The following is a 72,089-nucleotide window of genomic DNA, read 5'->3' as shown; positions in this document are numbered from 1 at the left end:
CTATAATTTGAGAATTCTGTTGGGTCATCTCTCTTTGGAATGGGCACAAATATGGATCTCTTACCAATAAACTAGACAGGTAGCTCATTTACAAATTTCCAGGCATAGATGAGTAAGTGCTTCCAGTGCTTCTGCTGTTTATTGAAACATTTTCATTGGTAGTCCATCAATTTCTTGAGCTTTGTTGTTGGCAAATGCTTTCAGTGCAGCTTGAACTTCTCTCTTCAGCACCATTGGTTCTTGTTCGTATGTTATCTCTTGAAATGGTTAAATGTTGACTAGTTCTTTTTGGTGGCTCAGTGTATTCTTTCCATCTTCTTTTGATGTGTCTTGTATCAGTCAATATTTTGTCCATACCATCTTTCAATATTGAACTCAAGGCTTGAATATTCTCTTGACTATATTCAGTTTAATATAGGCTGAGAATGTTCTTCTTTTTGGGTTTTCTAACTCTAAGTCTTTGCACATTTCATTATACGTAATATTTTACTTTGTCTTCTTGAGCTGACCTTTGAAATTTTCTAGTTAGCCCTTTGCCTTCATCATTTCTTCCATTTGATTTAAGCAAGTTTCAGAGTCTTTTATGGCATCCACTTTAATCTTTTCTTCTTTTCCTGTCTTTTTAATGACCTTTTGCTTTTTTCATAAATGATGTTCTTGATGTCCTCCCACAATTCATCAAGTTTCCTGTTATTAGAGTTCAATGCATCAAAATTGTTTGGTGGAGATTCTTCAAAATCAGATGGGATAGATAAAAGATACTATTTTGGCTCTCGTGGATTTGTTTGAACTTTCTTTAGCTTTAACCTAACTTATATATGAACAATTGGTGGTCTGTGCCATAGTCAGTTACTGGTCTGGTTTTAGCTGCTTATATCCATCTTCTTCATTGTCCCTTCCCACAGATGAATTCAATTTAATTTCTGTGTATTCTATCTGAAGAAGTCCATGTGTATAGACTACTTTTGCTTTGTCGGGAAAGGTATTTGCTATGAACAAATTTGCCTTGCAAAATTCTATCATGGGATCTTCAGCTTCTTTTCTATTGCCAAAGTCATATTTTCCAATAGTTTCCTTCTTGTTTGTTTCCAACATTTCCATTCCAATGCTTAGTAATTATTAATGCATCATAATTGCATTTTTGATCATTTTCACACTAAGACTTTGGTAAATTTCTTCAACTTCTGCATTACTGTCTTTAATGATTGGTGCATAAATTTGAATTATAGTTACGTTGATTGGATTTTCTTGTGTGTGGATAGACACTGTGATAGGTAGGTTTATTGTGCCAACCTGGCCAATAAACACATGTGGAATTAATAAGGTCAAAGAGATAAATGACACGGCGAGCCTCACCTTTCTGTCTCTTGCTCTCTGATGATTGAACCAGTGTGTGACTGCCTTAGCTAGTTCTCTGCCTCAACTTGTGAGCCACCCTGCCTGTGGGACAACCAACCCGTGGACCATGTCGCTATAGTTTGAGATTCCTTCAAGACCTGCTTCACCACACTACTGGTGTATACATCACTTGAGCTGGGGACTATGGACTCTATCATCTGGCTGAATGGTGGTTACTTGCCCTGTTTTTCGTTCCTGTGGCCAGACTGACTGTGTTGCTCTACAGAAGACTCAACTGTCTGCTTCCTTAACTTGTACCTAACAGTCCTCGTGAATTGAAGGACTGCCAGTATATTAACTGTCTCATGGAAATGAGTTGAACTGAGCCTTCTGTACTGCTCTGTGGACTAATTAGCTCTTTATTTCTTCGTGTTCTATCTATCTATCTATCTATCTATCTATCTATCTATCTATCTAAAATCATAAGTGTCCTGGTCTTGTTTCTCTAGAGAACCCTAACACAGACACTAACCTATCACAGATAACATTGTACTTCAAGGTAGATCTTGAACTACTCTTTTTGCCTATGAATATGATGTCATTTCTCTTGAGTGGGTTATTCCGGGCATAGGAAACTATATGCTTTTCCGATTCAAAATGGCAAATACAAGTCCATTTCAGCTCTTTAATCCCTAGGATATCAATCCTCATGTGTTACATTTCATTTTTGACAACTTCTAATTTTTTTTTCTTTTGAGACATGTTTATTCCATAGACATGGAACACAACTTCTAATTTTACTAGTCATACTTCATACATTCCAAGTTCCAATTATTAATTGATGTTTACAGCTGTTTGTTTTCTTTCCCCTAATTTTGAGTTGTGCTACATCAGCAAATGAAGGTCCCAAAGGTTTTACTGCAGAAGACTTTACTCCACTCATGTCATTATGATTGACTGCACTTTGAGAAGGCAGCTCTTCCTTAGTTGTACTTTGTGTACCGTCAGAGCTGAGAGGCTCATCTTCTGGCTCTACTTCTGACAATGTTGTGCTGCTATTCATTAGGGGTTCAATATGTGACGATGTTTTCGTATTATTCATAAAGATTTAGTGGCTAATTCCTCTAAAGTGGATGGTTTAGAGGAATTTTTAACTCCATTTTAACACGGTGAATTTTTATATTTTACTATTTTTTCACATTAATCTATTTACTCTTTATTTCAGAAGTTATTTAGAAGACTAGCATTTTCAAGTAGAGTAGAATTATTTTCTTGTAATCATGTCACTTTTTGACTGTTGGCTTTAGAGTTTATGTTTGATTTCTATAGTCTAACAATATTTCTTGTAAAAAATAACCTAGATTTTTGAGGATTTAGTTAAGATTTTGTTTACATGGAAGATCTATGTTTAAAAGCTAGAAATGTGGCTAGACCAGAGGATGTACACTGGTACAGATAGAAACTGGAAATCTAGGGAATCCAGGGCAGATGATCCCTACAGGACCAGTGGTGTGAGTGGTGATACTAGGAGGGTGGAGGGAGAGTGGGTTGGAAAGAGGGAACCGAATACAAGGAACTATATGTGACTTTCTCCCTGGGGAACAGACAACATAAAAGTGGGTGAAGAGAGACGTCGGACAGGGCAAGATATGACAAAATAATAATTTATAAATTATCAAGGGCTCATGAGTGAGGGGGGAGCGGGGAGGGAGGGGAAAATGAGGACCTAATGCCGGGGGCTTAAGTGGAGAGGAAATGTTTTGAGAATGATGAGGGCAATGAATGTACAAATGCGCTTTACACAATTGATGTATGTATGGATTGTGATAAGAGTTGTATGAGCCCTTAATAAAATGATTTTTAAAAAGCTAGAAATGAGCCACATAAGATGATTAAGTAAAGGCACTTAAAAAAATTGGAGAAACAACAGGAGAAATATATATATATATATATATTACAAATAATAAAATATATGCTTGAAATACAGAATTCATTGCTTATCTCTCCTGCTGTATAAACTTTGGGACTCTAAATTGTATTCTGTATAGCTAAGAATATACTCTGTCCTGAAAATGAAATCAAGATGATTGATTCAGGGAATAAAAAGAAAAGGGAAAAAATGTACATTTGAATTTAGGATATCGGCCCCAATAATTCAGAACTGATGAGTCCAACTAAAGTGCTTCTAATAAAGGACAATAAATAAATAAATCGTAATCTACCTATTCTAGTTGTTGGTCTTCGGTTGAAGTCACAAGGAAGATGATTTGAGGTTGAACATAGGGGCCTATTGAATGAATAATCAATGGAAGTTTAGTAGTGTACAGTGATTGATTGTAAGGCTCAATTGCAGAGGTTTTGCATCATAGTCACATATCCTTCAGGTGAAATCATAAAACCTAACTGTTTGAACAGTTTTGATCAGAAGTCTCCATCATTTGTGAAAGCCAATTTTGGTACTTCAATACCTTGAAACATCTTGTTAAACAACCTTTTAGGTTGTCTGGAAAACTTTAGATAAGGCTGTTACAAAACCCTTAAATCCAATTCATTTAATTACATCCTTGTCATGAAGAAATATTTCTTGTTTTCAGTTTATAAAAGATAGCTTCTGTCACAATTTTGTTTCTCAGAGTACATTTCTGTCATATCTTGAATTGACCATAGAGAGAAATTACTTCTTTAGGTTTTATGGTTTCTAGACTGGGCTTTCCACTCCTGTAAACAATTAGTCTCAGAAACCCACAGGGGATTGCTATAAGTCAGCTTTGACTCTATGGCAAAAAGTTAGCTTTTGAGTTTGAGTAATTAGCATAACCAGATGACAGGCTCTTGTGAGGGGGTTAAAGCTACAAATAACTGCCTGTGGATTCCTATACAGTAAACAAATGGTTTAATTCAGCAAGAATTGCATTTAATTCCATAATTCTATTTGGTCAAAAAAGCTTTATGTGTTTCAATTCAGTCAAGAATATACTAGGAAAGATATCTTCAGCCCAAGAGGACTGATTATGATTGATTTAAGTAAAGCTGGTAATTATTTTATAAATGGCTTGTGACAAAATGCTGGCCAACACGAATTCAAGAAAAATCTTAAGAGAGATTCTCAAAAAAATTCTAAGTTTGGTGATTATATATGAGATAATAAATGTCTCTATTATGGAAGCCACTATTAGTGGCATTTATTATCTGTAACCATGCATTTCTTATTTGATAAATAATTTGAAAATATAAATTTTGGTGAAACAAGCAAAAGAGACCTGGCAATGCAGTGGGTAAGCACTTGACTGTTAACAAAAAGTTATACATTATCAACTGATTTAGTTCCTCAGTGGAGAAATATGGAAACCACATGGGGCAGTTCCACTCTGTCATATAGGGTCTTTATGAATCAGAATCAATGCCAATAGTTTGCTTGTTTCAGTTGGGCTTTAAAAAATGGACAAATTAGGAATAGATACATAACAAAGGTCATTTGGGGCAAGTGAAAAGAAAATAATCTCTCTGGGAAATATGTTACTCCTTTTATGTGGAACAAATTAAGTGGTCAAAATTTTATTTACTCTGTGATGGAACAATTGTCAGATGATGATACAAAGGGGTAGTGCCCCCCAAAATGGATTTTTCCAAAGATATATATATATCACGAAATGGTTGTAAACCACCTTATTATGTTCAAAATATTCTCCATTACACTTAATACATTTGTCTATGATTCCATTTCTGGAAACATTTTTCAAACTCATCTGTTTAGATGGCTGACAGCACCTCCCTCAATTTTTTCTTCACCTCTTCTATGTCATCATATATCTTTCCTTTCAGTTCCCTCTTTATACACAGAAACAAAAAGAAGTCACACAGAGCAAGGTCAGGTGAGTAACATGTGTGGGGGAAGAGAGGCATGCTATTTTGTGGCAAAAACTGGTGCAGAGATGACTGTGTAAGCAGGTGCATTGTTGTGGTGGCAAAACAAGTCTCCCGTCTGCCACAAATCAGGCTTTTTTTGTCACACACTGTTATGCAATCTTTTCAGAATCTTTAAATAGAAAGGATGATGAACAGTCTGACCTTGTGTAATGAACTCCAAATGCACTCTCCCCTCACGTTAAAAAAAAAAAACACCAAAACAAATGAGCATCATCTAGATCTTTGATTTCACTTGAGGAGCTCTTTTTGGGGTGAAGTGAGGTTGGTGTCATAGCAACGGGTCTCCTCACTGTCTGGGTTGTTTCAGAGCTGTTCTTTGAAAGCAAGGCATGTTTTCACTTGACACTTTTTGCTGGTCAGTCAGAACCCAAGACATAAATTTCAAAGCTACCATTTTCATTCTTACGTTTTTGTTAACATTCGCTGAATCGAGATCCAAGATAGAACAGATAACTTCCCCATCTATTCATTGGTCTGTCGTCAGTCCTTGAGCACAAGTACACGGATTTTGTTGACATTTTCTTCCATTCAGGAAGTTGACAGACATCCTGAATGAGGTTTGTCATCAATCACCATTTCACCTTTTTGAAATGAGAAAACCACTCATGCTTGAGTTTTTCCAATCGTGCTCTCCTTGTAAGCTGTGTTCCACATCAGAACAGTTTCTGCGGCATTTTTACTGAGCAGGCAACAAAATTTCATAGCTGCACACTATTCTCTTAAATTGACCATCACAAAAAATGAGATTCTAGCAAAACTGCTTTTACAGAAAAATTCATTCTGACCACAGAGAACCTTTCCAGGAGACACCACTGTGTGCACTAACTCAGAGCAAGTTGCTTTATGCCAACTGGTGTGAAAAATGTGTACTACAAAAGCTCCACCCAGCAGAAAATTTTCCCTGTATACCCCTGTATATATATAATAGTATACCCCCTCATATACTATTAAAAGAAGGTGGTAGAAATGTCAGTGTGCTGTTATGAATTTTCTGGTTTTTCAAATTCCTTGATGAAAGTAGTGTTTAGGTTAAACACGGCAATCTGAAAGAGGAAACATAATATAAAGCTTGCCTAAAAGAGATGCTTTTTTATCTCTACTCTGAAATAAATTGTGTTGACTTGCAGTGTTGAAAAAAGGCCAAATTCAGGCTAGTGCAAACAAAAGCTTAGGTATAATAGACTGAACCAATATTGGAAACGTAACTTTTTATACTACCCTCATTAATCATTTTCTTTCATAGAAAGGAAGACTGTGATAACAAAAATCTGATAAAGAGTGATGCCACCCTGGCTAAGAATATTTCAAATTGTTTCAGGGACTTTCTTAGACAAACAAAAGTGAGGGAATTGTTTCCCTTGCAAGAAATGTTAGAATTTTTTAAAAAAAAGAAAAATAAGATAGATTAGAAACTTAAACAAAGGAAGAATCATTTAGAAGAAATAAATGAAGGTAAAATTAGTTATTTAATTGTAGTATTTACCTAATAACTAGCTCTTTATTCAAAATATTAGTACCAACAACGAATTGGGTGATTATAACTTACACAAAGCAAACTCACATTTGATGCTGACTCAACGCAACCCTCTAGGACAGGGTAAAACTCCCCTCCTGAGTTTCTGAGTCTGTAACTCTTTAAGGGAGTAGATGGCCCTGTCTTTTCCCCATATAATGGCTGATGATTTCAAATTGCTGATCTTGCAGTTAGCAGGCTGTTTTAGACAGGGTTCTCTAGAGAGATAAAACCAAATTGCTGATAATTAAATATATTTATTTATAAAGATGATTAGATATATAACAAGAAATTAACTGTTAAATCAAATACAGATAAATATACAATACAAGAAATGAACAGTTAAATTATAAAGCACTACAAACGGCTCAGTGCAACTCACTCCCGTGAGAGAGAGTTGTGAGAGACTAGCAGTCCTTTAAGTCTAGTCTGCTGCCAGATCTTCCTCTATTTATAGAGAGAGCTAGGATATCTCAGCACAGCAGCCAACCACAAGGCAGATCACCAACTGTCAATCAACCACCAGTCCCAACCGACAGTCCCCAGCTCCAGAGATGTCTTAAAGGGACCTCAATTTACAGCGACACAGTCCACAGGCTAGGCATCCCACAGGTAGTGAAGCCTATATATTGAGGCACAGAACAAGCAAGGCAGCCGCACACTGGTCCAATGATCAAAGAGCAAGAGACAAGAAAGGTGAGGCTCACCGAGCCATTTATCTCTCTGCCCTTCAGTTAATCCCACTTGTGATTATCGGCCAGGCTGGCACAATAAACTATCTCACAGGCCAACATGCAATCACCATAACACCAGGGTTTATGAAAAATTCAAGTGAATGACAGTAATATTATAAGGGGTGAGAAGAAGAAATTGAGACAATTCTGTTAAAAAGTATGTGCACTATCCATTAAGCACTATATTGCTACTGATTAATTGTAAATATATAGAGTAAAATAAAGGGAAACCACTAAGTACTTAGAGAAAAAAGAAAATGAAGTCTTATGAAAACTAAAGTCAGCGATGAGAAAGAAGGGAAGACAAGAAAAAAAAAAACCTCGAAAAACAGACAAGGGCAATAAATAACAAATAGTTATAGAAATAGTAGATATTAATCCAAGTATATCAATAAATCTAAACTGAACTAATTACCATAAAGCTGGTTCTGTTTCATAGATACCACATAGAATAGACAAAAGCTACCCCTTAGGTTCCCAAGGCCATGAATCTTTATGCAAGCAGAGGGCTAGATACAGCTTTCTTTCGCCCTTTGTGTGGTTAGTGGATTCAAACAACCTACATTTGGGTTAGCAGTCACTGCTCCTTCAGGGCTCTCATAAATATATCAATGACCACTTTAAATGTGAATTATTTAAATATACTAATTAAAATACAGGTGACAGAGTAAATAAAAATACAAGAGCTAAATATGTGTTGTCTATTTAAAAAATCTACCTTAAACATTAAGACTCAGATAGATTAAAAATAAAATTATGTAGAAACATGTACTATACTTACACTTATCAAAAGAAACTGGTGTAGCTATGTTAATGTCAGATAAGTCAGAATTTAGAATAAGGAAAACGATGGAGGAAAGAGGGCCATTACATAATAATTAAAGAGTTATTATAGAAAAAAACACCCTTGATGTGTATATGTCTAACAACAGGATATCAAAATACATGATGCAAAAAGTGACAGAATTTCAATGAGTAGTAGAAAAGTCTACTATAATACTCAGAAATTTCAATACCCTTCTATCAGTAATTGACAGGTCCAGCAGGCAGAAAATCAGTAAGGGTATAGTTTAACTGAACAGCAGCATCAATCAATGAGATTTAATTGACATTTATAGAATACTTCTTCCAATAATAGCAAAATACACATTCATTTCAAGCTCACATGGAACATTCACAAAGACAGGTCACGAAACACAGCTTAACACATTTAAAATAATAGAAATTATACAAGATGTGTTTTCAGATCCTCTTGGAATTAAGTCAGAAATCAATAGCAGATAGGTAATTGTAAAGCCACAAAATAATTGGAGATTAAACAACACACTTCTAAATATCACATAGGTCAAATAGATCTCAAGTGAAAATTTAAAATATGTATTTGAATTAAATAAAAATGAAAATACCACTTATATAAAAAATTAAAATACAGCAAAAGAACTACTTGGAAGGAAAGTCTACCATTGAATGCATGTGAGGAAAGTAAAACAGTATGGGTGAAAAATCATAGATATCTTTGAAACAAAAATATCAACATGTAAAACTGTTTTTTGTCATATCTTCAATCTAGATCTATATATTTCTGAAGGTGGAGTTTCCATCTCTTAAACCCTTCCCCACAGAATTCTGGGCTCTTAGACTTACATCACATCAAAAGGGCATGCTCTTTGCATCCTGGGAAGACACAAATCCTTCTTACTTTAAGTATTTTTTAGTTTGGAAAAACAAACAAACAAACAAAATGTCTAAATGGACAGGATCACAGCTGAAGAGTGAATGAAGTAAGATATCCCCAAGGAAGTTCTCCAAGAACAGCCCTTGCTACCCTTAAAGAATGAGCAGGGTGCTGTAGTGATGGGGTGTGGGGGGATCCTAAGCACAACCTTCCTGACCTTTTTTACACGAACACAGTTTTCCATATTCTTTTTTTAAACTTTTTTTTTAAACATTTTATTAGGAGCTCATACAACTCTTATCACAATCAATACACACATCAATTCTGTAAAGCGCATTTGTACTTCATTCTCAAAACATTTTCTCTCCACTTAAACCCCTGACATTAGGTCCTCATTTTTCCCCTCCCTCCCCACTCCCCCCTCCCTCATGAGCCCTTGATAGTTTATAAATTGTTATTTTGTTAGTTTTCCATATTCTTAAACTTAAATGCCCATGTATCTGTGTCTGAGAAAATAGATCAAGATTACCCCAGTGGAGTCCCTCCCCAATCCCCCCCTAATGTTGCCATAATCTTCTGAGCTGATCTATTTGCTTTGAATTTAACTGATCCAGTAGATCCCCTCCAAAATATTGATTGAACCCTTATTTTATGGCACCCCAGAGGCAACTAGGACAAGTATATTACTGAGAAAGCTTGTCTGTAGCCATCAACTTATCACAGAGACATGTTTCAACACATTTTGTTTGGAATAAATCCATGCACACATGAGCTCAAACCCTAGTAACAATATTTTTTACTTATCCTCATATATAGATCTAAAACCAATAAACAAAGCTTCCACCTAAGGAGCTACTAATATAAAAAAATGAACGAGAGGCAACAACTACTGACCATGTGAACATTAAAATGATATTTATTGTAAGAGCTATTTTGAACTCCTTTATGCCCACAAGGAGCTATGGTGATGTAGTGAGTTAGGCTGCTAACATCAAGCTTAGCAGTACAAAATCTCCAGCTACTCTGTGGGAACAAGATTTTGCTATCTACTCCAGTGAATATTTACTATGGAGCAGTTCTATTCTGTCGCTGAGAGCTGGAATTGACGCCACAGCGGTGGGTTTGATAATTTAGATTAAATGGATCAGTTGCTTGAATGACAACCTACCAAAACTTACACAAGGAAACACAGATCATCTGAATAGGTCTTTATCTAAACATTTTAATCAATAATTTGTAACCTTCCAAAATAAAAAAAAATTTAAATGGCTTCACTGATAAATTCTACCAAACATTTAAGGAAGACTTGATACTAATTCTTCACAATATTCCCAGAATATAGAAGCAGAGGAATAATTTGTTAACTCATCCTATAAGACTTAAAAAAATTGCGTAAGGTAAGGCATAATCTGACATATAACAACAATCCCATCGACTACAGAGTAGAAGTGTTCCATAGAGTTATCCTGTCTGTAATAGTTGAGCACAAATCATTTGTGCTACCTAACAACCAGCATTACCCTATTGCCAAAACCAGATAAAATTACTATGTAGAAAATCAATACCAATATCTCACATGAGTCTAAATGTAAAAATCATTTAAAAATTAGCACATTGAATGCAACAATGTATTTACAACGGTATATATGATGACCAAGTAGAATTTATTCCAGTCATGCAAAGCTGGTTAAATATTTAAAAATCAATCAGCGTATTGTCACATCAATAGGAAAAGGAAGAAAATAACAATATGATCATTTAAACAGATGCAGAAAAGCATTTGATAAAATCTAACACTCACCATAGCATAAGTTTTCAGCAAACTAAGAATAGAGAGGCACTTCTTCAACCTGATAAATAATGGACCAAAAAAGGCCTCCTGGATACTAACAAGATTTTACAACTGTTTCTGTTGGGCTTACCAGTTTGTGAAGCACAGAAGGAGTGGATGCATAGAGATAATAAGTGATGCAAGGGTTTGTTGAGGGTGTAGGGGGGTGGAAAGAGATGGGGAGTGGAGCTTGAGGGGGATTCAGGAGAAACAATGAAGGTGGAAGGGGGAGGGGCCACTTGAACTGAATGTGATAACACAGCCCATTTGAAAGGCGATTTAATCGTGGGGAAAAGAAAAAGAAAGAAAACTTTCTAAAATTGATTGTGGTAATGATTGTACAGTTTTTCCTGATTTGATTGAACAAATGAATTGTATGATATGTGAATCATGTGCCAATAAAACTGTTTTATATATATATATATAACAGTTTTATTGGCACATGAATATATATATATTCCTCCACTGCCATGGAGTCAATAATAACTCCTAGTGACCACGTTTGACAAGGTTGAACTGCCCATTGGGTTTCCAAAGCTGTGACCTTTATGGAAGCAGACTGTAATTAAATATATTGTTAGCTCTTAAAAATCCATAGTTAACATCATACGTAATGGTCCTCCTGAAATCAAGAACAAGGTAAAGTTGTTTCCTCTTGCACCTCTTATTCAGTACAAAGAGACAAGAGAAGTAACTAATGGTTGGAAAGAAAAGATTTTTTTTTAAATGTTTTTTGCAGATGACTTGATTTTCTAGATAGACAATCCCAAAGAACTGGCAAAAATTTCTTGGATCCTAATAAAATTTCCATGAAACAAAATCCCACTACCATCAAGTCAATAATGATTTATAGTGACCCCATAGGACAGAGTAGAATTGCTTCAGATGGTTTCCAAGGTTGCAATCTTTACTGAAGCACTCTGCCTCAGCTGAAAGATTTGAACCCCTGGTCTTTCAGTTAGAAGCTTTCAGCTAGTGTTTAACCCCTGTGCGACCAGGGCTCTTTTGATTTCACTTTACAAGGTTAAACTATAAATGTAAGTTGCTTTTGAGTCTGTGGGTGTTTCTCACTTGGAGGGGTGTAAATATGCTGAGAAATAGGCAAGAGAACATTTTTCAACGGGGAGACATATTTTGATAAATGTTGAACTTGGAAAGATGTGAACATGCCACTTTGGGTTACTTCCTCAATAGCCTAATAGCCTCCCTTTTCCTTAGTTTTTGCAACTTCAGTTTAGCCTACGTTGCCTCGTGAGTGTCATTCCCAAGAAAAATATTGATTTAAACCAAGCATAATAATCCCGTGATTTATTTTTGTGGATGCTTGTGTTTAATGTTATTTGGTGATATTTCAACATGGATTCATTGCTACAATTGATTATATGTTTTCTCTTTGTTCCAAAAGGTTTTGTTCCTCATTTCCTCATTTTACCATTTTTCTACTTATTTCTGATTATTATTTATATTGAGCATTACATTTTATTGGTTGTGATTTTTCTACATATCTTTGCAAAAAATAATCACTATGTTAAGGAATAGAATAACTTTAACTTTTTAACTTTCTACGTTCTATTTATAGTCAATATTTTGACACTGCGAATGGAATATAGAAAATATACCACCATACAGATTTCCTTATTGCCTAACTTTGCAATGGTCATTTATTACATCTAGATGAATTGGAAATGTAATCAGAAAAATATGTAACTTTTGCTTTGAACTTGCAAATATATTTTCCAGAATTGAAGAAGAGAGTATATATCTATTATGTTTACCCAGATGTTTATAATTTCTGTTTCATTTTCTTCTGATATAGCATTGTTTCTATCTGAAGAATTCATTTTCAGCACTCTTTTAGAGCAGGTCTTCTGACAGAACAAACATCTTTTAGATCTTATTCCTTGTTCTTGAAGGCTATTTTCATGAAATATACAATTCTGATTTGAACCTTTCTCCATTTTCCCCTCAGCACTTTAAACATTATATGTCAAGTTTTGTTGACCTTTGTGGTTTTTGATGAAACTCTGTAGTTACTCAAATTGCTGTTCCTTTAAAGCAGTTCTCAACCTGTGGGTCGGGATTTCTTTGGGGGTCGAATGACTCTTTCACAGGGGCCACCCAAGACCATCGGAAAACACATTCTTTCTGATGGTCTTAAGAACTGAGACACCGCTTTTCTATCCGTCTCCAGGTGGGTCTTCCCACATGCAGGTATGCTCACATGCAAGTACCTGGCATGAAGACATCATCATGTCAACCCCATCACATATACCCCATACAAATATAGGTGTATGTGACAGGTTTTATGCCGTAATGTACTTATGGGGACCAGTCACACATGTGTAGAGAGCAGCTAATGTGTAGAGAGGAGCTACTGTGTAGAAAGCAGCTACTGTGTTGAAAGCAGCTACTCTGTTAAAAGCAGCTTCTGTGTTGAAAGCAGCAGTATTGGAGGTAAAATGACACTTCATGAATTATAATTACTGGACAAATGTAAAACCATGTGCTGTAAAATCATCAACTATTGCAAAAACTATATGTATTTATCTGTACCATGGGAACTTAATCTGGATGCTGATTGGTCTTTTTATATTCAGCTGTGGTTGATGTGAATACTGCCCCCTTGTGATAGTAAGAGGTATGTAAAACAAACAAACAACACATAAATCATAGGAAACTTTAATGAACTGTATTGACTGAACTATGGCATGTATCATCTTTTGTATTATTAAAGCTATTGTTATATTATTTTTTTCATTATCAAACCATCCATGACAATAGATCGTGTAGAGAAGAACGTTAAGAAAAGAATAGTGAGTATTTTTTACAGTATGGTTTTACCTCAATAATTACAGCAGGAATTGAGAAACCGTAATGTGTTATTTGTTGTGAAGTTCTTTCAGCTGAATCTATGAAGCTGACCAAACTGAAACACTGTTTTGATAGCGAGCATCTGAGCTTTGCCAGCAAAGATACCAGCTACTTTAGAAGCAAAGCTGATGGACTTAAGAAAGCCAGACTGCAGGCAGTATCAACAATAGACCAAAAGCAAATGAACTGGCTAATTTTAATAGCAATGTATTATTATATATTAAACAGGTTCTTTAAAAAGATAAATAAGAAAATTAATAAAATAATAATTTATCATCATCCATGAAAAAAAAGAAAACCAGACTTGGTACTGGTGGCAAGTACCACAAACAAATGTAGCATCCATTGAAGCTGTATATTTGGTAGCACTCAGAATCGCCAGAGCTATGAAACCTCACACCATTGCTGAGGATTTACTGTTGCCAGCAGCCAAAGACATTGTTCAAGTTATGATCGGAGATGAATTTGTTATGAAATTGAATGCAAGTTCCTTATCTAATGACACTGTCCACAGAAGAATAGATGACATGTCTGCTGATATTCTTGATCAGGTAATCCGGGAAATTTAATCTGCTCCACTTCCAATATTTAGCATCCAGCTTGATGAATCTACAGATGTTGCAATCTCTTCACAGTTACTGGTTTTTGTGAGGTATATTAATGATGGCGACTTTCAAGACAAGTTTCTTTTTTGCAAACCTCTTGAAACAACAACTGTATGTGATGTATTTGGACACAGTTGGTTCATTTCTGAAAGAGCATAAGATCTCTTGGGGAAAGGTTTGTGGTGTTTGCACAGATGGTACTCCAGCTATGCTAGGATGTCGATCTGGATTTAAACGTTTGGTACTGAATGAGTCACCAAAAGTCATCAGAACTCACTGTATTATTCATCGGCAAATATTAGCAATGGAGACACTGCCACAAGAGTTACAAGAAGTAATGAAAATGTTCATAAGTTCTGTCAGTTCTGTAAAGGCGATCACTTTAAATAGTCGAGTGTTTTCACAAATGTGCAATGAGTTGGAATCGCCCAATAATGCTGTGCTATTTCACACTGAAGTGAGATAGTTGTTGAGAGGCAAAGTTTTAAAAGGTGTTTTTGAGCTTCATGATGAACTCAAGACGTCTTTTAATCAGCAAGCAAAACCACAGTTCGAAACACTTTTCAGTGATAAAAGTGCACTGCAGAAAATAGCTTACTTGGTTGACATCTTTGCCATCTTGAATGAGTTGAATTTATCACTGCAAGGACCAAATTCAGCATGCTTCAATTTGTCTGAAAAGATCCAATCATTTCAAATGAAGCTTCAGCTTTGACAAAAAAAAAAGGATGAAAATAAAATTTACATGTTGCCTACCTTATCTGCTTTCTTGGAGGAACATGGCATTGAACCAGACAAAAGGATTAGGATGATAATTTCTCTGAAAGAACACTTGCACATGCTTGTGGACAAAATTTAATGATACTTTCCAAATCTACCTGACACCCGATTTGCACTTGCCAAAAGCCCATTCACAGTCAACGTTGAACATGTTCCTGAGACAGCACAGGAGAAGTTAAACAGCGATGCAGCAAGAACTGATTTCTCCACAATGCCAGTTACAAAATTCTGGATCAAGTGTTTACAGTCATATACTGTTCTTTCTGACACTGTGTTGCCCCTTCTTCCATTTCCAATGACATATCTTTGTGAAACAGGATTTTCCACCTTGTTGGTTATCAAGTCTAAATACAGAAGTAGACTTGTTGTGCAAGATGATCTTCGTTGTGCTTCTGCAAAGACTGCCCTGAGAATTTCTGATCTGGTGAGAAAGAAACTATCTCAACCTTTGCACTGACATTGGCTTTTTACTCATATTGTCACAAAATGTAGTAATGTAGTTTACTGTTGGTATATTAAGACTGATATCCACACTACACCATGCTTCAAGACAAAATTTTATTTATTTGTAATTAGAAATAAATATTTCACAATATACAATTACATTGCTTTTGTGATTAATCATTATGTTTTAAATATGTTCAATTTGTAACAATGTAAATACATCCTGAATATCAGATATTTACATTATAATTCATAAAAGTAGCAAAATTATAGTTATGAAGTAGCAATGAAAAGAATTTTGTGGTTGGGGGTCACCACAACATGAGGAACTGTATTAAAGGGTCGCAGAATTAGGAAGGTTGGGAACCACTATAAGTAAGGTGTTGCTTTCCTTTGACTACTTTTTCTTTTTAATCATTTTATTGGGGATTCATACAACTCTTACCACAATCTATATATATATCCCTGTGTCAAGCACATTTGTACATAAGTTGCCATCATCATTTTCCAAGCATTTTCTTTCTACTTGAGCCTTTGGTATCAGCTCCTCATTTTCCCCCTCCCTCATCCTCCCTCCCGCCCTCATGAGCCCTTGATATTTTATAAATTATTATTATTTTTTCATGTCTTGCACTGTCTGATGTTTCCCTTTACCTCCTTGTATGTTGTCCATCCCTCTGAGAGGGGATTATAGATAGGCCATTGTGTTCGGTTCCCCCATTCTCCCCCACCTTCCCCTTACCCTCTTGGTATGGCTACTCTCAATATTGGTCCTGAGGAGTTTATCTGTCCTGTATTCCCTGTGTTTCCAGCTTTTATCTGTACCCATGTACATGCTCTTGTCTAGCCAGATTTGTGAGGTAGAATTAGGGTCATGATAACAGCGGGGGTGGTGGGGGGGAAGCATTAAAGAGCCAGAGGAAAGGTGTATGTTTCATTGGTGCTATACTGCACCCTAACTGGCCCATCTTCTTTCCACGACCACTCTGTAAGGGGATGTCCAATTGCTTACAAATTGGCTTTGGGCCTCCCCTCCGCACTCCCCGCCTCATTCACATTATGATTTTTTTGCTCTGAGTTTTTGATGCCTGATACCTGAGGCCATTGACACCTCATGATCACACAGGCTGGTGTGCTTCTTCCATGTGGGCTTTGTTGTTTCCCAGCTAGATGGCCTCTTGGCTACTTTTGAAGACAATCAACCTGGCTAATTTCAGACTACAATTTCCATCCCACTTTATGCTGCCCATGGTTCCAATAATGACAATGCAGTTTTCAAGGTGGTTGAAGTACTATTTGGATTTTTCCACTTGTGGTCAGTCTAGGACCCCAGCCTTAGGCTATCTATTAGTTCAATCTTCCACATTTTTACTCTGCTGAATAGGATCAAATCCACTGCAAAGCACATTTGGGGGATGAACATAGGATCTACAAAGCAATTTCCTGTGATCAATTTCTCAAGCCCTTGTTGCTCAGTATTTTTCCATGTCCCTGGGACGCCTTCTTTTGGCCTTCTGACCAGGAAATAGGACTTTGACTTCTGAGATCTATTGTGCACTTCTGAAACTGTACTTTATCACCTAAGTCAAGCTGCATAAAGGAATATAAAGAAAAAGGGAAACAATTATTGGCCTCATACACTTGGAAGCACAGCACCATTGGACAAAGACAGCGATTCCTTTTCTTCAGAGTTTTGCTTCCTGCTGTCACCGTGACTACAGACATGAAAATTGGGGAGAGGAAATAGCGATTTTTTTTAAGATGGGAATTTTCCACACTTTGTATATTAGGAGTTCTCTTTCCTGCTTCTTTAACCGGAACAAGAAGGATTCTCTTGGAACCCTGTCTCTCTGCATTCTTGTTGCTCTTTTTGATTCATTGACCTCAGGCTAGGAGGAACAATGGTAAACTCTCCATTATTTTGGTAACATTTCAAATTTTATTCTTCTTCCCTGGCTTATCTGCTTATATTTATTTTTAAAAGAGCTCAAATATCTCTCGTGCTCATTTAGTGCAGGTTTTATAGTTGTATACAATGAGATAAACATGATGAATCGAACATAATGTAAAGGTCCGCAGTCCCTTCTATTTCAAGAACGCTATGATTCTCCCTCTGCTTTTGCCATCTTCTTTCTTTCTTACTTTCTTACTTCTTCACAATTTTTCACTTCCTTAATTTCCATTCTTTGGAAGAATGAGAAGCTGAGATAGACTAGCAATGAAATTGGACATGTACTGAAATTTTAGAAAAACCTGGAGACTTTTCAATGTGTATATCATAAATACACAGAGCGGAATGATGCAATGTCATGAAGAACCCAGGCTGAAGGGGTTGAGGCAGAGTTGAATAGTTCAAATTTCTTAACATTAGGGTAAGGCAGAACTTCGTTTCTTACTTTGAAATTTTTATTCGTCTTTTGGTCTAGCTAGGATGATCATTAAAAGTTACTAGCAAGAAAGAATTCACACAGAGAAAATCTTAGCTTCATATAACAAACCATAGCATATTCTTATGGTGTCTCACAGCCCTAAAGAGAACAGTATTTTAAAGCACTTTGCATTGTATATATTCACTGGGGAGATGCGTTTTAGGAATCATTATGGAATAGAGTTTATTTCTTAGAAGAAGAAGAGATCATAAGTGAGCAATAATCTTTAAAAGGGTTTAATAATTGCAAAATTTTTACTTTTATGGAAAATTTCCAATCTGATTGTTTCCAATAAATGCCAGAATAATATTATTTACCAAATGTTTTAGAGCATTTTATTCTTATCATAAAGTACTAAATGAAGGAAATGTTAGGTTGAAATGTATTCTACAAATGCACATAAAAAGAATAAACCAATAAAGCCTAGCCTCATCGGACTTTGCATTTAAATATAAATTGTTATAAAAAAAACATAAAAGTAGTTTAAAGGCACTAGGTGTGAAGACAGGCCTGAAAGAACACCATTAGTAGCACAGCAAGAATATTGCCTATGTCTCAAAGCACATTAAATGAGAATGACAATGAGGCCCATTTGTTATGAAGTATTTAGACTTCAACAGCTTGGTCATCACTAGAAATCAGTACAATTACTACTTTACATTCTTCCCTTTTAAACTTGGAGATTGTACAGTTATTTCAATTACTTTTGGTAGATTTCCCATCTAATTACTCATGAAATAATTTTTTAAATACTTGTAGGGCTTTTATCTATGTGAATCCAACTGTGCATCTGTCAGTTTTTAAAAAGCATTTATTATATTGATTCATTTTAATTGGTGAACAACGGTTTGGAGCAACTCTTCTTCTTTGCTAAATAGATTTATAACTTGTATGTATGGGAAGAAAGATGTGGCTATGGGGGTTAGTGATTTTTGGACATATCGTTTAGCACTTTTACTATGGTCCAAACCATATGCTCAACACTTAGGACACATACAGTTAAGAAGTAATTTTTGTTTTTGTTGCTGTCCTCTGCTATTAAGTAGAACTGACCCTGGGGTTTCCGTGGCTGTGATTTTGATAACAGAAATACAAATTCACTGCCATGAAGTCAATGCTGACTCACAGTGACCCCCTGTGGCCTTCTGAGACTGTAACTCCTTACAGGAGTATAGGGGCAGATTACTAAGTCTTTCCTCTGCAGAGCAACTGTGAATTCAAGCTGTCAACTTTTCAGTTATCAGCCAAGCACTTAGCCATTGTGCCACCAGGTTTCTTGAAAAATAATTAGCATATTAAAACTTATGATTAGCACAATGAAACCATTTGATAATTATTAATGATAGCAAAGAAAACTCAGCACTATAATTAGCTTCTTAGATTTATATATTATTCACTGCTTTTTTTAAGCCACTATATCAAAATACTAGGACGGGTTTTTTGAAAACTTCTACTTTTTTGCAATAAAATGCTATAGGGATGTTTTCATTCTAATGTTTCCTATGATTATAAACTTCAAGGGATAAGAGTACCATTATCTATATCAAATCTGCATACCATAAAGACCTGTAAAAAAAAACCTATAAATGGTAGATGAAGAATAAGACGAGGCATATTATTATTATTAAACCAGTCTTTGCATTCTGCTTGATAATGTATTTCTCACACTGGAAAATAAGAGAGAAATCAATGAATGCATATTTACAATCATCTTCCCTTTTGCAAGATAAATATACTTATTTTGTTCAAACCATTTTATTAGAAGCTAATCCAGACATCATTTATTCCATAGTTCAATCATATCAAGCAGTATTGTAAAATTGCTACCACAGTTTCAAAATATTTTCTTCCTTCTTGTACTCCTTTATATCAATTCCCATTCGCCCCCATCTCCCTCACTGTCCCCTCTAAGAATGCTTATTCTAGTAGTTTTCTCTATAGGTTCATCATGATATACCGAAAAGCAGACAAACTCGTAACAAAGATTCAAGAAGGCTACCCATAATGACAAAATACATCAGAGATAAACTCCAACACTAAACACACACACACACACACACACACACAATATACACATGCAGATCTAGCCCAAAGTGTTTATCACAGTTGAAATCAAGTGACAGGATTTGAATAGTTAATTCAAGTCAGGTTTATCAATTTGATCTACTGTAGTCATCTGTCCAATACTCTCTGTTTGGTAACCAGTTTATGGCCTTCCCTCAATTATGGTTAGAGGGAAATCAGCAGAGGCTTATTTCTTGTGTAGATCACGTAAGTGTATTTTGGTCTTCCACTGTAATTCATAGCCTTCTGAAAACCAGAATCTCACAATTCAAGCTTTGATACTATTCCCTCCTTTGGATTTGTATTATAGATTTCAGAGTCCTTAGGTCATAGATGTTGGTGTGCTTCTTCCATGTGGGCTTAGTTGACATCTAACTTAAATGACTCCTTGATTGGAAACAAGCCTTTAAGATCCCAGATGCTGCTCTATTTGATAGCCGGGTACTATCTAACTTCTTCACCACATTTTGCTATATTGTAGCACCATATCTTCTGTGCTTCCTTCATGAGGGTGACTATCCGACAGGGCCATGTCATTAGAACTAACTGTTCTAAGATTAGGGCTAGGATTAAGTCTGAGCGTAAAATCCATTCCTGGATATTTGATTCTTATCTGCCTCTGTCTCCTCTTAGAGACCTCCTTGTTAATTTATGGTAGAGAACCTTATTGATAATCATCCAAATGAATAAGGATCTTCCGTTTATAGTGTCATCGATTAGCCCATGGTACTAATTTTTAAAACACTGTTGAGAGAGGGAGATTGAACAAGTGTAGGCAGACTACATGTCGTAATACATGAATTATTCACTTATACAAAACCAATCCTTATATGGCTGGACACTTTTGTAGAAACAAAGTGACTTGGTTGTCAAGCAAAACTTACAATGATATTCACTGATAATGTGAATCTCAGGTTTGCCAGAATAATATGTATCTTAATACAGCAAGTAGGTCATTGATGTACTAAATCAATGTTGGTCCACCTACTGACAGTTCAATACATTCAGTATAGATGCTGTCTGCTTCTTTGCACACCATGCAATTTCACTCTTAAATCCACAGACTACAGGTGTCTTTGAGGTAGAGTCTAGTTCACCCAGTGGAGTTTTCACAATATATCCCTTCTGTATGGATTTTGGAGCATGTTGTGCACCTTGAAGATACAGAAATCAATGCTCCAGTGTCTTGTGGTACTTGACCTGGTAACCAGGGTATGTCCAGAAACTTGGGCCAATGTGGCTTATTAGGTGCATATTGTCAGGCATATACACCCCCTTAGGGTCCTTTAAAATGTTTTAGTCATTGTGTTAGACAGGGTTCTCTAGAGAAACAAAACCAGAATGCTAATAATTATATATATGATTATATATATATATAACATAAGAAATAAACAGTTAATTAAATTATAAATCAATACAAATGGCTCAGTGCAACTCACTCTCATGAGACAGTTGTGAGACTCTGGCAGTCCTTCAAGTCCTGAGGGCCTCCAGGTAGTCCTCTGTAGAGCAATTCAGGCTATATGGGCACAGGCAGCAAATAGCAAGGCAGGTCACCAACAGTCAGCCAGATGACAGGGTCCTACAGTCCCCAGCTCAAGAGATGTAAATTTCAATGATGTGGTGAAGCAGGTCTTGAAGGAACCTCAAATTACAGCGACACAGTCCACAGGTTAGGTGTCCCACAGGTAGTGTAGCTTGCAAATTGAGGCACAGAACAAGCAAGGCAGCTGCACACTGGTCCGATGATCAAATAGCAAGAGACAAGAAAGGCGAGGCTCACCAAGCCATTTATCTGTCCACCCTTCAATTAATCCCACATGTGTTTATCGGCCAGGTTAACACAATAAACTAACTACCTCAATCATTTTTCCCCACTTGGAGGCTAGTCTTCCCCTCCTTTTCTGCCAACAGTCATGCACTTGTCTTCTCCCAAATGTGTCTGTTCCCTTTCCCCTCTCCTAACTTAACTTTCCCATCAGTATCCCTCATCCCTCTAATAGGAATGTCTGCCATTCAGGCATAACCTCGTCATAACTTTGCTACTTATTCTTTTGAATAAGTCTCAATAATATTGGAAGCCTGACAGAAAAGATGGTGAAAACAAATTGTGAATATGATGTAGTGTAAGGCAGTGATGTATGAAAATTCTATTGAAATAAAGAGTTAAATGATGAACAAATATATGGTTAATCATAATGATACTTACACAGCAAAGTATTATCTTATAAGGGATAACTTTAAAGTAAATGGAGCTGGAATAGGGTTGGCAACTGTCTTGGATGAGTACAGAGCAACAGTCATCTCAAGAAAATAAATTACATTGGTGACTTTTATGAGCTGTCCACAACTGTTCACTAATTTATTAGTGCTTCATTTGAATGTAAAACGTGGCACTTTAGAAGAAATATGAAAGACTGCGATGTCCAATCCAATTTAACAAGTATTCATTGAGTCACTTATGTATTCAAGGCACTGTAAGGCATACAAAAGAGATCATGTAAAGTAGCCCAGCTCTACAAGAACTTTTTAACTTCATGGAAGGACACATGCCATCATTAAATAAGCAATTAACTTCTGAAAACAATTTCAGACTTGAGAGAATTTTTTTAAGGACTTAAAAGATCACAAGTGTTCATGCAAGAAGACTTCTTTGTTGTTACTGACACAAATTTTGAAACAACTCATTTTAACCAGCCCCTTTTTTTGAACCGTCTCTGTGTGAAATTCTTTGCTGTATGGTGCAACATATAAAATTATGGAACCATTTCCTCAGCAACTTTATAATACAGGAAAAAAGAAGAGCTCTAAAGTAACAAGTATAATGCAGAATATTATATGAGGAGTCGCCAAAATGTTGTGGAAAAAAGTCATTCTATCTTTCTATTTCATTTTTTCATGAACTTTGTGAAGCCCCCTTATATGTTGCAAATTAAATGTGTGTGTTATAAAATTTCAGATAAGAGAATTATTACAAGTAAATAAAATGACTCAGAAAGATGACATGTTATTTAAATAACACATGTAAAATGGTCTTCAACAGAAAGGTTAGGATTTCTATGGTCTAAAACAAGAAGAGGAGCTCCACTAATAAGAAATGAAAGCAGCAAAACTCTAGAGGCAGCAAAAGCATGTGAACCATTTGATACACAGTAAACCCACTTGTCTGCCAGTTTGTAGTACCATGGTGACTTGTGTGTTGCTGTGATGCTGGAAGCTATGTCCCGGTATTTAAGATGCCTGCAGGGTCACCCAAAGTGAATGGTTTTCAGCCAAACTTCCCAACTGAGAAGAGACTACGATGAAATTTGCTCACTTCTGAGGAATTTGCCATTGAAATCTTTATGGAGAGCATTGAAACACTGTCAGATATTGAAAACCTCATGAACAGAAGCAGAATATTGTTAAAGACAGTGCTAGAAGAGGAGCCCCCTTGATCAGATGGCCTGAAGAGGAGCTTAGTGGTACTTACAAAGATTGGATGAAGAACATTGTCTTTGTGAGCTATGTTATGCCAACAGAACTAGGTGTCTCTCAAGACTATTGTCTTGAGCTTCAAGAACCAGCACATCATTTCCTCAAGCTGTTAAGTTATGTGTAAAAAGTTTTCATAACTTTTCCCCTTGTATGCTCCACCATATCCATAGATATATTTGAAGAACAGTTAAATACACATGCAAAATGTCCTCTGTCAAATATTTATACATTTGTTCAGCATGCATATCTATATAAGCATTTAATTCAATATCACTACCATTGCAAAATTATGTTATTATATATATAATTATGGTATAGATGTTTATATAAAAATATATATTTCGGGATTTCATATAATATATATTATATAATATATAATTCTGCAAGTGATGATTTTATATATATCTAATATATAATATTTATGTATAAATTTGCAATGGTGATGATATAAAACAATATTTGCTTCTATTGCTTTTATCTCTTTTACACACCTCCTAATGGCTTACCCTGCTTCTATCGGTGTTGTTTGTAAGATATATCTCCATTAGATATTCTAATGTTTTTCCTATAAATCAATTTTAAACCAAAAGAAAACTTCATATCCAGATTATATAGCATTATTTTGAATCATACATTACAGTTGTCCTCTCAGCAAATATACATGTTTTTAAAAGGAAGCTTAATTTCCTGAGGATGGTGGCAATGTTGGACTATCCATCAGGAGTGTATGACAAGTAAAATGTACACAGTTTGTTGTTGCTGTTCTTTGCATTGTTTTGGATTGTTGTGCAGCTTTCAACTACTGGCCATTGAAATCTTAGAAAGAAATGCAGCATATTTACAGGTGATTAATTAATAGTATATATGTTTTCGTTCTTTCACAAAATGCATTAGCATAATACAGTTACAATTAAATCTTTGTTGCGTTTATTTGTTTGTAAATGGTTCTGAGATTTCTGAGAGGGGAAAATGCTAAATAATTAGATTGAAAAAACAAAGCCAGTGTCTAGTCAATTCTGACTCATGGTAACCTCTCCATTTGTTTGTCATAATTGTGATCTTTTAGAATCAAATTGTCAGGCCTTTTCCTGAGATGCCCCTATGTGGGTACTAACCCCAAACCTCTTGATTTGAACTTAATGCTTAGTTGTTTCTGCCACTCATAGACTGAAATTATTAGATTCGAGTTAAAAAATTAAAAGATGGATACATCTCTTCTTCATATACTAGTAAAATTAAAAGCTACACATTTAAAAGTAATGTTATATTGGTGCTACAATAAATGGAGGTATAAATGCACTAAAATAGATAAAATAGGAATAGAGCAGAAAATAAGTACTTGGATATATATATGCAAATGAAACAAATAAGAAAATGAGGGTGTCTGTAGCTCTATCTCAATTACAGCAAATAAAAAGCATAGATATAAAATGATAGAAACCTTTATCAAACAAAAGTATCGAACTGTGAAACTATTGTTTCTTAGCATAGCCTCCATCTAGGTCTATACACTTCTGAATGAAGTGCTTCCATATTTCTACCCTTTCCTAAATCCTTTTGCACTCATTGATTTACACTTTGTCAACATGAACGTTTTTGAATCCGTGAAGAACTCAAACTGAGTTCCTTTTACGTATCCTTAGAATTTTAGGGAAAAGTGAGATGTCTGATGAGACAAGATCAAGGGCATGGGTGGATGTGGGTAAGGTTTATCAAGCAAAATTTTCCTACGGCAGCCCTTGCTACCTTGAGAAAAGAGCAGGTGCATTGTCTTGAAGGAAATTTTTTTATCCCTCAGTGCAACTTTGCTGGCCATTTTCTCACTGACTCGGTTTTCAATGTTCTTAAAACATCTCATAATAAGTGCCTGAAATCACCCTTTGAGAAAATCCACCAATATTACTCTCTTTGGAGTTTAAAAATAATTGTCACCATAAATTTCTGAACTAGCTTTTGTTTTGAATTTACTTAGCCCAGCAAATCCCTACAGAAGCCACTATTTTAACTGGACTTTTTAAAAGGTACTCCAATGATACCAAGACAAGTATATTACTGAGAAAACTTGTTTACAGCCTTCTATGTTTCAACATTTTTTTGTTTGTATTAAACTGGTTCCTGAACTGAAAACCTAGTTGCAATACTTTTTGACTTCCCCTTGGAGATCTTTGAACTAACAACTGAAGACTCTGGAGGAGAGAATTAAAAAATTGGAGTTCAAGAAATTATGTAATATTAAAAATAATAGAAGTGATGAAAAATTTAAAAACTGAAACAGAAAGATGGACAATAGTGAAGATAAGTTATAAATGTTGGCATTTAAATTCCCGAGAGCCAAAAATTTGCAGAGGGGACACACACACACACACACATAATAAAAGAGATATCATTTTCAAGGGCATAAAGAAAAAATAAAAAGAAAATATTGTAGAATTTAATGACATACCTTCCAAATTGAATGAGTACCAAGGATAATGTATGGAAGGAAATCAACAATAAAGGTGATTAATGTGAAAAATTTGAAAACCAAAGATGACAAGTATCTTCTAAAAGCATCCGGGGGTGGGGGGGGATGCAAGTTGCATAGAAATGGTTAGAAATGAGATATGCATTGTATATTCTACAGATGCAAATAAATTACAATAATTCAATGCTATGAAAATTCTGAAAGAAAATGATTTCCAATCAGGAAATGCTCTTAATGCAGGTCATGAATTAAGTATGAAGGTTCAGTAAATGTATTATTTGAAACGCTGATATTCTTTTATTTTTTTAATCTCCTTTGAATCACTCCTTGGCAAAGTCTTGGAAAATTGTTCCCCTGCAAACAACTGAATACACTTAGTGAAAAAGCAAACTTGGAACCAAATAAGAGAGTGAATTTAAACATAATCAGCAGCTAGCACCAAAAAAAATAGGATCGTATCTTCTTGGAATCTAGGTGAAAACAAAAACTCACTGCAGAGAATTAATACTGCACAGTAGAGCTCTGTTTGCAATATGAAGTTACACCCAGAGAACAATAAGAAAACAAACAGACCAAAAATTAAAACTAAAAATGTGGTCATTGTCCAGCTGCACATATAAAACCGAACATGCAAAAAACCTACACAATTCCACCACACTGTATATATAATGCCTCTACATATAAAACAGCATTGGAAATGAGATCAGATGATCCCTTCAGGACTAGTGGTGAGAGTGGCAATACTGGGAGGGTGGAGGGAAGGTGGGGTAAAAGGGAGTAACCAATTACAAGGATCTACATACCACCTCCTCCCTGGGGGATGAACAACAGAAAAGTGGGTGAACGGAAACTTTGGACAGTGTAAGATATTACAAAATAATAATAATTTATAAATTATCTAGGGTTTATGAGGGAGGGAGAGTGGGGAGGGTAGGAGAAAAAAAAAGAGCTGATACCAAGGGCTCAAGTAGAAAGAAAATGTTTTGAGAATGATGATGGCAACAAATGTACTTGACATCATGGATGGATGCATTGTGATAAGAGTTGAATGAGCCCCCAATAAAATGATTTTTTTAAAAAGAAAATGAGATCAGAATTTGAAGTTATAAATGAATGAGAAAACAATCCATCTTAAATTAATTTTCAAAAAACAAGAACAACCAGAGGATTGGAGTACTCCTGGAAATAGAACTAACAAACAATGACAATAAAATATGAATATTTAAAAGATTAAAGTATAAAAGAAGGAATTAAACCATAATAAATAAAGTTAAAGACTATAATAGATCTTGAAAAATAGCACATAGACACAGAACATAGGGACTGGCAATGTTTGGAATCACTTCTGTTAATACTGAAGCAGGTGGTTCAAATTAATCATCCAGTGAAAAATAAATAACAAAGTCATATGAAGTATTCAAACCAATATTTCCTAAAAACAATAAAGACCTAGTGGGATAATAAAGAATGACCAGGCCAAGATCTAATGGTAAATACAATCCACAGAAATAATCTTAATACTTAAAAACAGAAACAGATCAAGAGGGATTGTAAATGTTAGAGTTGTTAGACTGATAGCAAAAAAATGTGATATACATTTTCTTAAAAAACCTAAGTAAATAGAAATAGAGTTGACTATTGATTTTTTATATTAGTTGTGTTCTCCAATTTATAAAAGAGCCCTATAAAGTACCCAGCATGTCAGTTTAATAAAAGGGAAACTAGCATTGTTTGACCTCAGCTAGGAACGTGCCTGACTCTGCATGCTCACAAATGGTAACCAAATCACTTGAGTATTGATTTTGGAGTTATAAATAAAGGGTGGCGTGATGATGATTATGAAAGGTGTGACTTTTCAGAAACAGGCCTCTAGCGTGGTTTCAGATGTGCCAACCTTTCAACTAGTTAGGAAGTCCTACCACTTCCAGCTTTTTGAAAGATAGCATATTCGAATATCCTGGCTGGTGTGGGAGAAAAATGTGGAACAATATTCAAAATCATCTAAAAGACTAGGGTTCCTTGTTGGATAAAGTCTGATAGAACCCTCAGGACAATGGCGTAGTAACCCATCAGGTCTGGAACAAAACTCACACTGGTGACTTCATTTTCAGTTAAACAGTAGACTGGTCTATAATGGAAACAGGAACACTAGTGGGGTAAATACGGCTTAGAATAATAAAACATTTCAGATCAAAAGGGAAACATTTAGCCAAAGACAAAGTTCAGAAGGAGGAGGAATGAAAATAGAAAACAGAGGAAGTGAGATCATTCATATTTCCTTTGGGAGAATGCAAAAACTGAAACAAGATGTGAATGAATTGTTCAGTAGAAAACTAATCTGCTCTTTAAGCCTCCACCCAATTCAAAATAAAAGGGGGAAAATCCTGTAAATTCAGTTTAGTGTGTAGGAAACTTCACAAACACAGTGCCCATAAATAATGAGAATCAACCGCCCATACTTGCAATGCATGTGAAGAGTTAATACTGAAGTCATGTGTCTCCTAAAGCAACTTCAAACAAAATTTGATGAGCTTTTCTTTTCTTTTTTCTGCTTATTTATCGCACTTGCAAGAATATTATGGGATTTGGACGGGAATGCAAACTGCTAAGACTAATTAACACTAACTGCTGGCAGAGTGAGTTACAAAATTGAGCTTCTCACTACAAGGTCAATATTCCAAATTCACCAGTTGCTCTATGAGACAAAGATGAGGCTGTCTGCACCAATAAAGATTTCAAGTTCTAGAAACCTCAAGGGGAAGTTTTAGTCTTATAGGGTTGCTATGAGTTGGAATCATTGATGGCAGTGAGTTTACATTTTAAAAGTTTTCTTGACCAAAAAAATAAGTGACAGAAAGTATTAAATCTATTCATTTAACAAAATACATACAAGGTCAATATATTGGAAATTAGAAAATATTTCTAAAAGAAATTAAATTTATCTAAAAAATGAGAAGTTAACCATGATTATGCTCAGGAGGATTTTAACAATTTAAAACTGTAATTCTTCCTAAATTTATCTATAGATTCAACACATAACAAATTGTTATTGAAAAATAGCAAGTCGAATAGATTTTTCTTTGTAAAATAATGTTTACCACAGCAAAAGCAATATTGAAAAAGAATAGCCAAGTTGGAAAACTTACCCTACTTCATATTAAGGTTTACTAAGAGATAAATTATTCAACACATTATGATATTTGTGCAAGAACAAAGGAACATGAGAGAGTCTAGAAATAAATTCACACTTACACAGTCAATTTTTGGAACTCAATAAATTTATTAGGGGAAAGAATATTTTCAAATCTGATAAAGAAACAACATTATGGGATAAAAGTGCAGAGAAGAGAATAACATAGAGAAAAGAATGTTTATTTTTATTTCACACCATAAGCAAAATTAATGTGAAATTGTTAGTTCATCTAACTTTAAATGCTCATGACATAAAGTACCTAGATCAAAAAACAGAAGAACTCTATTATGAAATCTTGTTTGAAGTGAACAAAGATTACTTAGAAAGGACATCAATAAAAAGGAGAAGAATAAAGGACATCAAAAAGCACAAATTCTAAAATTTAAAAAGAAAGATTAGATTTCATCATAATCAAAATTTTCTGTTTGTGAAAAATCACTAAAAATAAGAAGAACTGGCTAGCCTTGAAGCAGTTGTAAGGTGTTGTCGAGTAGATTTGGACCATAGCACCACTTGTCTATTATTTTGTTGTACTCTGTGGTACAGTGGTGGCTTGTGTGGTACTGCAATGGTGGAAGCGATGTCACTGATATTTCAAATGCCAGCAAGTTCAGCCAAAGTGAAAAGGTTTCAGAGGAACTCCCAGATTAAGAGCAGACTATGAGGAAGGAATCCACTGCCCAGTTCTGAAGAGTTAGTTGCTAAAAACCTTATGAATAGCTTCTATACAATGTTAGATGTTTAGGCAGAATGAATGGAAGCAGAACATTGTCGGAGATAGAACTGGAGGATGGACCCACCAGAGCCATAAAACTTTCAAAACATGACTGAGGAGGAGATGCTTTCTCAAAGTGGAGTCGACCATAGTGACATGAATGAAGTACAGTCGGTGAGAGTAGAGTCTTTTGGAACCTTAATTTGCCCATGAGGCATAATTCAAGGTAAGAAGAAAAAGCTGCAAAAGTCTACTAATAATTAGAACTTGGAACGTATGAAATATGAATCTGGAAATATTGGAAGTCGAAAATTGAAACACATAACATTTTATAGTCATTGGTGAGCTGACTTGGGCTGGGATTGATCATTTTGCATGAGAAAATCATAAGGTTTACTATGCTGGAAATGACACAGTCAAGAGGAATGCATTGCATTCATTGTCAGAAAGGACATTGCAAGATTCATCTTGAAGTACAACGCTGTCTGCGTTAGGATTACATCAAATCAATGTAACCATTAGGAAATCCAATCCATACAACTACTATTCAAATTTATCAACCAACTACAAAGACTAGTGGTGAAGAAATTGAAGAACTTTACCAACATCTTCAGTCTAAAGGATCAAATGTACAGTCGAGATGCATCAATAATAATTGGCAATTTGAAAGCAAACATTGGAAACAAAGAAGAAAGAAAAGCAGTCGGAAGAAATGGTCTTGATAATAGAAACAAAGCTGGATATCACATGACAGGATTTTGCAAGACCAATGACTTATTCATACTAAATACCTTTTTTCAACAACAGAAATGGTGACTATATACATGGACTTCTCCAGATGGAGTTCACAAAAATCAAATTGACTACATCTGTGGGAAGACACAAGGAGAAGCTCAATATCAACAGCTACAATCAGGCCAGGGGCAGACTATGGAAGATACCATCAATTGATCGTATGTAAGTTCAGGATAAAGCTGAAAAAAATTAAAACAATTTCACTAGAGCCAAAATAGAACCTTGAGTCTATACCACCTGAATGTTGAGAGCATCTCAAGGACAGATATCATTCATTGAATATGAATGCATGACAGAAGACATGGGGAACTGTGAGAGGACATTAAGACCATCATTCAAGAAGAAAGTAAAAGGTCTTTCAAATGACAGGAAAAAAAGATGATCAAAATGTATGTCACAAGAGACTCTGAAACTTGGTCTTAATTGAGTGTTTAAAGCAAATGGAAAAAATGATGAAGTCAACGAGCTGAATAGAAATTTTCAAATGGCAACTGGACAAGACAAAGTCAAATATTACAATGAAGTGTGCCAATTCCTAGAATTAGAAAACCAAAAGTAAAGAACACTCTCCATATTTCTTAACACTCAAGGAAAAATTCAAGCCTTTGTTTCAATATTTAAAAATTTCATGAGCAAAAGATTGAATGGTGCAAGAAGCATCAAAAAAGATGTAATAAATACAAAGAATCCCTATACCAAAAAAGAAATTCCACCATTTCAGGAGTTAGCATATGAGTCCTGAAGGAAGGAGTCCAAGCTGCACTGGAAGCATTAACTGAAAACAAGGCTCCAGGAATTGATGGAATACCAATTACAATGTTTCAACAAGCTGATGAAGCACTAAGCACATTTAAGCAAAAAAAAAAAAATTGGAAGGCAGCTACTTGGCCATCTGACTGACAGAGATCCATATTTTGACTCATTCCAAAGAAAGGTTACCCTACTGAGTGTTCAAACTATACAGCAATATCAGTGATAGCACATGCAAGTAAAATTTTACTGAAAATCTTCCAACAACAGATGCAGATGTCAGAAAGGACATTGCAAGGTTCATCTTGAAGTACAAAGTTGTCTGCATTAGGATGATATCAAATCAATGTAACAAAAAATGTCAGTACTGGAAAACTATTTTGCAATATATTATTCCTGTAATTATCAAAATTATGGACTAGCTTTTCATGGAAGAAATGAAGTATTTGGATCTCCACAAAATTGAATTATGGGCGGGAGTGGGTTTTAAGAATTTGTTGAACAGGTAATCAATTTGTAGTAGATCACATTTTAAAATTTGGTAACAGAGGAAAGGACAATGTACTGCAAATGTCAAAAGTGAAATATGAATAAATAATAAACAAGTGAAAAAAAGGAAATCCAACCAATACAACTACTATTCAAATTTATGAACCAACCACAAAGCCGGTTCATTGACAGAGAAATCACAAAGGTTTAGGGTGGATTCAGAGGAGAATGTGGAACAAGGGATATCATTGCTGAAGTTAAAGCAGACTATACCCGAAAGATGGTTAGTTGTGTTTTATGGACTATGCCAAGGCACTCAACTGTTTGGATCATAATAAACTGTGGGTAACCTTGAGAAGAATGGGAATTTCAGAACACTTCATTGTGCTCATGTGGAACTGGTACTTGGAACTTGTACTCTTACATGTACAAGAGGCAGTTGTGCAAACAGAACAAGGGAATACTGCACTGCATGGTTTAAAATCAGCAAAGGTGTGCAGCAGGGTGGTATCCTTTCACCACATTTGTTCAATCTGTATGATAAGTGTGTAAGTCTGGGTAGAATAGAGAAACAAATCCACGGACACACATATGTGTATAAGAAAGAGATTTATATACAAGAGCAATTGAGAAAACATCCCAGCCCAGTCCAGATCAAGTCCATAAGTCTGCTATTAGCCCATATGTGTGATATCAATTTATAAAATCCTCTTCAGACTCCAGTGGGTAGAAAGTCTTTGGATCCAGTGCCATTGGAAACATCTCAGCTCTGGCAGGGATCTCTGCATCAGGGTGAGTCCATGTGTCTTGTCAGCTGCTATGTCTCCCAAGGTGTGAGCAGAGATTCTCCCACCTCCTAGGAGGAAGTACTGGATTTCCCAGAAGTCTCAGGAGAAGGACATGCCCATGCAGAGACCTCATTGGCTATGATCTGATAGACAAGCTAGACTCCACCACTACACTCTTAATCCTCAAATTGACAAACAATTATATAGCTACCACACTAAGCAAATAATAAGAGAAGCTGGGTTATATGAAGGAGGATGTGACATCATGATTGGAGCAAGGCTTATTAACAATCTGAGATATGTAAATGATACAACCTTGCTTGCTAAAAATGAGAATGATTTGAAGCATTTGCTGATGAAGAACAAGGATTGCAGTCTTAAGTATGAATAACATCTCAATGTGAAGAAGATCAAAATCCTCACAACAGAACACAATTGTCCATGAAGAAGAAGGACATCATGCTTGGTGAAGTGGGGCAGTGGGTAACAAAATAGAGGAAGGCTCTAAATTAGATGGACTGACACAGTGGCTGCAACAACTGGCTCAGGCATAGAAACACTTATGTGGATGGTGCAGGACGGGGCAGTGTTTCATTCTGTTGTACTTAAGTTTGCTATGATGGAACCTACATGATGTCCTTCTCCAGGAACTTGTCTCTATTAAAGATGACATTCTAGAAAAATCATGAGGAAGTTCTTCTCTATTATACTCCTATAGGGTCACAGTGAGTCAGAATCATCTCAATAGCACATAACAACACCAAATCAGGAAGGTCTACAAGATCATTCTCAGTATGCTCCAATAAACGCAGAAATAACTATTAAATGAAAAAAATATCGTCGGAGTGTTGTATATAAATAGAGGATATTTTCATGTAAATGACATTGAATCATTACAAACTCTGAACTGCTAGGTTACAGTTTTATTTTAATGCTCTTCCACACATACTTCTTTAATTCAAACATCTTATGAAGAAATACTTTCTTGTTCCTATTTAGAAGTAAGGTTAACATTGACAAAATGAAGATAGTTGTGAAATGTTATTATTTGCTATGTAGCAAGAGGTTAGTTATGGAGGGAGAGTGATTTGGTGTGCATTGTGAGGATATGACCTAAGTGTCTTGTATTCTTTTCAGCTTCTGTTATTTTCTTAAGCTTCAAGTTTGAGAATGTCGCTGGTACAACATAGTTTCTACTAAAATAACATATAATTTCATTTTATCCATTATCCATTTCAGGTGAACTGTTAACAATCTCGGCACATTAAATATAAAAATTATTAAAATCATAGATGTTAAAACTGGGAAATCCTAAAGATCAACTAGTTCAAATCTCATTTTACAGATGATGAAATTGAGTTCCACAGACATTAAGTTATTAAAGGCCATAGAACTAATAATAGCAGACTTTTGACTAGAATGAAATTCTCCAGGCTACTTTCAGCTATATCATCTTCACTGTGTACTTATTTATTTTCCCTTTGCTAATGGAAAATGCAAGAGAGAAAACCAAGAGAAAAAGAAAATGGCTAATAATTTAACCTTACTGCCATGCAATTTAGTATATCATGAGGGAACTTCAAAATGTTCACTGAAAAATGGAATTAAAGATAATGATTTTTCCCATGAACTTTTTGAAACCCAAATCCCAAAACCAAATTCACCATCATCCAGTCAATTCAATTCTAACGCCTAATGACCCTGTGGGACAGGGTAGAATGGCCCCTGGCTGTAAATCTTTCTGTCTCAGAGTAGCTGGTAAGTTTGAACCACCTATCATGGGGTTAGCAGACTAATCTGTAACACAGCACCCCACCAGGACTTTTTTGTGAAGTATGTGTGTGTAATACATATTATACACACACATATACATATCTGTCATACACATGAGACTAAGTCAAAAGATGTTGCTATAAAATCATGGAACTAGTTCTTCATTAAATAAAAAACCCCAAATGTAAAGCTATTATTTCTCAAGATAACCTCCATCCATGTCTATATACAACACGTTTCCATCTCTAACCCTCTCCCAAAGAATTCTATAATCTTTGATTTATACTGTGTTAAAATGGCAGTTTGGGCATCTTTGAGGGACTCAAATTGTGCTCTTTTTAAATATTCTTTAAATGTAAGAACAAAAAGTTGTCGGAAGGGAAAATCTTAGGACTTTACTTGGTTGGTTTCCCCACAAAAGTCTTGACTAGGTGTATTATTCTACTGGATGGGGGTGGGGTTCCTGCCCAAAATTGCTTGGCCTTTTTCTCACCATTGCACTATTTGATTTTCTTTAAACTTCTTCATGACAATCCTGTGTCCTTTGAAAAGTCTATCAAAATTACCCCATTATAATCTCCCCCAAACTGTCATCACAACATTCTGTGCTGAACTCTCTGCCTTGCGTTTAACTGGTCCAGCATATCCCCTCAGAAGACACTGTTGTGATTGGACTCTTACATTTTTTTTAAAGACACCCTAAAAAGACTAAGACAACTATATTACTGAGAGAACTTGTCTGCAGTCACTGATAGCATAAATATGTTTCAACACTATAAGGTCTTTCAGAAACAAGAGATAGAGCAAGACTTTAAATTAATAGTTTATTGAGGGAGGTGAGATTTGTAGGGAACAGGAAATCAAAGGAAATGAGGTGACAAGAATTTAAGCTAGCCACTTAAAGAAAGGAGAATGCTAACCCTTTGCCTAAAACCAGACAATTAGCTAGCTCAAAAGGTATAGAGGCCACAAAAACTGCCATTATAGGAAAGAAGAGAGAAACAGGTTTCAATACAGACCCACTAGCAAACTACAGTACTATCTGGCAAGGAAAGAGTTAATTGTTTCTCCAGCTACAGCAGCTGTCTGCCTCTTCTATTGCTCCTGGAAACCAGCAGGGGACTGCAGAAAGAGTCCTAGCAGGGAACGTGTCTCTTGAGAAAGAGCCTGAGGATGTTCAGGTAACTAGGGAGCAGGGGTGAAAGGCAAGAGAGAGAGACCAAGGAAATTCCAGGATATTTATGTCTTTGAGACATCTATAAATTTTGTAGACACAATGACTCCCATGTATCTTTCTGGTTGGTGCAATTAATTCCAATGGGCCAGGCGGGGAGATGGGTGGAGAAAGCTTTGTAAACAGAAAATGTCTGCTGCTATCCTCAGTAACAGTGCTGCAAGACACTAGAAACACATCATGTTTAAAATAAACCCATGCTTGTATGTATTGGAACCCTATTGTTGCTGCTGTTAGCTGCTGTCAAGTCAGTTTGAGCTCAAAGCAACCCTATGTACAACAGAAGGAAACTACCAGTTCCTGGGAGATCCTCAACATTTTTCATGTGTTTCATATGTTGCAACCACTGTGTTAATCCATCTGGTCAAAGACCTTAATTTTCACAGTCCCTCTACTTTACCAAGCATGATATCATTCAGGCATTGGTCTCTCCTGCCATGTCCAAAGTATATAAGACTAAACCCTGCCATCCTTCCTTATAAGGAGTATTCTGGCTGTACTTCATACAAGACAAATTTGTTTGTTCTTCAAGCTGTCCATGTTATTTTCAATATTCTTCACCTGCACCGTAATTCAATATAACTAGAACCCTACCAGCTTTTTTAACTTACGTGTGTGTATGCATACATACATTCCTCGCTTACTATTTCATTAACTTACATTTTACCTTTATGACACTGGTAAAAAGTTTACTTTCTGAATATTTGGGACATTAATGATGTATGTCTGAGAGTAGCAAATGCTGAGGTGCAAGATGAAAGCAACACTGGCGATGATGGTTAGCACCATGTGTTAACTTGGGTGTGCCATGATTCACATGGCATCCCCATGCACAACAAAATGAAACCTTGCCAGGTCCTGCTCCATCCTCACAATCATGGCAGTGTTTGAGTCAATTGTTGCAGCCACTGTGTCAATCCATCGCATTAAGTAAGGGTCTTTGTTTGTTGACCCACTACTTTACCGAGCATGGTGTACTTCTCTAGGAACTGGTCTCTCCTAAGTATATGAGAAACCTCTTTTCAAGACAGATTTATTTCTTCATCTGGCAGTCTAGGCAGTCTGTGGAACTTTCAGTATTCTTCACCAACTCTCTGATTTAAAGACATTAGTTCTCTTCAGAGATCATTATCTATTGCCCAGCTTTCACATGTACATGAGTCCATTAAAAATATCAGGGCTGAGGTCAGGCACACATCTTAGTTCCCACAGTGACATCCTTGCTCTTCAACACTTAAAAGAGACAGTTTGCAGATTCGCTAAACGAATATGCATAAGATTTCCTGACTGTAGCTTCCAGTGGCTTTGATTGTGGATCCAAGAAAAATTAAACCCTTGGAAATTTTGATCCTTTCTCTGTTAATTCTGATGTTGCTATTAGTTCAGTTGTGATGACTTTAGTAACTTCAAAGTCAACGGTTCAAAACCAGTAGCTGATTCTCAGGAGAAAGATGAAGCTGTCTATTCCCACAAAGATCAGTTCTAGTCTATCCTTATAGGGTCATTATGAGTCAGAATTAACTGGATGGCAGTAAGTTTATGGTGATGTATAATCCATATTGAAGAATGTAGCTTTTGAACTTTATCAGTTGATAAAAATTTAAATTCTCTTCCTTTTCGGCATGCAAGATTGTGTCACCTGTATGTAAAAAATGTTAATGAATTTTCATCCAATCCTGATGTCCTGTTCTTCTTCGTGGAGTTTAGTTTCTAGAATTATTGCTCAGCATAAATATTGAATACAAATGGTGAAAGGATACACCCAGCTACACAAGTTGTCTGATTTTAACTCCACGTTGAAGAACAAATTTCAGAGTCTCTCTTTTTTTTTTAAATTGTTTTATTAGGGGCTTGTACTACTCTATCACAATCTATACATACATCCCTTGTGTCAAGCACATTTGTATATTTGTTGCCCTCATCATTCTCAAAACCTTTGTCTTCTACTTGAGCCCTTGGTATCTGCTCCTCATTTGAGTCTCTTATGACATCCATTTTGGTCTCTTCTTTCTATCCTTTCTGTTTAATGACCTTTTGGGTTCTTCATGTATGATCTCTTCAATGTCATATCAGGACTCATCAGGTTGTGTGTGTGTGTTGTATGTGTGTGTGTGCATGTGCTTGTGTGTGTGTGTGAGAGAGAGAGAGAGAGAGAGATAGGAGAGATTTTCCAGTTTGTTTCTTTACATTGAATATCTTCTACATTAATAAGACACACTTCCTACAGTTCTTTCCTGGTAAATCTCAATCCAATAGATGAATGTAGCATCCCTTTCATTAAATAAACAAAGTATATATTCATCTTAGTTCTAATAGGAAATAGTTGGAATTCTGAACTGAGGAAAATAGAAAGAATTTAAAGAAAGACTAAGGAGAAAAAATAATTGGATGGGATAAATGGTTAAGCCCAAATGACTAACTGAAAATATGATAGTTCAAAACAACTCAGAGGTGCCTTAGAAGACAGAACTGGTAATCTGCTTCCAGAAGATCACAGCTTTGAAGATGATATGGAGCAGTTCAAACCTACCTGCACACATTAGATCATCATGAGTCAGAATCCAAGTGACAATAAGTAATACCAACAAAATGAGCAGGGGAAGTTACCAGCAAAGGCACGGGGAATAAAAAGAAATGGTAAAGAATTCTAGTAGTAAGAACAATGGAGAATCATAAACACCCTGGGCCTTAGGGGAAAATTGGACGTTGTAATCAGAAAGATCTATGCTATATGTATAGCTACGGATATAGGAGGGTACCACTTAAAAACAACTGTGACCTTCTACAGAGGAACACAACTGATGATAGTCCAGAAGTGTGGGAACCAGAGGAATTAATATTATAAACTCATTCTTTGCTGTGGTTCAATTTTCTGCTGGGGTTATTAATTGACTTTAACTAACTGGAATGCAGAAGACAATGGATGGCATTGTTGCATATAAAGGTGTAGTGAGTAAGGAGAAAGTATATCTAGAGATATAATTAAGACTGTGCAGCACAGTTGAGAAGGTGAGCTCCACATGGGAGATTAGAAGAGCAAGGGTAAACTAGAAAAACACTGGACACATCAGCAAACATCTGTCACGAGCATCAGAGAGTAATGAATGATGCTTCTTTTCTTCCTATTCAATTTTAAGCAAGTTTATCTTTTGACTCCTATAATCTGGAACCAAAGAGAAAAGGAGATTTCAAGCATTGCAGTTGGCAGCTTACCCAAATGGACAATATTGCAAGCCAAGAAAAATATGTTGAAATTTAAATACAATGCAAATATCCATGTACTACAAACCTGAATGTTAACTAAAAGGTCCTGCTGGGCATTTTGTTATCTGTGTACAGATAAAAGGGATGTAGGTCATATCTGGCATCCTTTGGCTTTGATAGGGAGGAGAATCCAAGTCTGATTGCCACAAATCAGAGGTCATACATGCCTGTACTCTTCATTTCTCAACACTTTTCCTCCCACAACACTCTACTTTTTTGACTGGTTTCTATAATTTATTGTGATGTCCACACAGCACTCAGATAACACTCAAAATTAAGGGGGGTTACTTAGAAAGTTCACAAAGTACAAAATGCCAGGATCATAAATCATTTAGGATTCCAACTTTAGTCCACAGTAGCACCTCTCTTCAGCCTCTCAGTCACTCAGTTCCTTTTCCTCTGCCTCCATGGACCTGAAAACCCATCTGTGTCTCAGTCCCATTGTCTCCGCTCTGCTCCTTTGTTTTGTATCGCAATCTCCATGCCACCGCCTCTATTGCCTTCACCATTTCAGCAGGGATCTCACATGCACTCTACTGGTGGCTATTCTTTCTTGGAGGCCCCAGAATTCTCTCTGTTCCTACTTCTGAGATGGCTATAGTATCCAGACAAATGGAAAAAACAACCAATCCCTGAGTTAGTCCTCTACACATTTATTTGCCTAGTCCCACTCAACCATTTTATGGGAGTTATAGCAGCCCTGGTGGTATAGTGGTTATGTATTGGGTTGCAATATTCATGGTCCATGGTTTGAAACCATCAGCTGCTCAGAGGGAGAAAGACTGGGCTTTCTACTCCTATAAACAGTTACACTCTCATAAACCCACAGAGGAGTCGCCGTCCACTGAGTCAGTGAATGAGACAGAGACATGGGTTCAAGGGCCATACTTAAGCAATTGCACTTCACTAGAAGATACTTTATAAAACCATGAGAATATTAAGTTTATTAAGAAAATAGGTATACATTGGGAAAAGAAGAGGTACAAGGATATCTAAGATACTCTGAAGTAAAGAAGTAAGGCAATAAGGAAGAACCAGGACAAGAGATGGAGAACTAACAAACAAGAAGTTACAGGAACAATTGGATGATCACGGAAGCCAAGTGAAGAAAATGTTTTCTTTGCAAAGGATTGGACTTCTGGACCAAATAAGAAAAAGTAATTAGACATTGGTCTTCAGAGTACACAAGTAACCATGATAAATATAGCCATAGAGGAATGTGACCAAAGGGCCATGGTAGCACTAGCCTGTAACAATGGACTGCTAACCTCAAAGTTGGCAGTTCAAAAACAACTAGCCACTCCACAGGAGACAGGTGAGGCTATAATCTCCCATAAGAATGTAGTCTTGGAAATTGCATTTAGAGTCACTATGAGTCAGAGCTGAATTAATGGCCATGGGTTTAGTGAGGAGTTTTGGAATGAGGTCAAAAGCTTTTTCAGGCTGTATTTATTAAAAATTTGGAAATTGTATATGAGTCTGAGATAGTGTCAATTACTTAATATGGCCCTTCTAGGCATAATTCCTTTTGCTATGTATGTAAATTCTAGCCTCTGTTCCTGTGGCTATCATCCCATTCTGGAGGCCATTACCTTCTAGGCTAATGGATAGGGTTAAAATGGGATTAAGTCTCCACTTTGGATATGAACCAAGCCACCACCCTTTGTTTTCATAGGGTTATGACCTGCTGAAAGACAAAAACTACACCTCCATCAGAGCTATTCTTCTGTATATAAGAAGAGGAACAAAGAAAAAAATCCTACGACCATCTGAAAAATAGCCACCAGTAGGGCACATTTGAGATCGCTTCCTGAAGTGTAGGCCAAGAATAGAGGCACTAGTGGCAGTGGCATGGAGACCATGGGGCAGAGAAAAGGGGCCAGGCTGATATCAGAGACTGAGGCAAATAGATCATGAGAAAAAACAGAGGAACAGTACTGAGACTATGAGAAATCTGGGTTCCTGGTTCACTGAGGTGGAAGCCAGTGGACCACATGGTTGAGAGGCTGAAGAGAGATGTTTCTGGAGACCAGTGACTGTATGGCTACTGTTTACTGATCCTGAATTGTTGTAACCTGTTAACTTCCCGAAGAAACCGACACAAAAATTGTGAATTTTATCTGTAAGCTCTGTGTGGCCATTGCAATGAATTATCAAATCCAGCAGAGAAGTGGAGTGTCAAGGAAGGAACAGTTGAAGTCAGAATAGGTGAAGAAATATGGAGGGTGGAGGCATGGCCTATGCCTGCCTCCAGGCAATAGGAAGCCAGAGGAGGTCAAGTGTGGCCTTCATGCTGTTTCCACAGTTCCAACGAGGGATTCTTTCCACTAATTTTCTTGCCAAATGGAATAGAAAATTGCAATAGTTGAATAAGAAGAGAGCCTTGGTTCAATGGATTAAGTGTTAGGATGCTAAACCAAAGGTAGGTGGTTCAAGCCCAGCAGCTACTCTGTTGGAGAAAGGGAAAGCATTATTGTCCTTTAAAGATTTACAGTCTCAGAATTCCTAGAGAGCATTCCTACTCTATCTTATTAGGTCAATGTGGGTAAAATTGACTTGATAACAATGGGTTTGACTTTTTGTTTTAATGGAAAAATGAGGTCACTTCTTCTTAAAGAGGAAAATGAGTATGTTTGTATGACTCACTCACTGCCAGCAAATTGATTCTGAGTCATAGTAATTCTATAGGAGAGAAGACAACTGCCCCTGGGGGTTTCTGAGACTATAGGTCTCTATAGGATTAGAAAAAATCCTTATTCTCCCTTAAAGTTGCTGGTGGCTTAGAACTATTTACCTTATGGTTAACCTTATAGTTAGCAGGCCAATATGAAACCACTGCACCACCAGTGTTCTGGTGACTCAATAGAGAGGCAAAATTAATAATACAGGAGAAAAAACATATAGTGATGTACTTAAGTAACAGAAAGCAGATAGGTTAAGTGGACAAAAAATGTTGGACATAAGATTATAGATCATTTTTACAAATTAACAAGAGAGAAGACAGTGTATACAAGCACAGTTCACTTAGTCCATGGGGTACTGTGAGACTGTGGAAGTTATCATCTGATTTTGTGTATCTTCTTAGCAGAATTAGAAGCATGGCTATCATCTCAGAGTGACCTTAAAAAGTGTGCTGGATATGTATATAGAGAACTTGTCAGGAGTGTTCAATCTCATAATGTATAGATATAAGTGGATAAGAAGGGATGAAATGTGCTTTGGAAGCAGTACTAATGCCTTACTTGATTTTGCTTAAAATTCAAGTCCCATGATTTTAAGAGTATCATTGTTATTGTTTTTCTTGTTTGTTTTCTCATTCATGTTCAAGTGCATGGTTAACAATCTGGGGAAAATAGAGGGCTAATTTATCCAATATTGGGGTGTTTCCAAGTAAAAATGATATACTCACTACCCATCTGCTAGTTTTTTCTTACTGTGGTGGTTTATTTAGAGCTATGATGCTGGAATCTATGCTATTGACATTTTAAATACAGAGTCACCATGGTGGACAAGCTTCTTCCAGACTACAAGCTAGGAAGAAAGGCCTTACAATATACGTATTAAAATTTGCCAGTGAAACCTCAATTGATAACAACAGAGTATTTTCCAGTATAGTGCTGGAAGATGTGACCATTACATTAGAAGGCATTCAGAATACACAATGGCCACAAAAATGAGCTCTAGCATACCAAAGTCTGAAGGTGGTACAGGCTCAAATACATTTCATTCTGTTGTTCATAGGGTCCCTATGAGTCACGGACAACTCCACAGAAACCTGAAGTAAGGTTACAACATGAAGAGGGCAGGAAATTTGAGGGGTTATGAATGGTTGATGAACCATATATGAAATATGATTAAGCTAAATGGAGAAATTGAAAATTGTTAATGGTGTGTGTCTGCAAAACCATTGCCATATCAATTGCTGATGAATTATGAGGGATTGTTGGTTGGATTACTTGTTCGAGTAAAACTAGAAAAAATATGAACAAAGAGTCAAGAGTATGAAATTGAGATTAGGGAAGAGTTGCATTATTGGCCATTATATAGTCTAGATGATAACTTGGAAGTGCAGGGCTAAAGTAGGGGATAGGACATTGTAGAACAGTAAGGATAAGTGCAACTTCAAGTTACTATAGAAGTTCTCAACCTCAGCACTATAGCTTTTCTTCACTTACATTGGTCAGTATATAGAATAGCTTTCAAATGTATGTGGAAATTGTTAGGCTTCTGTGATTTTTTTTTAAGGAGACCTGATGATACAGTGGTTAAGTAGTTGGATGCTATTCTAATGGATGGTGAGTTGAACCTATCTAGAAGATCCATATGAAATACCTGGTTATCTGCTTGTAAAGCATACATGGCAGTAATCCTTAGAAACTCAATCACATGAGGTTCCATGAGAGGAAATCAACAGAGTTCCTACCAACAACAGCTTTTGCTCATGTAAACCGTAACAGATGACCAAGTATTTAAAATATATTCTTTAAATAAAACATATCATTATTGAGATTTTATAGTTATTATAAAGTTGAAACCTCAAATTGAACAATATGAGAAATGCTTTTCAGTTAAAGTGGTATAAAAGTTAAGTGATTGATAAAATAAACCAGAAATAATGAGATTTATTTTAAATATGTTTTTATATCATTTGGACAAATTTCAAGTACAAAGGGCCCCAACACATATGTTAATATTTCATTGAAAAAAGCTTTTGTGAATAAGTAGGTCTTGCCAGATTCATAGCTATTGCCTATTTGAGAAGAAGAAACAAAATAAAACAAAACTCTGCTCAATGAAGCTTAAAGAAGTAGAAAATAAAAGATCTTTTGAATTTTGAAATTTTAATTAGCATAGTTACTGCATGAAGGCCCATGAAATTAAATATATTTCATCAAAGGACCCTAGCTTATTAGTTGCAAGACAAGATTTCATGATTACTAAGCATACTCAATTCTTTTTTTTAAATATCATTTTATTGGGGGCTCATACAACTCTCATCACAATCCATACATACGTCAATTGTGTAAAACACATTGTACATTCATTACCCTCATCATTCTCAAAAAATTTGTTCTCCACATAAGCCCCTGGCATCAGGTCCTCATTTTTCTCGTCCCTCCCCACTCCACCATCTCTCATGAACCCTTGATAATTTGTAAATTATTATTTTGTCATATCTTACACTGTCTGACATATCCCTTCACCCAGTTTTCTGTTGTCCATGCCCCAGCGAGAAGGTTATATGTAGACCCCTGTAATCAGTTCCCCACCCTCCCTCTACCCTCAGCCAATTCTGATATCAAGTGTCATCTTAAGTAGTCAAATTTATCATAATGTTTAAAATGGATACTGGCAGTCAATGTAATCTATTAAAAAAAAAGAACCTCAAACCCTGCCATCAAGATTATGTCCAACTCTTCATCAAAATAGAAGGAGAGGTGACAGTTTTTCCTGATTAGAGGGAGATACAAAGTTTAGAGAATACATTTAAAAACGAACAGCACTACAAAACTTACTTTCCAAATCACTTTGCACAGATGTACAGCATCCATACAGCAAAAATGTGAGACCACCACATAATGTAACAGTATCCAGAAGTCAACACACTGAAAGCACTGTCCAAGTCATCTTTGACCCATCGTTGAAAAGAGGAAAGAATGAAACCCCACACACATACACAACACACAGCTAAGGAGGGAGGGAGGAAACTATCTAAAAAATGGTACAAGATGAGAGCAAAGAATGAACAAATGGTTGTAATTATTCTGAATGTCAATGGTCTGCCTGGATTAAGAAAAAAAAAACATCAAACTTTTGTCTGCATAGACACTTCTCAAGCTAGAAGACAAAAACAGTTTGAGGATCAAAGATTGGCAATAACTATATCAAGCAAATGGCAATCTGAAAAAAGCAGGAGTTGCAATTCTAATCTTGGACAAAATCGATCTCAGGATGCAGCATTATAAACAGTACTACAAAACTTACTTTCCAACTTACTTTGGACAGATGTACAATATTCACAGAGCACAAACAAGAGATAAGTATGGGCACATAACAAGAGATAAGTATGGACACTATATAATGCATAAGGGAACAGTGGACAGAGCAGTCGTAGGCATAATAAACATATATGTACCCAACAGGAGATCCAAAAAATTAAAATCTTTCAAAATATGATAAAAGAAATCACAAGATCAACAATCATAGTAGATTTCACTACAGTGCTCTCCAAGAAAGATAGATCAACAGGAAAGAAGCTCAACAAGAAGGGTACAGAGCTAAATCAACAATTACACAACTCTACCTGATAGACATATTCAGAGGTCTCCACCCAATTGCAAACAAAAATAAAGAACACATTCTTTTCAAGTGCACATGGTACCGATTTTTAAATAGACTACATGCTGGGCCACAAGTCAAGCTTGACTAAATTCAAACATATAGAGGTCACTCAGGCTTTGTTCTCTGATCACTACACCATAATGCTGGATAACAACAAGAGAAAGCAAAAAATCAAGGGTAAATACTTCAAGGATGAAAAATTTTCTTCTTCTAAAGAAGTGTGTACTGGCCCAAATTAGAGATGAAAATAGGAATTTTCTAGAAACTAATGAGAATGAGAATACAATATACCCAAACCTATGGGATATAGCAGTTATAAGAGGAAGCTTAATAGGGATAAATGCACATACGTAGATTGGAGACTGGTGGTCAATATTCTGTCACAAAAGCTTCAGAAATTGGAACAGAGTCAACAAAATAATTCTTCTAATAACAAATTCAAATAAATAATAAAAGTCAGGGCAAAGATAAATGTGTGGGGAAACAAAAACAAAAAACAAAATAATCAACCAAGTAAAAAGCGTATTCTTCAAAAGGATTAATAGGATCAACAAACCATTGGCAAACCTAACAAAAGATAGGAAGGAGCAGACATAAATATACAGGATGAGGGTTGAAACAAGAGAAAATATAACAGACCCTCATGTATTTAAAAGACTAACTACACAGTATGATGAAGGGTTGTACTCCAAGGAATATAACAACTTGAAAGACATGGACAAATAGCTGGAAAAACAAACCCTTCCAAGATTATCTCATATAGATGTCAAGAACTTTAGCAGACCCATAACAAAAGAAGAAATAGATAAGGTTATTAAGGAACTAACACCTAAAAAATGTCCTGATCCAGGTAGCTTCGCAGGAGAATTCTACCAAGCATACAGGGATGACCTGACACCAATTCTACACAAACTCTTCCAGAGCATTTTAAAGGACAGTAAACCCCCAAATACTTTCTATGAAGCTAGAATAACACTGATACCAAAACCGGGCAAGGATCCCACAAGAATAGAGAACTACAGGCCAATATGAACATTGATGTAAAAATCCTTAACAAAATTCTGGCCAATAGAAGAAAAACATATATAACACAAATAAGTGGGACTAAGTGGGATTCATACCCGGGATGCAGGGGTGCTTGAACATCAGACAATCCATGAAAATTTTCCCACTGCATTAACAAGAAAAAAGCTAAGAACCATATGATAATATCAATAAATCCAGAAAAAGCATTTGACAATATTCAACACCCATTTCTAATTAAGACATTCAAGAAGATAAGATTGGAAGTAATTACTTAAATTTAATACAAGGTATATAAGAAAAACCAACAGCCAGTATTACAGTCAATGGAGAAAACACAAAAATATTCACACTTAAAAACGGGACCAGAGACGGATGTCCCTACATTTATTCAACGTCATCCCAGAGGTACGTGCTAATAATGTAAGGGAAAAGAAGGAAATCAGAGGCATTTGTCCAGGGAAAGAACAAGTGAAACTGTCATTATTTGCAGATGATATAATTTTATATATTGAGAACCCCAGAGGCTCCACAATAGGAGTGCTGGTAGTAATAGAGGAATATGATAGAGTGGCAGTATACGGGATCAACAAGCAGAAGTCAATTGGATTGCTATATACAACTAATGGGAGTACAGAAAAAGAGATCAATAGCCTAGCAGAAATAATAATCCTAACAACAACAACAACAACAAAGGACCTGTATGAGGAAAATTATAGAACATTATTACAAGAAGCCAAAATGGATAAATACCCCATGCTCTTGCATTAGATGATTCAATAATGTTAAGATATCAATTCTAACTAAGATACTATATAAATTCAATGTAATCCCGATACAAATACTAGCGTCTTTCTTCAAAGAAACGGAAACACTAACCACCAAGTTCACATGAAAAGGGAAGAAGCCCAGAATTGGCAAAGAATTCCTAAAGAGGACGAATAGACTGGGTGGGCTTCCACTACCTGACTTTAAAACTTATTATACATTCACAGTTGTCAAAAATAAACATGGTACAGGTATAATGATAGATACACGGACCAATGGATAGAAACAGAAAATCCAGAAATAAATGCAGCAGCATACAGACAACTGATCTTTAATAAGGACCCCAAAATATCAAATGGGAAGCAAATGTCCTCTTTAACAAATGGTGCTGGAAAATCTGGATATCTACCTGCAGAAAAAGTAAGCAAGACCTTTACTTCATTCCATGCACAAGAATAAATTCATGGTGGACCACAGACATCAAGGTAGAACCACAAATGATAAGGATCATCAACGAGAAAATCGGGACAAAGCGCAGGGGAATACATGGGCTATCAGAAATAAGGAAGGATACACACTCAGAGGAAGATAAAATAGACAAGTGGAACATACTAAAGATAAAACACTTGTGTACATTGAAAAACTTCATCAAGAAAATAATGAGAGAGTTCACAGACTGGGAAAAGTTATTTAGCAATGACATATCAGACAAAGGGCTTATCACTGAAATCTAGAAAATCCTGCAAGCTTACAATAAGAAAATAAATAAATAGCCCATTGAAAAGGTGGGCAAAACACTTGAACAAGGGAAGAAACCCAGGTGGCCAATAAATATATGAGAAAATATTCCTAATCATTAGCCATCTGGAAAATGCAAATTAAAACAACTGCGAGATACCACCTAACACCCATAAAGATAGCCCAATTCAAAAAATCAGAAAGCAGAGAGGTGTGGTGAGATCGGAACTCTCATTCACTCATGGTGGTCTTATGGATATGTACAACCACTGTGGAAACTCACTTGGCAATACTAAAACAAATGAAAACAGAGTAACCTTACTACCCAGCAATTCTAGTGCTGCACATATACCCAAGTTCTTATTATATAACTTTCCTCTTTGTTTTCATGCTCTTTTCTAAAAAAAGTTGTTTTTGTCTTCCAAGGCTCATTGGGAAAATTTCATTTCTATCCTGTTTACATTTTGATGTCCAGTTCCCAGAACAGCATCTGACACATATTAAAAATAAATAATTTGAGTGAAAAAATAAGTTAAATTTAGCTTTGTAAAATATGTATGGCTCATAAGTGATATCATATTGACTCCTCACTTTATAATATAGTCCTTACGTTTATTTTCCTTCTCCTGGGGTTGAATTATGTATATCCCTGTTCTCTCTGCAATTTTTATTAATTTTCCATAATCACTTTAAAGCCCCTCTCCAGTGTTCTTCTCCTGTGGGATATAGCTACATAGAATTAAAAAAATTTATGAGAAGTTATTATTAGTTCTAGTGAAAATTCAGAATATCTCTCTTCTTCAGGTCCTTCATTACTATGTAAGGAATATTTTGTTTTCTTTTTAAAATACATGTGCATTGTATCTTACTAAGCTCACCAATGACCTCCATGAAGCCAAAGCTATTGAATATTCTTCCAATCTTATTTTCTTTGATCATTATTTTCAAATACTCATAATGACTCTCCTGGCTTTAGTCTTACCTCTCTCACCCCTCCTTTCTTTTCCTTCTCCTTTATCCTATTTCTAAATATCAGATATTTCAATCTCAAAACTTGACTTTCTTATATTTCATATGACATATTGCCTTTGGGGAATATCTACTTCCATGGCTTTACAGATGTGTCTCCCACCCTTATTCCTTCCCTCTCTCAATTTTTCTCTTCTTCTCTATATTTTAAGTTCAGACTATATAGCAATGACGGTATTGAGAAATTCACTGATGTAGCTTAGAGAAATGTTAAACTTAATATATCCCAAAATGAATGCTCATAACCTGGGGACAATTTTCATAGCTTTCACTTCCTTATTCTCAACTTTCTACTCTGTCACCAATTCCAGTCAATTGTATTTCCAAGCTAGCTCCTTCCTGAACAACAGAGGACTTCTCCTACAATGTATTCTGAAAACAGCCAGGGCTATTTTGATAGCTATAAGGTTATATTATTTTCTTCTTATACATTTTCAGTGGTGTCCCATTCTACAAAAGGTATAAATAAATGTGCAACAAAAATTAGAAATTAAGCTCAGATTAACTACCACCAAGTTGATTCCAACTCATGGTGACCTATAGAATAGGGTAGAATATCTTATGCTTAAAAAGCAAATGTAATATTACCCCTTCTATTTCACTTCAGAGTAACCTACTTGTGTTACTATGTATTTTTGGCTCCCAAATAGATACGTAAATGCTGACATGGTAAGAATGATTGGTTGTGCCTGAAAGTCAAGAGTGTGAAAGGAAAGATTTTTTTTTTCTAAGAAAGAGATGTTATTTAGGAAAAGACATTATTTGGGATGTCATTTGAATTTGGGTGCACAGATAAGGGTAAGGGGGAGCTGCCTTCTATACCTCCAAGTTAAGCTTCTGAGTTTTATTAATTTGCATTGGTTATTCTTCCCAGATATCTGTAAGTATTTTGTTGACATAACACTTGTTTCTTATTTTCATGGATAATTCAATGGGACAAGAAAAATGAATGACACAAGTGAGGCTACTTACTTGTCCTTCTAACAAAAATAATAGTTTTTAAACAAGTGGCCATAAAATAGTAGCTGGCTTCAGTTTCTTGTTTGGGTTTTATACAGAATAATCGCAGTCCTTTGAATTTTAATAATGAAGAATCAATATCACTCAGTAAAAGAATCTTGGCAATGCTCTCAGAAACTTCTCATATTCAAATGGGCTAATAATAGTACTTATCCAATAAAGCTGTTCCAAAGTTTTAGAAGATAAGGAAATGGCATCCTTAGACTGATTTCTGTCACATAATGAACACTGAATAAATGCTATTTGGTATTATGGCATATGTTCAATTAACAATTATTAAACTCCAGGTCAGTATCTTTGTCCCCATATGTTGAGATACTTGAAAAATGTATCTAATTCTATGAGTAAACATATAATGGTGGAATATTTTGGAAAAGGATGATAATGATAACACAACTTGAGGAATGTAACACATTAATCTGGTGTACCTTTGGTTGTGCTTACTCAAACTTACATCAAAATAAAAGTAACGCCATGTACACTCCATTTCCAGAAAAGTTATTACTACACTGCTGTTATATCTATAGATATTGTCTCACTTTATGAAATATGATAAATTCCATCACTATTTGAGGAGTAATATATGCCTCACTCAAGCCATGGTATTTTCAGTCACCTCATATCCATGGAAGACCAAATAAGAATAAATACATTTGAATTCTGGTGCTGGCAAAGAATATAGAAAGTACAATGGACTTCCAAAACAACAAACAGACCTGTCTTGGAAGAAATATAGATAATTGTTTCAAAGAAGCAAAGACAGTTAGTCTGGTTTGACTAAAGAAACAAATCCAGGGACATTCAAATATGTGTAAGAGAGAGCTTTATGTCAAAGAGCAATTGTACATTGAGAAAACATCCCAGCTCAGTCCAGATCAAGCCCATAAGTCCTATATTAGTCCATATGTCTGATGCTGAATGCAGGAAGATCACAGGCCTGTGGGTAGAAAGTCTTGTGAAACCAGTGGCAGTGAAAGTCTCCAGAGCTCTGACTGCCATCAGTGTGGCTCCATGGGGCTTGTCAACAGGAACTTGTAGTAGAGAGTATGTCCTGCCTCTCAGGAGGAAGAGAGGAAACTTCCAGAAATCTCATGAGAAGGCCATACCCACAAGGAGGCAGCAATCAGGCTTTGACCTAACGGACAGGCTAGACTCTACCTCTAGAACCTATTTATCAAGGTGACATGAACTTATGTAACTAGCACAGATGGCATGACTTTGTCTTACGTACTTGGGACATGTTATCAGTAGAAACCAGTTCCTGGAAAAGGACACCAAGCTTGGTAAAGTAGAAGAATAGTGGGGAAAAAAGAAGGCCCTCAACAAGACAGATTGACATGGCGGCTGCAAATATGGACTCAACACAAGAACACTTGTGAGGCTAGGGCAGGGCAGGGCAGTGTTTGGTTCTGTTGTAGGTAAGGTCACTATGAGTTGGATCCTATGTAATCGCACTTCACAGTAAGAACACCAGGAACATCATTGATCCAAAAGGATAGACAAAACATTTGGGGACTGTCCTCAAGTTCTCCATCTTATTACTTTCACATAGTAAATTAATCAGTTGATTCCCATTCAACTTTACAGATTTTTTTTTTCTTATCCTACCTATTTGTCCTTGGCTATGACATATTTTCATCTCTGTCTCTCCATACTTTTATATAAGATCTTGACATAATTTAGACTGTCCATCACTTCATAATCTAGAATCATCACTCTTCATAGCATTTTCTCAACTTTGTAGACTTACTTCATGTGATCAAAATTTCCCTTCCCCATATCCTAAATGTAAAGCTCTCAAATAGATATGGGAACTGTTGATGTAATAGGAATGATTGATTTAATCGAGATTAGATTTTATGTCAGTCACTTTGCTAAATGTTTCTCTTTCAGCACCATTGTGCAGAACTATCTTCATTTATCAGATATGAAAACTAGGGAATAGAGGCCTACAATGTAAACTACTTGTCCAAAATCACATGGTACGTAACAATTTAAAGATTCAAACTCAAGATAGCCCCAATCAAAACCCTATACTCTTGCAGTGCAATGAATCATTTAATATGGCCCTTCTAGACAGCTTTTGTAACTCAAATGATTGGGTAGGATTATGAATATAATGTTTATGGCACTCTCATGATGGATTCATCAGTTTTATCATTCCATTAGTCTTAAAATTAACCATCCCAGAGGTGGAAAGGGAGGAGCTCACTATCTCAAGATAGTAAAAAAAAAGGAGCAGAGAATTTCCTTTGGACCCAAGATTCTTATACTAAGAAACTCCTAGATCCCACAGATACAGACATAATGATAAATTACTACAACATTGGAGATAGTGAGAAGCAGTGGCAGAGAAACAGTGCCCCCAAAACCTGGAGCAAGGCAGGAAACTGTCAGGAGATGACAGGATAGCCTTCCTAGCCTGATTGAGGATCCTGAGTACCTTTTGGCGAAAGACTTATTCATGTGAACATTTGATAGAGCTAGGTTTGCCAACTCAAGGAACTAGAGTTGAGTCTCTTTGGACTGAGGCTTACAGGGGAAGTGAGCTGCTGCTGGGCAATTATCATCAGAGATAAGAGAGCTTTCTAACAGAGAGGAACCAAACTGAAAGGCCAAAGGCCAGTGGCAGACTTGCCTGTAGCTCAGCTTTAAAGAAGCTGTTCTGCTCAAAGAACTGTATTCTAAGTGTTCCTGACCTGAAATATAACTGGTTACTTCCCTAACATCAAATCCTTGAAAATTTCACAATTTTTCTACTGATCGTGTTGTTTTTGGTCCATTTGTGAAATTTTTATTTTCTTTATGACGAAGTCTAACCCATAATGAAGATCTTTGATCTTCATCAGAAAGTACTTCAAGTACTCTTCACTTGTACCACACAAAGTTGTGTCCTCTGAATAGCTGTTTGCTCATCAGTCTTCCTCCAGTCCCGAGCTGCATTGTACTTCATATAGTACAATTTCTCATATTCTTTGCTCAGAATACAGATTAGTGAAAGGATACAATCTTGACCCATGCCTTTCCTGATTTTAAACCACATAGTACATTGTTGTATTGATTGAATGGCTGTTTCCTGTCTGGGTACAGTTCTACACGAGCAAAATTAGGTCTTCTGGATATGTATTCCTCACAATGTTATCCATAATATTCTATGTGTCATACAATTGAGTGCTTTTGTTAAATTAATAAATATATTTCTAGTATTCCCTGCTTTCAGCTAAGATCAATCAAACATCCACAATGATATCCCTGGTTCCATATTCTCTTGTGAATCCCAGTTAAATTAGTTAAATGCATGGCCATTCCCTGTCAATGTACTGATACAATTGTTTGTTTTTTAAATTGTATCCAGCAAATATTTCCTTGTGAGTGACACTAATGATAGTGATGGTTAATTTCCACATTCAGTTGAATCACCTTCATTTGAAATGGTAATATGGATCTTGGCCAGGTAGTTGCCCAGGTAGCTAGCTATCTTTCAAATTTCCTGGCATACACAGTGAGTGCTTCCTGTGTTGCATCCTTCTGAAACATCTCAATTACTAAATGTCTTAGAAGCAGGCATGTTGTTGCTGTTGCTGTTGTTGTTGCTGCTGCTGCTGCTGCTGCTGCTGCTGCTGCTGCTGCTGCTGCTATCAACTGCCATCGATAGAATCCAGCTCAAAGTGACCTTCCAGAATATAATAGTACTGCCCCATCAGGTTTTCTTGGCTGTAATCTTTATGAAGGCCAACTGCCACATCTTTCTCCTGTGGAGCAGTTGGTGGGTTCCAACTGTTGACCTTTGGGTTAGCAGTCTAGCACTTCACATTTTGCACCACCACAGCTCCTTGGATGCCTGCACAATGTCCTAGTTTCTCTCATAAGATATCACTAGACAAAGAGTAAATATTTGTAAATAATTTTAATTATTCTTTGAAATTTTTCCAACTCTTTCTTTAATTTCCCATTAGGGTAGAACATGTATTTTTAAATGTCTTCAACTTGAATTTATCTCTTAAATATGTTTCATATTAGTTTTGTGAACTTGAAAAATCAAATCAAGCAACACCCCTGAACCTCTATTTATACCATCTATTAAATACTAATCATTGTAAGTGTTTTTATATTTTCACAGCTCATAACTGAAATAACAAATGTGAAATAATATCCCACTTTAGCTGAATATACTAAGCGAATAATCTGAACCCATCAAATCAAAGGTTTGGAACAAACATGAGGGTAGTTCCACCAAATTCATATTCTATCATCAGGACTAAAAAATAATTCTGATAGATGCTAAAGTTTATGACTTTATTAAAGTGTACTTTTGGGGTGAAAATAGCTTAGCTTTACGTTTTCCTTGACTTTGTACACATAAACTCACCAGGAATGGGCATTCCTAAGTGCAGGCCTAATATTAAGGAGAAAATAGCCTGTGATTCTAACCTGATACGATTCAAATAGAAGTAACTCTGAATATCACAAACCCTTGCTTGCATGGAGGGTCTATTACACTGTCATTGTCTTTTCCTTGAACTAAAATATGTTGATGTTTTAGAAATAGGAGCTTCAAGGAATCTTACAGATTTGGAAGGATGAGAAAATGGGGTTTGGAGGTCACTAGACTAAGAATTGCTAGTTCTTGCCACCTACTGAGAAACAGTCATAGTATTTCAGATTGATAAACTAAATCAAGTGCTATTTGATATGCACACTTTTGAAAAAGTACTGAATCTCTCAAAGCTTCAATTCCTCATCTCTACAATGGAAGGGCAATAGCTACACTTACTTTTTTCATGAGTATCTTCTAAGCTACTGATGGGAAGGACTTTGCCATATGAACAATGAAAAACAAAAATTTTTATTTAAAATCAAAAGTATATTCTGAGGGACAAGTAATTAATTTGGGGATTGCCAATGTCTAGAAGCACTGTTTCTATATGAGTGTAAAGGAGAATAGTGACACTAAAATCAATTTCATGTGTGCAGTTTACGTCTAAAACCAAAGGATAATTAGTTGTTATGCATTTCTGTAACTGAAATTTGGTTTTGTGTGTTTCCTACTTTTAATATGACTAACACAACTTCATTTGACATATACTTGATGTGGTATTTGTGAGAAAGCAGTTTGTTCCTGCCCGGTTGTGAAGAAAGACTTTTGGCTCTCTCTAAATCTTTCTTTGATAGGACTATAATGCGATAGCATGTTATATTTAAAAGGGGAAAAGTGGTTGCTTTCAAGTCACCCTCTTGTGATAATCTCAAAGTTCTTCTAACTCTGTAGCTCAGTGTCTCTCAGTTATGGAATTTGGAGATGTTTACATATTAAAATATATTATTCAGTATTAAGGTGATAATACATTCTTTCAAGCTGTTTACGAAATTTTAAAACTTCATGATTTTAAAAAATGTCTTTCATATTTGAGCATGGATAGTTTGTATATAAGCTACTCTGTCATTTCTTCTGAGGTAGATAGTGGTTTATGGAGAGCAAAATAACTACCCTAGCTGGCCTTCATGAAAGTGAGGGAATTATTACATGCAATATGTATGAAGCTTGCTATTTTTTCCAACTCCACTCCCCATTCTCCATGTAGGGAAAGTTATTGGTGACGGGAGTAATGCTATTCCTTACCCACAGCTTCTCTTTTTGCTTTCTGGATGATACCCAGGGAGAGTTAAACTTTGGTCTTATATTCACATCACAGTTTCAGATGCAAAAGGAACTTCTACGAAGTCCAATTTTCAGAGATTCCAATTAAAATCAAGTGAAGATACTGTTGTTTCTACTCCGATAAAGAGTTAGGTTCTTGAAAACCCATAGGGGCAGTTCTACCCAGATAGTTGATGAGTTGGCCTCCACTCAATGACAGTGGGTGTGTTTTTGTTTTTATTCTGTAGTAGCTATTTATCAGTTGTTATTATGAGAAAACTTGAAGGATGTATGGGAAAGTTGACATGGAGGGTGATTAGAAAAGGAATGTCCATTCTGGCCCAACATTTGCAGACTCTATCTGATAAAATAAATACATGCATGGGCCAGACCTGCTTTCCTAAGAAGGTTGGCTATGTCTATTTACTATTATATGAGTATGCCCCAGGGATGCAACTCCCCTACTCCAAATGGTTTATCATATCTCCTGTCTGCTATATACACTACTCTACTACACAACAATAGTGGTTAATACAAATTTTCTCACATTGTAACATTATTAGGATGTTGTTCTCTGGCAAGTCTTAATTCTGGGTACCTCTTATAATTTCCTTTTTTATTTCCACTTTATACAGATCTGTTACCAGTACTAAGGAGCTCTGATGGCATCGTGGTTACAACTTAAGCTCCTAACTGCAGGGTGAGCAGTTCAAAACCACCGGTCTCTCTGAAGGCAAAAAATGGGGCTTTCTACTCATATGAAGATTTATAGTCTCAGAAACCTAGAAGGGAATTTCTACCCTATTCTATAGGGTTGATACGAGTTGGCATTGACTGGGTGGCAATGAGTTTAGGGTTTGAGTTATTCCCAGTGTTGGATTCAAGTAATTCACTATAACCATAGTGTCTACTTTAGGTTAAATTTTGAATGTGTTTCTATCCTTTAAGCCTCATCAATACCTAAGGGTGTTTCTGCTATTGTTTCAGTGCATAAAAAATGGGTTTAAAGAACTACACATTAAAATGTACATAATATTTATTATGTAATATGAAATGATGATGCTAATTAAGTGAATAAATTTAGTAAGTGTTTACCATGTGCCAGGAGGGATAAAATAATTTTGCAAAAGTAACACAGTAAAATATAATAATAATAATGGTTGTAGATAATGCAAGATTCTCCTCTTTAGAGAGTTGGCTAGATGAAGAGATTATGACACTATTATGTTAGTAATTTTTGTCTAGGTTGACCATAAATAATGATGAAAAAAAGAAATTCAAGAAGATGGGTGGTTTTCTGGCCATTCAGTGGGTTAGCAAGTCCACTCCTCTGTCACTTGTGGATACTGCCACATAGTTATCATTCAATAACATATATTTTTCTTTCTATAAGTTTTCTCTGTTGGAGCTTTAAAACTAATGTTTTATCTGATCTTTATTACAGCTTATGGTTGTAATTTGAGAGAATTCTGTAAACTTACTTGGAACTAGAGTTGAAAAAGCTATTGCTGTCTATTTTCTTCACCATGCAAATAGTTAATTCTACTGTTGGTAATCTAACAAGGGAATTAGGATTGTGGGTGCCAGTTTTTTAGGGATAAAAAAGAATATCCCTTTTTCCCAATGCACCAGAATCACCTGACTTCACTTCGTGTGACTTCTTTTTGTTTCCGCTAATTAAGAGGGACATGAAAGACAGCAATTGGATGACAAAGAAGAGGTGAAGAAAACAGCAAGGGAGGTGCTGTCAACCATCCAAACAGATGAGTTTGAAACATGTTTCCAAGGGATGGAATCACAGATTTGACAGATGTATTAAGTGTAATGGAGAGTACTTTGAAGGTGATAAGGTTGTTTTGTAAAGAAATTTAATTACATAGCTTTGGAGGGGGGGATTTGGGGGATTTTTTGGTACCCTCTCATAAGTATCTCATGTGTATCTCTTCTCCCTCTCTCATTCCTTTTTTTCCTTCTTTCATTCTTCCTTCTCCATTTAAAAAAAATGTCCTTTCATTCTCATTTTCTTCAATAATTTGCTTCATTTTCTTCTTTCTCTGTTTTCCTGAATTTGCCCTTGGTTGATTGTCAAACAATGGTATCATCAGTTCTTAAGCACACATGCAGTCTCTTAATCTTTATTATTTTATCTTCATAATGAAGACAATTACTAGGATCACCACCTCTACACACTTCCCTTTTTAAAAATAACCAAAAACAAGAACAGGACAAAACACAGCCTGGTGTTTCAACACTAAGCTCATTTGAATGTACTCTTACCTAGGATGCTTTTACATAACAATAATGACAATTACCATGATTTCATTCTGAGGTTCCTACATTTGTTTCTTGTAAAAAATGCACCTTTAAATTTGGGTATGTCATACACAAGATAAGCCAGATTTCATAGTGCTCATTCTACTTTGATTCATAGCCTGAGCTATTTTTTCTTAACAAAATTCAGCGTTTTCTTCCTCCCAGTCATTCTTCACTAATTGTCTATTCTCTTCATGTGATGCTATCCACTTAACTCAGTAGAAGTCTATTCTGGACCATCACCAATAGACACAGGCCAGCTTCCTGTTATGATGATTACAGATGTTCTCAATTTTGATGAAAGAGGAAAGAAGCAAGAACCCATAGTTCACTATAAGTCCCAGGGAGCATGCTTATTTTGATGGAAATAAGTTATCTAGCCTAGGGATCCTGAAGTCTCAGACTGAAAATCTTGGTCTCCCTGGATCTGCATTTGGCCAGTTTCACTAAGGAAAAGTTATAATTTAGGATAATTTTTCTTCCATAAAAGTATGAAATAAAAGCTGTCTTTTTAATTTGGGTCCTCATTCACTTTAATCTTTTGCTTTCTTGGTTATTCCAGATGTACTTAAAGTGCTGTTTCAGTTTCTATTCCTTTTTCTTTGAAGAGCTGTGGGATCTAGATAGAAATCTTTCTAAAGTACTTCAAAGTCCAACTTTATTCACAATCCGAACTTCAGAATAATCTAAAAATCACATAAGACATTCAAAATGAAAAAAAAAAGTTATTGAAAATTGCAATGAAACCTAGTTTATAATTATTTATTTAAAGGTCATTTTTATCTCATTTTCCCAGTGGCTAACAGAAAGTAGAGCCATTCAAATCCCAGCAATAATTATAAAGAAGGACAAAGTGCGCTGAAGTTCTTGATACTGGGTACTGCAGGGAAGGCATTTACTCTCAAAGACATATTTCCTTCCATATAAGAATTCACAATAGACTTTTAAATTCATTTGCACTCATTGTAGTTGCCATTTTAAATGATCTCTCTGTTATATTTTACAGTTTAGAAGTCTATTTGCTTTGATTTGGTCAAATGATGACAATTATAAAATATTTTTATTTAACATCCCAAAGCCCCTGAGATATAAAATATCTTACATGGACTCATTTCATACAAACTTTTGACACAAAGTGCTCTTCATAACCTCAGAAACACATAGTTTGTTTTTAAAAATAACTCTGAGTACAATCCTTTATGTTTTATGACAAATCTCTAAAATAAATACACACTTTTCAAAATAAGTATTTAGAAGTCACAAGAGTACTAATAAACTGACAACAAAGTGTGAAAAAGCTAGAATTTTTTTAAACTCCTAAAAGATCAAAATTAAAACAGTAATTACCAGAGAGCCATATACTTAAAAGAACATTCTTTATTTTGAGTACAATCTTGTAATTTTTGATTCAGAAAACAAAAACAACTATAGCAAAGGGGTTTCTAAGCTTTTCAGGGGTCAAGATTCTTTTGAATATTTGATGAATTCTGTGAGCACTTCAGAAAAAAATACACATGAAATAGACTTAAATTTTTTGGTTAAAACTATATAACATACTCCTTGCTGAAAACATCTTCCTTAGAGGTAGCCATTCTGTCTCTTTTATATATAAATGTATTTATTAGCTTTGTGATATGTCATTCTTGCTTGAATATTTCTGTTGTTGTTAAGTGCCATTGAATACCTCTGTTGTTGTTGTTAAATGCCCATTCGTAATGACCAAGTGTACAACAGAACAAGACACTCATCTTATGGTTAAGTCTATTCTTGCATCCATTGTTTCAGTCCATGCCAATGAGAGTCTTCCTATTTTTCTGGTCACACTATTTTACCAAGCATGACATCCTTATCCTGGACCTTATCTCTCCTGATAACATGTGCAAAATCCTGTAGGCAAAGAAAGTCTCACCTCCTTCCTTCTTAAGAGCATTTTGGCTATACCTCTTCCAAGGCATATTTATCCATTATAATGGAACTCCCTAGTATATTTACTATTATTGTTCCTACTGTTGTGACTTGTGTGTTGCTGAGATGCTGGAAACTGTCACTGGTATTGCAAACACCAACAGGGCTATTTAAAGTGAATCAGCAAATATCAGCAAGGTTATTCAGCAGAATGCAAAAACTAAGACTAAGAACAGACAATGAAGAAGAAATAGGAGGTTCACTTCAGAAGAAATAGCCACTGAAAAACTTATTGGTAGCAGCAAAACATTGCAACATACTGAAAATGTCACAAAAAGACACAGAACATTTCAGAGACAGTGCCAGAAGATGAGCCCCTCAGGTTAGAAGGCACTCAAAATGTGACAGAAGAAGAGCTGTCTCCTCAAAGTAGAGTGGACTCTATAATGATGCGGATAAAATAAAGCCTTCATGAGTAAAGCTGTTTTTTGTAGGGGGGGCTCAAATAAATATTTTTTCAGTTTTATTGACACATAATCCACATCATAAAATGCAATCATTCATATGATTGAAGCAAGGAGGTCTTGAAGAACTTGCTGATGAAGATCAAGGATTTCAGTCTTCAGTATGGAGTACAACTCTACAAAGAAGGCCAATGGAGAAAAAGTTGAAGTTGTGAAGGATTTTGTATTGCTTGGATCCACCATCGATGCTCATGGAAGCCACTGTCAAGAAATCAAAAGACATGTTGTACTAGGTAAATCTGCGGTACAAGCCCTCTTTAGTGTATTGAAAAGCAAGGGTGTTACTTTAAGGATGTAAGGTGTGCCTGACCCAAGTCATGGCATTGTCAACTGCCTCATAAACATGTGAAAGTTGGATACTGAATAAGGAAGACCAAAGAAGCATTGACACATTTGAATTCTTGTGTTGGTAAAGAATATTCAAGATGCCATATTTTGCCAAAAGACAAACAAATGTAACTTGGAAGAAGTCCAGCCAGAATTCTCCTTAGAGAAAAGTAGGATGATACTTCATTTTACATACTCTGGACATGCTGTTGAGAGACCAGTCCCTGTTGAAGGACCTCGTGCTTGGCACAGTAGGGGGCAGTGAAATAGAGGAAGACCCTCAACAAGGTAGACTGACACAGTGCCTGCAATAATGAGCTGAAACTTCACAATTGTGAGAAGGGCCCAGGACTGAGTGGTGCTTCATCCTGTAGTGCATAGAGTCACTATGAGTTGGACTCAACTAAATGACACATAACAGCAACATGCTTATGGAGGAGAGCTTTCTACCTCTTTAACCCTCCCCTCAGGAATTCTGTATTGTTCACACTTTGATTTACACTGTTCAAATGGCAATTTTGGCATTCTTGGAGGAATTAAAATATGGTGTCCCTTCTAAATATTATTTGCGTGTGGTAAACAAAAGAAGTGTGAAGGTGTAAGTTCAGGACTGTAGATTGGTTAGGGTAAGGATTCTCAGTGACATGTTTGTAGGACAGCCCTTATTCATCTCAAGGAATGAGCAGGTGTATTGTCATGCTGGAAAAAAGTTCCTAAGCAGAACCTTCATGGCCTTTTCTTCACCAATAAACTTTCCCATTTTCTTTAAATTTCTTCCTAATAAATCTTTACGCTCATCCTGTGTCCTTTGAGAAAATATATCACCATTACCCCTTTGGAATCACCTAAAACAATCACCATAACCTTCTTAGCGAATCCCTCTGCCTTGAATTTAAATGAACCAGCAGATCCCCTAAAACTCAAAACCAAACTCTGCCATTTAGTGGATTCCAACTCATAGTGACCTTATAGGACAGAATAGAATTGCCCATGTGGGTTTCAAATCTATAATAATTTATGAATTATGAAGGATTCAGGAGGGAGGGGGAGGGGGAGGGGGAAAACAAGCAAACTGTATTGAGGGCTAAAGTAGAGGGCAAATGTTTTGAGATTGATGAGGGCAACAGGTGTACATAGGTGCTTGACTCAATGGATGTATGTATGGACTGTGATAAGAATTGTACGAGCCCTCAATAAAATAATTTTAAAAAAGAATAATGAGGGTAACAAATGTACAAATGTACAAATGTGCTTTATGTATGGATTGTGATGAGTTGTAAGAGCCCCCAATTTAAAAAAAATTTTAAAAAGCAAAAAAAAAAGTAGAAAAGAAAGCCTTACTTTTTTTTTCACATGGAACTGCTGGTTACCTTTCCATAACCTGTCGGTTAGCAGTCCAATGTCTTCTTGTAGATTGCCTAGCACACTTTTTTGATTGGATCTTTATTTGAGGCATCCATTGAGACTAAGACAAGTGTACTATTGAGAGAACTTGTTTGAGGCCACTGCTGGGAGAGACATGTTTAAACGTGATTCATTTGAAATAAACTCGGGTATGTATAATGTAGAACCCTAGAGACAACCCTTTTTTGGCTCATCTTTAGATAAAAGTAAGCTCATTATCTCAATTGTATGATTATAATGAACTTTGAGGCATACAAAGTACAAAGATAATTCTATTAGCCTCCAAGTCTCTCTCTTTTCTTCTTCTTCTTTCCCCCCACCCCCAGTCTCTCTTTAACATTCTATCCAAGACAGGACAACAGTGTCCTTTTTGCTAAGGAAACAAGAAACATCAATATTTCACCCAATGTGGGTAAAGATTTATTAACTAAAGGAAACCTCCAGCATAGTATCATTTCTTTAAAAGTAAATAAGGTGCAAGTATTTCTTCAGTCACTTGATCGAGCGTGCAGAAGTACAACAGTGGCCTAGAAGTGGCCCAGAAGAAATGTCTCTTCAGGCTTTCCTCTCTCTTTTCTGATTTGATGTTCGCCAAAATATTTTGTGATTATTTATTTGATTTCTGAAAGGTGCTGTTACCGGAAAAGAAATTCCTGGGGTAGAAAATGTAAGCATTCCAGTCACTGAAATAAGCCCCACCCCATTACTACCACCATTGTGGTGTAATTCAATGCAATGATGACTCATATTTAGTTTGAGTATATTAAAAATTGAAGAATATTAGTTCTTTTCTTAGGTCATGCCTGCTATATAGTATTTTCTAGTTGAATCTTGCCCCTAGGGACAGAACATTACCATAATTTTGTGACTGAAATTCTACTGGGACAAACAAGAACAATCAAGTTATTTGCATATAAGCTTGGTAGAACGCTCACTAGTTATATTGGTATAAAACCATTAAATTAAAAATTGGTGATGCTGGCAGGGAAGATGAGATTTCAATTTAAAACTATTGTTCAATCCTGTCAGCTTTTAACATTTGAATAATAACATCATTAGGATCCTTGAAGACTGTGTTAAACAAGACAGTTATTAAAGATACTGCTGGCCTCTGTGCGGATCTGGCTATTGAAGTCATGATGGTCTCTGAGGCAATGTAGTGAGGAGGTGGACTTCCTCTTGGCGACAAGTTTGACCCAGGCCTAGGAAGGAAGGAACAGCAGACAAAGGGACAATGTGGAGGATGGGAAGACAACACAAAGATCTCACTTCTCCTTTCCGGTTGCTGAAGCCACCCTAAACAAGAAGACCTCGCAGACTCGTGAGAATGGCACTCACTGCCGTCCTGATGTGCATAATCATTTCTGCATTGCTGACATTACCAGAGAGACACCCTAAAAGTCTATTGTAACAGCATTTTCATGCAAACTTGATAGGATTACTATTCACCTGTCTATACCAGGAAAATTGAAAGAAAACTACTTGGCCAACTGACTAGAACAGAGCCTTATTTGTACCCAGCTCAAAGAAAGATGCCCCAACAAAATGCTCAAATTATAAAACAATATCATTGATATCACACACAAGTATAGTTTTGCTGAAGATCATCCAACAACAGTTGCAGCAGCACATTGACAGGGAGTTGCCACAGGTAAGGACAAATTCAGAAGAACAAATGGAACAAGGGATATCATTGTTGCTGTCAGATGGAACTTGACTGAAAGCAGAGAATGCCAGAAAGATAGTCACTTGCAATTTATTGATTATAGCAAGGCATTTAACTGCATGGACAATACAAACTATGGATAGTCTTAAGAAGAATGAGAATTCTAGAATACTTCATTGTGCTCATGGGGAACCTGTACATGGACTAAGAGGTAATTGTGTAAACAGAACAAGGGACTTCTACATGGTTTAAAATCAGGAAAGATATGCATCAGAGTTGTATACTCTCACCACACTTACTAAATCTGTGTGCTGAGCAAATCATCAGAGAAACTGGATTACACCAAGAAGAAGAATGTGGCATCAAGATTGGAGGAAGGCTTCTTAACCTGTGATATTCAGATGTGCTTTCTTAAAGCAAGGATGACTTGAAGCACTTGTTGATAAAGATTAAAGTTTGCAGCCTTCTGTATTGATTTCAACTCAATGTAAAGAAAACCAAAATCCATACAATTGGGCCAGTAGGTGATATCTTGATAAATGGAGAAAAGATTGACATTGTCAAGGATTTTGACTTGCTTGGATCCACAATCAATGCTCATGGAAGCAGCAGTTTAGAGATCAAGCAACACATTGCATTCGGTGAATCTACTGCCCAAGGCCTCTTTACAGTGCTGAAAAGCAAGGACGTTACTTTGAGAACTAAGGTATGGCTGCTCCAAGCCATGGTATTTTCAATCCCTTCATATGAGTGTGAAATTTGAATAATGAATAAGGAGATCCCAGAAGAGTCAATACATTTGAATGATGGGGCTGGTGAAGGATAGTGAAAGTACTGTGAACTGCCAAGAAAGCATGCCTTGGAAGAAGTACAGTGAGAATGCTCCTTAGACTTGGTCCCGTATACTTGGGGCATGTTGTCAGGAGAGACCAATCCCTGGAGAAGGACATCGTATTTGGTAAAGGACAGGGACAACAAAAGAGAGGAAGGCCCTGGAAACGATGGATGGACACAGGTGGCTGCAAAAATGGGCTCAAGCATAGGAATAGTTGTGAGGATGGTGCAGGACTGGCAGTGTTTCTTTTTGTTGTGTATAGGGTTCCTGTCCAAACCAAATCCACAGCACCTAACAGCAACAACAAAAACCATTTTATAACAACATACTGTGTTTTGCCAAAAGTAAGACATCCCTGAAAATAAGACCTATTTACAGTTTTGCTTCTCGCTGAAATATAAGGCATCCCCTTGAAAATAAGACCTCCCCAAAAATAAGGCTTCCCGAAGCTCCCATAACTCTGGACTCTGGACTGTACTGGTGGGCACCGCCGTGCAGCTCACTGTTGGCCACAGCACAGCAGGAGCAGACAGGAAGTGTGAGGTCTCTTTTAATAAAACAATAAACAATAAATGTGTACCGTATTCTTCTTCAAGGAAAAATAAGATATCCCCTGAAAATAAGACCTAGTGCATCTTTGGGAGCAAAAATTAATATAAGACACTGTCTTATTTTTGGGGAAACAGGGTCAATGGCAGCTATACATTATAGACTTGGCGAAGTTGAACATAGAGGAATTGCATCAGCTACTTCTGTGGGAAGACACAATAGATGGAGAACCTCAATAGTATTACTGTAAAGCCAGAGGTCGTCTTTGGAACAGACTGTCAATTGATCATATGCATGTTCATGTTGAAACTGGAGAAAATTAAAACAAGTATTCAAGAGCCAAACAAAACATGATCTTAAGTATTTTCCACCTGAATTTGTAGGCGACTTTTAAAAAGTAATGCATTAGGCACTAAGGCGATAAGACCAAGTGAATTGCAGGGTATCTTCATGAACATCACTCATGAAGAAAGCCAAAGGTCACTAAAGAGGCAGGAAATTAAAAAAAGTGCAGAGTGGATGTCAGAACAGATTCTGAGACTTGATCTCAAAGGTAGAAGAGCTAGAATGAAATGATGAGGGAAAAGAGTTCAAAAGAAGATTTCAAAGGAGTTATAAAGCCCATAGGGGTGGCAGGGTGGGCTCCTATTCCATAAGCTGAAAGAACTGAAGCAACATCTCAAGCCTCAAGTTGGAACACTGTAGGATTCTGTGGGCAAAAAAAGATGGAAGGAATACATGGAGTTACTGTACCAAAAAGCATTTCCAAAGGTAGCATCTGATCAAGAACTGGAAGTATGAAAGAAATCCAAGCTGCACTATAAGCATTGGGGAAAAGAAGACTCTTGGAAGCTGTACAGAGGGAAAAGCTTCTTCACCCAAAGTGGGGAGCCGAATTCTTCTTCCTTGTCTGTTCTTAGTCTGGAAGCTCCGCTGAAACATGTTCCCATTGGGTGACCCTGATGGCATTTGAAAGACCAGTGACATAGCTTCCAGCATCATAGCAACACAAAAGCCACCACAGTACGACAAACTGACAGACAAGACCCTGGAGAAGAACATCATGTTTGGTAAAGTAGACAGGTGGTGAAAAAGAGGAAGGCCCTAAACTCCATGGAGTGACACAGTAGCTGTATCAATGGGCTCAGGCACAGGAACGATTGTGAGGGTGGCACAGGACTGTGCAGTGTTTTGAGTCGTCCCCCCCCTGTTTTTCATAGGGTCACTGTGAGTTAGAGGCTGACTCAATGGCACCTAGCAAGCAGACTCTAAGAGTTGACAGAAGACCAATTGAAATGTTTCAACAAGTGGCTGCCATGCTGGAAGCATGTGTTCATAACTGCCAGGTAATTTGGTAGATATTGACCTAGCCAAATGACTGGAGGAAATATGTGTGCTTATTCCAAAGAAAGGTGGCCAAACAGAATGTGAAAATGGTTGACTAACATCATTAATATTACATGCATGTAAAATTTGGCTGAAGATCATTCAAAAATGGTTGCCGCAGTGGCAATACATTGATAGGGAACTGCTAGAAATTCAGGCTGGATTCAGAAGAGGACAATGTATGAGGGATATCCTTTCTGACATCACATGGATAATGGCTGGAGGCAGAGAATACCAGAAAGATGATTACTCAAAAGCATTAGATTCTGGGTCATAACAAACTCTAACTAACATAGGGAAGAATGTGAACCCAGGGACAAAGCATTGTGCTTCTGCGGGCCCTGTAGGGAGACAAAATCAAAGACGGACTCCCTGCCTTCAAGTCTATTCCGACTCAGTGAGCCTGGAGGACAGAGTAGAGTTGCCCCTGTGTTTCCCATACTGCCTCTTTACAGGACTAGATGGGGTGACCTCCCCCGGGGAGTAGATGGGGTAGACTTGCCCCTTAGAAGGGGTAATCGGGCTTTCCAGGCTGTGATCTTGGAAGAGATTGCTGGCCCTTTATCCCTCTGCAAGCTCTGTTTTAGGGGACGAAAGAGACTCCACATCTCAAATATAATTTAAGTCTTAAACAGGACAAAGACAAGAAAAAGACACACCATACTGATGATTAAGACCAGTATCAGAAGGTTGTAATGACTTCTGAGGATTTGCAGTCAGACAGTTACTTAAATAAGGCATGGAACAAAGGAAACTAGCAAATTTATGAATGGCAACAGATCAATATACCACCTTTACAGGTGGGACTGGGACTCCTACATTATGGTAGACCGAAGAGCTTATATGTACGGTCCAAAGCAGGACTGGTAGGGCATGATTCATAACTCTGGGACACCCCCCCACACACACACTCACACACAAGTACCACTCTCAGGACAGTGATCCTCATCGAGGACACACCCAGGCAAGACCCTAAGAGAGACTGCCGTTCCCTGAACTGTCTGGAGAGGGGTAGAGGTGATCCACTTTCCAAGGCACTGTGCTTGAGGGCAAGATCCTCCTCATCCCTAGTTAATGGTAGGAAGGCATTCACTGGAGGCATAACCTTCCCTGGAAGTAAATGAGTTCTAATACTAATTACTCATTTCCAGTGGTTACTATCACTGACTATACCCAAGTGCCTTGTGAACTGTAAAGTGGGTGAATTATGTTTTAGGGGACAAAAGAGATCCCAATCTTACATATAACTTACCGAGAATATTTATTAAGTCTCAAAAGGAACAAAGATACTAACATATCATCTGGATGAAGAAGGCTATTAGCATGGTCAAGATGGTATCCAAGGATTCAGAGTCAGGATGCTACTTAAATAAGGCATAGAACAAAGGAAACTGTTACAAATTCATAACTGGTGGCCGATCAGTATATCACAATTAGAGGTGGGGCTACAGAAGCAGAAACAGGGTCATGATTGGGAAAGGTCCTACATTATCAGATAGATCTTACAAGATTGATTCAGGGCCTTCTGACAAAGGTAGTCAGGGCACAACTTACTCAGAACTCTGTGACCCCCCTGTACTGTCTCCAACATGGTGATTTCCATCAAGGACATGGCCAGGCAAGCTTCTAAGTGAGGCTGCCTTTGCCTGGACTGGCCAGAGAAGGGTGGAGGTAATCTCCTTTCCAAAGCACTCTGGTTGAAGGCAAGATTATCCATATCCTTGGTTAATAATCAGAACGCTTCAGAGACTTAAAGAAGGGGAAAAATTGTTTTGCTGAATTTTTGATGCTAATATGAGATTTTTGTCTACCCTTTTATTTTGTTTCATATATCTGTATTAAAAATGTTTACTATGGGATTAGTATCACACTTTAAGGGAAGAGCAAACAAAAGAGGATTTGTATTGCTTGATAAATTATTAGCTTGTAAATATTTAAGTTTCTTTACCTCAGTTAACTTAAAGAAATGGATCAATAAACCTATAAAAGATGGTGGAGTAGAAAGGGGGAAGCGATTATAAGGATCTACACATAATCTCCTCCTTGGGGGACAGACTACAAGGAAGTGGGTGAAGGGAGACATTGGACAGTGTAAGATATGACAAAATAATAATTTATAAATTATCAAGGGTTCATGAGGGAGGGGGAGCATGCAGGGAGGGGAAAAATGAGGAGTTGATACCAAGGGCTTAAGTAGAAAGCAAATGTTTTGAGAATGATGAGGGAAACAAATATACAAATGTGCTCCACATACAATGGATGGATGTATGGATTGTGATAAGAGTTGGATGAGTCCCAATTTTCAAAAAATGAAAGAAAAAAAGATAGTGGTGGCCTAGGGATCAAAACACTTGGATGCTAAGCAAAAAATTTGCATTTCAAATTCACCAGCTGCTCCTTGGGAGAAAAATGAGTCTTTTTGCACCCATAAAGATTTCAGATACCATACATAGGATCGCTATGAATCAGATGACACTGGATTTAGGCTTGGTGTGATTTGGTGAGGTTCTATTAGGTGCCATTGGCCTTTTTCAATTTTCTGAAACTCCTGTAACAACTTTCACCAACTTAGTGGCTTAAATAAATATCCCCTCTCTCATATCTGGAGGCTAAAAGTTTCATCCTCTTTCTAGGGTATCAAGGGGAGAATTCTCAACTTTCCTGCTCTGCTTTTCTCATTTTCCGTAGATCTTCCTTCACCTTCTCCAAGCCCTGGGAAAAATAGACATATGTATCTTCATGACAAAGGGCTCCAGTTTCTCCAAGATATTCACATCCCCAAGCTCATAGGAAACAAGACTGATATAGGATTGGGTCTGTTCTCATGGTCTTTATCTTATGTTTGTAGGTAACAGTATGTTCTTTCTCTCAAATCCTTTACCTCACAACCTGTCCATAAACTACCAGCTCTTGAATCAGATAAAAAGTCAACAACTTCTTAGACACTGCTTAATAAGTTTCTAAGAATGTTCCAGGTAGAGATTAGAAGGCTGGCTAGCTAAGAACTATGGACAGTTATTCTTAAGATGGACAATCAAATAACATTCAGCTTTTATCCAGGTGGATTTCAAAATTGTTATAAAGTAATGAAAATTTCATGATCCCATGGTAAGTGTGGTAAGGGGATGGGGCTTATATTTCAGTGACTGGAATGCTAACATTTCCTACCCAGGGAGTTTCTTTTCCAGTAATAGTGCCTTTTAGAATCAAATAAATAATCATAAAGTCTTGTAGTGAACATTAGTTCAGAAATGAAAGAGATCCAGAAGAGACACTTCTTCTAGGCCCCTTTGTAATAAGAGTATCTATAGCATTTATTCCATCATACTGACCATAGCACTCACTATTTATTGTATGCTAAGTGGGTGAGGGGCAGATTTTGTCTCTTGATTTCAAAGATCTACAAAGTGAGAGGAACTATGCAGAAGGAAAGGAGTCATCCTTATCAGAACCTAATTTTTGAGATTTTAGACTTTTACATGATATTGTAGTGGAATAAAACTTTTTTGGAATATGTTTGTATGGTATGTGATTCTTTGAGGTAGGGGAGGGGGCGGATAGGCAACACCTCCATGGAGTACCTGGGTGTTTAAAATGGTTAAGCATTTTAACTGCTAATCAAAGAGTCCAAATCCATAGAGAGGCACCCAGGAAGTGCAGGCCTAATGACCTGCTTCTAAAAGGGCACAGCTGAAAACTCTATGGAGCAGTTCTACTCAGCACAGTTGGGGTTGCCATGAGTTAAAATTGACTTGACTGCAACTAACTCTTTGCTATGGCCAATATGAGTTGGAATCGACTCAATGGCAATGGAGTTAGTTTGGCTTGGTAGGCTTTGGGATAAGTTGCTACAAAACAATAGGACATTCAAATAAAACTCAAACTCACTGCCTTTGAGTAAATTTTGACTCATGATGACCCTATAGAGTAGAAGTGCCTCTGTAGCTTTCTGAGACTGTAACTCGTTACAGGAGTAGAAAGCCTCAGAGATCACTAATAGACTGACAGTCTGGAGTAATCAATTTACTCATCATATGCTAATTAAAATATAATTAGTTTTTATGTTTTTAGCAATTTCATAAACATACAAATCACATATCATACATTTCAATAGTTCCATCATATTCATGTGAGTTGTACAACCATCACTACAATCAATTTCAGGGAATTTCTTCTTCCTTGCACTCCGTGTTGTCATTTGCTAAATTTAGAATGCTCCTTCGAATGGAAAATGGTAGTGATGACATATTCCTTGTATGAGACCGTTTCAAAAAATTTGAAATCAGTGGAATAAAAATATAATGAAAATTTCCACTAACTTTTGAAGCCCTCTCCTATTTTCCCATGATTTTATTAAGGTAAATGGAATATTTTGTTATATTTTGAGGTATCACAATTCTATTTTTGTGTAACAAAAATATGTTGTTGTTACTTGCCATCAAGTTGTATCATAATGACCCTACTACCATACTATCCAGTCCTGCTCTATTCTCACAATTATTCTTATTTGAGCCCATTGTTACAGCCACTATGCCAATCCTTCTTGTTAAGGTTGTTCCACTTTTTCACTTCCTCTCTACTTTACTAAGCATGGGGTCCTTTTCCAGGGATTGGTCTCTCCTGATAACATGTGCAAAGTACATAAGACAAAGTCTTACCATCCTTGCATTTAATAAGCGTTCTGGCTATAGTCCTTCTTTTAGCAGTCCATGGTGCTTTCAATAATCTTTACTAGCACCAGAGTTCAAGTGCACCATTTGTTCTTCAGTCTTCCTTATTCACTGTCCAACTTTCATATCCATATAAGGTAATTTAAAATCCCATGGCTTAGGTCAGGCACACCTTCATCCTGAAAAATAACATACTATCATAATTTCTTTTGAATATTTTAAAGAGTTCTTGTGCAAAAGATTGACCAACTGCAATGCATTGTTTAATTTCTTGATGGTAGCTTCCATGAGCATTGATTGTGGATCTAAGCAAAATTAATTTCTTGACCATTTCAATCTTATTTCCATTTATCATGAAGTTAACTATTGGTCCAGTTATGAGGATTTGGATTTTCTTTGCATTGAATTGTAGGCCATATAGAAGGCTTCAATTCTTGATATTCATCAGCAAGTGCTTCAAGTTCTCCTCACTTTCAGCAAGTAAACTTGGTGGCGTCTGCATTTCCCAAGTTGTTAATAAGCCTTCCACCAATCCTTTTAATTATACTCAAGGTTGTATTTTTGAAGGGGTTTTTAATTAACCGTCCATCAAATCCATGCTGACCTATAGCAACCTTATGCACAACAAAAGGAAACACTGTCATGCCTTGTAACATTCTTACAAGTGTCCCTGTGCCGGGGCCCATTGTTGCAGCCATGTCAATCCATCTCATTGAGTCTCATCTTTTTCATTGTCCCTCACTTTCCCAAGCATGATGACCTTCTTCAAGAATTGGTTCCTCTTGACAATATGTCCATA

The sequence above is a fragment of the Echinops telfairi genome, unplaced genomic scaffold (assembly GCF_000313985.2).
Source record: "Echinops telfairi isolate 266 unplaced genomic scaffold, ASM31398v2 ScPeMD7_7436;HRSCAF=8474, whole genome shotgun sequence".
Taxonomy (NCBI): domain Eukaryota; kingdom Metazoa; phylum Chordata; class Mammalia; order Afrosoricida; family Tenrecidae; genus Echinops; species Echinops telfairi.
The sequence above is the reverse complement of the archived record's forward strand: the minus strand, read 5'-3'. Positions refer to the sequence as shown.